This window comes from Schistosoma haematobium, chromosome 3, assembly GCF_000699445.3.
Source record: "Schistosoma haematobium chromosome 3, whole genome shotgun sequence".
Taxonomy (NCBI): domain Eukaryota; kingdom Metazoa; phylum Platyhelminthes; class Trematoda; order Strigeidida; family Schistosomatidae; genus Schistosoma; species Schistosoma haematobium.
The window spans coordinates 15,563,695-15,624,642 of record NC_067198.1 but is presented as its reverse complement, the minus strand read 5'-3'; the positions used below and the strand labels follow the sequence as shown (position 1 = coordinate 15,624,642).

Sequence of the window (60,948 nt, the reverse complement as noted above, 5' to 3'; positions counted from 1 at the left end):
TTAAATTTGTTATTGAATATTTACTTACTTCTTTCCGTTTTCTGCTTATTAATAATTGCTTGTTTTGATTTGTGTTATCGACAACTGAACTCAAAAATGGTAATTTAGATAAAACGAACTGCTATTATAAAATAGTGATGATTTAAAAATAGATAAAAAGGGAGAAAAAAACAAGATAAACTTGTGTTCTTTTAAAAAACAGCAAAATATAAATTCAGAGTATATAATAAGGTATAAATTTCATCACCAGCTGTCAGTTATATACAACATGGAACCTGGCATAATACATTAGAGGAGAACAATAAAATTCTGGAGACAAACCCAAAAGTTGTACTGTAGTAACCATGTCAGTAGTAATAGTAAAGAAAAGCTTAGACATAGAAAGAATAAAACGTATAAACAGACCTAAGGTAAGGAAAAGGGTGAATGAACCCACACTACTGTTAATGGTTTGTATGTGCCATCGAATTTTTCAATTAAATGATCAATATAGGTTTTCGTATTATAAATTCTATCCCAAACTTCAATATATTATGATAATCATTTTATTCTTTCAGTACGTACATACTTTCACAATATATCGGTAATCTCTACAAACTGTATAAACATTTCAGGACTTAATCTACAAAAAGATACGCTAGTGACTGAAGAGTCATCAATCTGAATGGTAATAATGGATACCTGCTAAACTTAAAAATTTGATAAAATAAACAATTTTGCGCCAAGTTTCTTTATTTAGAAACTCTTTTTGACTAAAGTGACGCCGATATCTTATAGGGGACTAGATTTTGCTGGTGAATTGGTAAGACGGTAAACCTGGAGTGTGCTAGCTTTAGTTCTGTTTTCGTTTATGCTTTCTTTCATCGAAAGTCGTCATTCTTCCACAAAATTATTTTCGTTATTTATTGATGACTCTTTTACACAATATTGTTTATTTGTATAATTCGAACTTACTATCTACAACTAGCAAGTAGTATGGAGAACTAATCCTATCATCAATTGTTTCAGTAACACCGATGTGGTTAAGAACAAACTTATTTTGATTTTAGAAAAATTGTCCACCTTGAATAATTGTCTAAATACATTTCATCTTAGTAATTTTTACAACCTTCGGAAAGTTTACACTTACCATAGTCCTTAGTATTAACTTAATTTCAGTGGAAAACGAAATTTAAGCAGTGATACAATACATGGAGATTTTAGTGTTATCTGAAATGAAAATCCAGTTCACAGCGTTATTTCTGTCCCCAATTTCATCAATTCAGAAGACATTTAATGCATATCTAACCCATAATATCAGTTGAAACATCCTCACTAGAAGAACAGAAGAACTAATTTTTACCTTTCATCTAGTTAATTGTTTTTCGTTATCACTGATCACTGAAAATTAGATTTATGATCCTATGATTCATTTTAGGACTTAATAAAGAACACACATCGATGAATTTCATTCGAGTTTTAGAGTTGGAATTCTATCTGTTTATAAAGTTTTCAGTTTTTACGGTGTATCATTCAATTACAATACATAACTCTAAGTGATACCAAACCACTCACGTCTCTATAAAAAAAATATGTTATTTGTATGAATTAGATTTACGGAATGAGTCAATACAAGCGTATATATATTAAGTCAAAAGTTTATATTAAAACTTCATGTTACAGGAGTTGGAATTGTTTTTTGTTATACTTAGAATCTCATGGTTCGATCCCTGACAAACAATCAGAATATTTTGGCGTTTCTCAATTCTACTTCGAATATTTAACCTTTTTTCTAGCTGTTATTTTTTCATGTTTATAGTATAAAACGCTTAACAGTATAATTAATTTTGTGTATCAGGATTATAGTCTTTATAAAATAAGGATTGATAATAAGCGCGCATTTGGCACATAGACATGCAGGAAAAAATGAATAGGATGCCAGCTCATCTATTTATTACATGAGATGGCTATCAGTAGCAGACTGAACCAGGCAGTTTAGTAACGTTGGATCAAGTGATGTAATGGTTTACTTGTTGTCAGATGTTTAATAATCGGGTAGATATCTGATAGTGCACCACTATGTTTCCAGATAATTTGCGAAATAGCACGATTGATATTCATTGGAAGTAATTAATGTTGAATATATAACACCACTACCAAAATTAAGTTGGAAATCTTGTCCAGTAACGGAATGATAACACAGTCATTAAATAACGTGAAACCTTTCAGTTGGATCTAGTATAGGATAATTGGTTTGCGCAACTAGGGACTCCTAAATTAAATTGCAATAGCTTCTAATTCCTTTAATTGATGTCAAACATTTTAAATTTGTTCAACCCCATATAAAGTCAATAACCAAAGAGCTAGGAGGTAGCATTCACCCATTTCAACTAACAATGATATCGACAGTGACAAAAACTACAACTTCGTTTTACTTTAAATTGAACAATACTAGTTTCGAAGTTTTGTTCCATACATACAAACTCATATCTTTTAGAATGTTAATATAATTAGAGAAATTCTTCAACACTCATTTTATTTTCAAGTGCTTGGTTGTCCTAATACTCAAAATAGCCTATAGATCATCAGCTTAGCTTTCTACCAACAGAGTTAAGAGATCAAATGATAATCCATATCTCAACTTCACTTGTTAAGTATTTCGGCTAAAAGATTACTCCCAGATTTTTCTAATTTCTCGAAGTTATGCAACAGGAATTAAATGCCTTTTATTTAGAAATCGTAGGATTTAATGTATGTCCACTTGTTCTAGTAATTCGTCAACAGTGATAGCAAATAAAATGGTATGGCGTCACTTTTACTGAATAACATCTTCAGGGGGCTATTAGTAGAAATAAATTATTTTTTATGTAAAGATTTCCGTAAGATGTTACAATTTCTTTGGATCCCTGCGTTGGTTCTCAATAGGATACATACATGGCATTTTTGATAAAATAAACAGTTATGTATGATTCTTACTTTCCATGATGGTTCGACTTCCAACAATAACAGACAAAATCCAAATTGTATTATTTTCACTTTTGTAGACTACCTTATTTCAGATTTATACCATATCATAACCCTGAGATCTAAATATATTCAAGTGCGATGACTGACACTAGTGCTCTCCTAGTCAATATAGGTTTGCTGAGGGGGAATGTGGTATTGCCAATCAACTACTCTATGATTCATTTCATTCGGACGTCAAAAAAAGATACCCACGGAAATGGTTGGCCATTATATCAGGCTCCGAATAATTGTACAATAATCTTTAGGTTAGTTTATTATGTGTCAATGCTACATAGTTGCCAAAGCTACTGTAGTTTATGTTGTGTTTTATTACAAGCAACACTTACAATTTCGCGCTATCTTGTTTTCAGTATTGTTGTATGTGTTCGAATCATTCACTGTCCGAGTATGTTAAAAACATTCATATGTTGATAGTCTAGTCGATTTTCCAGGAATAACGACATTCCAACTCACCCGTAAGCCGACTAAGATCCTAAAATACCATCACTTATCGGGTTTTTATTTAATCACGTGGTAATTAAACTCAAAGAGGGTTATGGTTACCGTGACTGCTATTTGCACTAACCATTTGGTTAGGAGGTAAATATTGATTAAGGCGTAAACATCAAACACACTTCAGGATGCATAAATCTACAAACTGATCCGACAAATAACTATGAAAACTAAATAAGTTCAAAGATTCATGGGTGGAAAACAGCCTGATACGCTAAAACATCAACACTAAATGTAAATGTAAAGAGTTTGTCGCAGTAATTTTCAGTACACTATTGTTGTCAAATATGCATTTATTGAAGATAATTCCCTCTAATTTATGAATATCATATTTTCCTGAGCATATTTTTTATTTACCGTTATTAGATACAAAATCACGCAAATTGGCGTGATGAAATTCCACTTTTCAAACTTGGATTTTTATAACCGTGATCAAACAAACAACTAAAAAAATTGAAAAACCCACTAAATCAGCAAAACAATTAGCTTCGCTTTCAAGATAATTAATACCCTAGTCAAAACTACAAGCATGTCACATCATGTTAAGACTAAGTACAGCCATTGGGTGAAGTACAATATTGTTCTGATTGCTTAAACCAAATCTGAAATACTTATTTTGGCCAATGGAATCTGTCTATTTAGTTATCGATCCGTCTAGGTATTCGGCCAATCGGAATTTTCTAGTTTGAAGGTCATGATTAGCGGTCATTCGACCGGTAGCTTGTAGTCATCATGGCAAGCTTGTTTAGGAAAGGAACAATTTCCAAGGTAACCTTAAACGTTTCGATTTTGGCATTTAATATTTTTGTTTTGATGGTCCTTATTCCTCATTCTACCTGTGTATGCTCAGTGAATCCTTCACTGTTTATCAATATCCTTGTCAACTTTTTTGACAAAATATTGTGAAAAATAGGGCTACCGTTAGTTTGGTGGCGAGACTAATCAAGTATATCAGGTCTCGAGTTCTAGCGCGAAACTCATCCATTTGGCTAAATAGACTTTCGGCATTATAGCTGATTTCAGTTCGTGATGAAAACAATAAATCAAATTCCTAACCGTCAACTGTAAATCATAATTCTAATTCCTCACACTGGTGTATAACCCTCATTTAGTCTTAGTTATTAAGTGGAGACTCAATGTCATTTTAGCGTCGCCCAAAGATTGTCCATAAACTAGTCTCACCAGTTCGGCTTCTTGTTTTAGTTATTCTATGCTGTTAGTTTAGCCATGCATTACCCCTCACATCATAGAAATCCGCCCGTGTCTTAGAAACCCGACTTTTAAATGGGCCTCGTACGATTCGTGCCTGCTCTTTGTTTACGATTTCGGATTCACAATATTTCTGCTGGCTTTGCATCCTCCCCGATAACCCTTCAAAATTCTCATCTAGTTACCATAACAGAAAATCTAGGAAATGATTCAATATTCCAGATTCAGATCAGATTTGTGTAGTAAGGACAGAAGGCCTACAACCTATGTTATTCCTTTTCTAGTATGCTTCTGTGAGTGTCCAGTCTTCCCTTGAAAGAGTCAATTGAAGGTGCGGACACCACTGCTTCAGGCAGCAGGTTCCAAATATTGATGACTCGGTGTGAAAGCCTGTATGCCACCGGCATTTTGTTTGTTCTTGGCTTTTCTACTCGCCTGCTATGTCCTCTGAGATGTCCCGATCTTGTGGGAAAAAAAGAGAGATTAAGGTCCAAAACCATTTCTCAGTATCCTGCAAATCAAAATTAGATCTCCCCTTAATCTGCGAGAGGACAGAGTAAAGAGGTCCAGCTTTTCAAGCCTCTCTTTGTATGGTAAATCCCCGAGTTCTGAAATTGCACGGGTAGCTACCCTCTGTACTTTTTTTTAGGATATCCGAGTCATCTTTTAAACAGGGGCTTGCAGCTTAAACGCACTTCTCAAGCTTAGTTCTCACTAAAGATGCGTATATTGTGGTGATCATGGTAGTATCTAACTTAGTGAATGTCCGTTTTAAATCCCAGAGGGTTCGAAACCTACTAGCTGCGACCTTTCGGCAGTGGGCCGTCGTCTTAAGATCATGACTCACTGTCACCCCTAGATCCTTATGAGACCGGACCACGGGTAATGGCACTTCCCCTATGTTGTACCTATAAACCATTGAATTCTCAAAGTGCATGTAGACACACTTTGCCGCCTTGATAGGCATCAGCCACTCTTTAGACCAGTTAATAATATTATTTAAGTCTGCCTGAAGAGCACATGCGTCTGTGTCTCCAGTTATTACTCGCCAGATCTTTACATCGTCAGTGTATAATAACATTGGAGATTGTACTATACTTGGAAGATCATTAACATACATTATAAAAAGTAAAGGATCTAGGACAGAACCTTGAGGTACCCCACTAAGTACTGGTCTCCAGATGGGGCACTTGGAATTGGTGGGAGAAAAGTCATTTGACCAACGTCATCACCGTGTGTGAAGACTAAATCTAAAAGAGAAGAGTTTCTTAAGTCACATCTTGTGGGGTTTCTAATGTGTTGGAATAAAGCTAATCAAATCGAGGCTTCTAACAGTTTGCAATCGAACGACGTTATCGATGACCCTACTTCTAAGTTAACCCAGTTTATATACGGTACATTAAAGTCGCCTACTACAAAGCTTTTACCCGTGTTACACCAGGACTTAAGTTTACTTAGGAGAAAATCATCTGCTACACATTCTGTACTGCGATATACTACAACTAATTCAATATCTTGCCGTCTACATTTCAGCTTACATCACACCAGTTCACATATCCCTGAAACATGTGCCACTGTCTCAGCTACTCCTATAGTTAGGGCACTTTTCGTGTACAGAATAACCCTGCCTCCCCTACGGTTTAATCTATCAGCCCTACTGGTTAAAAAACCAGTCAACTGAATTTTATTATCTAATACTCATTTTTCTCTATACTGAAGTCCATTTATCACCACTCAGGACAGCCACACCGGAACTATTTGGGACGGTGACCGTTTTATCCGGGTCTTCAATTTCCACAAGAGGTGTATGATTACCGATGTCAATATCAAGCGGCACTTCACTCGTTAATATTAACTGAGATTTCACTTTCCTGTCAATCACAGTCGGGTGTTTAGCGGGTCCGGTAGCAGCACGTACTACACTGACACATTCTTCACCATCAGTACTCGTGTTATCAGCGCAACCGCCATAGTTTTTCTTACAGGCCAAAGCCAATAGGCTCAAAGCCTCCTGAATTAGTAACTTCTTATTTGTAAAGCAAAACGTAAAAGCCAATGCGAGTTAGGCTTCGAGCATCTTTTGTATGCCGTAGGACTTAGACGTGTACACATCTTATGGTACCACTTTGTACATTAATCGTACTGCATTCCTTCCTCAACGGGGAACAAGCAGTTTGGTAGTCCATATTTATAAGTCTTACTAATCATTGCAATTTGATTAAAAAGGTTTAAAACACAATGTGAACACGACTGTCAGTCAATGAGTAAAAAAAGGTACCACAGGACAAAGTTTAACAAAAATTTCAAACCTTAACCAAAGTACTTTTAGTTAAAGTAGACCAAGAATGCTTTTTGGTGCAACAAGTACACAGAGCAAGGATAATCACGACAAGTGCAAAAATCACTGCCCTTTTTAAAACGAGCGCGGTATCCGCTGGGACTTCTTAGTATGTTATCTTGGAATGAAGTATATGGTGTGAATAAGTACGATAATCGGTCTACTAAGTACCAATAGTTCGATAATTCTGCTCAAGTCCAATGATACCATACATCATATTATGTAACCAGAGTGTTATCAGGACCGGAATAATATGCAAAATAAACTATTGATACAAGCAGTTACATTCCGTCGTACCAATGTACGTTATTGAGATGATTCTAAGGGACAGGAAACCTCGATTGTAGTTCACGGCACTATTTTTTGACGAGTGTTAATCCAATAATTCGTAGTTTATACTGTATAGGTTGTCTAGCGAAATTTTATTTGGATTGTCAATCAAAAGTCAGTAGACATATGTAGAATTGCTATTCCAATAGGTTTTCTTAAAAAAATTGTTTGGTAATGTTTCCAAATAATATGAGAATCTTTTTCATTTACTCTACGAAAAATACTGTACTCATAGTTTCACAAAATTTTCTAATCACGTGCTGATATAATTAAGTATTAAGCGGTATAAAGAATAATCATTTGGTATTATTCCATGTCACACTACATCAATTCGCAAAATCGATTGGTAGATTTCTCTAAAGCACAGATGAGCAGCCTATCACTACATATTAATTTAAAACTTAAATCAGAGAAAGCAAACTTCCATCTTCCATGTCCCATTTATCTTGGAATTTAAATCGAAAGTATTTCAAAGTCCCTAAACCCAAACTATCCGATCCAACCTTGCCACCGTTGCCACCGTCGAAAATCAAAAGTTCAGTAAGTCATTTTCGTAAAATTGTGGGAAACTGAAACGTAACATAAGACCCTGAAAATTTTTTATTACATGTATGGATATCTCAAGTCTAGTTATTCATTGCACGAACCACTTCGTTAATCCACATTCTGTTATTTGGTTGTTGAATGTGCATATAGTTAACAGCTTTCTCCTCTGTCAGCTCGTCTAATTTCGGCATCATGTATAGATGAACAAATTGTGACGTGAATTTTCAAATCGTTTTAATGACATCTCAAAGAGCTAAATTTTTAAACCATTCTAGCTTTCCACTGTCACTGGTAGACTCAGTTGACAAGTACATACCACATACCTTTTCAGATTATATGATTTCAAGCAGATGAATTACATCACCTGACAACATTAGTGATTTTGTCCCGACCGTTGCTGCTACCTTAAGGTAGTGATCGGGCTCGCTTACCGTGATGAACCTATCGGGCTACACTGGCTTGGACATTCGTTCCTCAAGGTCCTACCATGTCAGGTAGGTCGGTTGAAGAGTGGTAAGACTAAATGCAACAAACCCAAGGTCTGAGGGCGAAACCGTACTGTTAATTGTACAGAGGTGTGACGGCAGTAAGGTGTTTCCCTCAGACAACCAGCATGAAAGCGATGCTGCTTATCTAAAACAGAAGGGCAGAATTAGAAATGGTCAACCTTAACAATGCACACCTCGCCTTATCCGTTTCCGGTGGTAAGGTCTCGACCAATACGGGGCTAACACAAAAATTACCCACAAAAGGTCGTGTGAAACTGGCCTCAAGTCGTTGTCGCTTGGGCACTGCGGTTACACTGTCAGGTCAATAAGACGAGCTCTAATCCAATTTCCTATTCAGGTACCCCTAGAAGAGCCATTCCACAGTGTGAGCAACTGGGAAGTGATAACTGCCCTCATACCTCTAACAGCACTCAAGACTGCACTAGTGATTTCGTACTTGTTTGAGTACCATCCTCTTAAGTGATTTTTTGTGTGATACATCGTTAGTTTTTACGGAATTGTTTTAATCTTAAAACTGTATTGAGTACTTCAAGCTAATACATTCAGTCTTGCTAGAAAGCCCGGTACAAAAATTCACTAGGTTACCGAATCGGGTGATATTCACTCCATTTATTCCAAACAAACTGAAGCTGGTTGCAAAACTCAATATGCACTCTATTTTTGCTCAGTCTATAACATTCCAAAGGTGATATTCAGCAATTAAATTTAAGTAAAACTTATGCACCCACCAATGATAGCAACGACGACATTAAAGATCAATTCTACGAGCGGCTGCAGTCAATCATAGAGAAATGCTCAAGAAAGGACCTCACCATTCTGATGGGAGATCTAAATGCCAAGGTCGGAATAGACAACACTGGATATGAAGATATTATGGGACGACATGGACTGGGAGAGAGGAACGAAAATGGAGAAAGATTAGCAAATTTGTGTGCATTCAACAAGTTAGTCATAGGAGGCACAATATTTCCACACAAACGTATACACAAGGCTACATGGATCTCACCGGACCACACTACAGAGAACCAGATAGACCATATTTGCATCAAAAAAAAATTCCGAAGGACAATGGAAGATGTGAGAACCAGGAGAGGAGCTGACGTAGCTTCAGATCACCACCTAGTTGTAACCAATTTAAAACTGAAGCTAAAAAAGAACTGGACAAGTGGACAAACAGCAATACAAAGGTTCAATACAGCCTTCCTTCGAGATACTGACAAACTCAATGAATTCAAGATAGCTCTCAACAACAGATTCCAAGCCTTTCAAGATCTACTGAAGGAAGAAGAAACTACCATGGAGGACAACTGGAAAGGCATCAAAGAAACATTGACTTCAACGTGTCAAGAGGTTCTGGGCCTAAAGAAACACCATCATAAGGAATGGATCTCTATAGAAACACTGGACAAGATCAAAGAAAGGAAGAACAAGAAGACAGCAATTAACAACAGCCGAACACGAGCAGAGAAAGTCCAAGCACAAGCTGAATACATAGAAGCAAACAAACAAGTGAAGAAGAGCATTAGAGCCGACAGGAAGAAATACGTGGAAGAATTAGCAACGACGGCAGAAAAAGCTGCTAGAGAAGGAAATATGAAACAGCTCTACGATACAACGAAGAAACTATCAGGGAAATACAGTAAACCAGAGAGGCCGGTCAAAGACAAAGAAGGCAAGCCAATCACTGAAATTCAACAACAGCGAAACAGATGGGTAGAATACTTCGAGGAACTCCTGAATAGGCCGGCTCCAATGAATCCACCGAACATCGAAGCAGCACACACAGATCTTCCTATAGATGTCAACCCACCAACGACGGAAGAAATTAGAATGGCCGTCAGACAAATCAAGAACGGGAAAGCAGCAGGACCCGACAACATACCAGCTGAAGCACTGAAATCAGACGTCGAAGTAACCACAAGCATGCTTTACCCTCTATTCAAAAAGATTTGGGAGGAGGAACAAGTGCCAATGGACTGGAAAGAAGGACACCTCATCAAGATTCCAAAGAAAGGAGATCTGAGCAAATGTGAAAACTACAGAGGCATTACACTACTGTCAATACCAGGGAAAGTCTTCAACAGGGTGTTGCTGAACCGGATGAAGGATGCAGTAGATGCCCAACTTCGAGATCAACAAGCTGGATTCCGAAAGGATCGGTCGTGCACAGACCAAATTGCAACACTACGGATCATCGTCGAACAATCAGTTGAGTGGGACTCGTCACTATACATCAACTTCATTGATTATGAAAAGGCATTCGACAGTGTAGATAGGAGGACATTATGGAAACTTCTTCGACACTACGGAGTTCCTGAGAAGATTGTCAATATTATCCGGAACTCATACGACGGACTACAGTGCAAAGTAGTGCATGGAGGACAGCTGACAGATGCATTCCAAGTAAGGACCGGAGTCAGACAAGGCTGTCTACTCTCTCCCTTCCTCTTTCTTCTGGTGGTCGACTGGATTATGAAGACCTCGACATCTGAAGGAAAACACGGAATACAATGGACAGCTCAGAACCAATTAGACGATCTGGACTTCGCAGATGACCTAGCCCTCCTATCACGTACACGTGAACAGATTCAGATAAAGACAGCCAATGTAGCAGCAGTCTCTGCATCAGTAGGCCTCAGTATACACAAAGGGAAAACCAAGGTCCTCAAATTCAAAGCGGAGAACAGCAATCCAATCACCCTTGATGGCGAAACTCTGGAAGATGTAGAATCCTTCACATATCTGGGAAGCATCGTCGATAGACATGGAGGTTCAGATGCAGACGTAAAGGCGAGGATTGGCAAAGCAAGGGCCGCATTCCTACAATTGAAGAACATATGGAACTCAAAACAACTTTCAACCAATATCAAAGTGAGAATCTTCAATACGAACGTCAAGGCAATTCTACTGTATGGAGCTGAAACTTGGAGAACTACAACAACCACAATCAAGAAAGTACAAGTATTTATAAATAGCTGTCTACGCAAGATACTCAACATCCATTGGCCGGATACCATCAGCAATAGCCTTCTGTGGGAGAGAACAAACCAACTTCCAGCTGAAGAGGAAATTAGGAAAAGACGATGGAAATGGATAGGACATACATTACGCAAATCGTCAAACTGCATCACGAGGCAAGCTCTAACTTGGAATCCTGAAGGGAAGCGGAAAAGAGGAAGGCCAAAGAACACATTACGTCGGATAATAGAAGCAGATATGAAAAGGATGAATTACAACTGGAAGGAGCTGGAGAGGATTGCCCAGGACAGGGTTGGATGGAGAATGCTGGTGAGCGACCTATGCTCCTTCACGAGGAGTAACAGGTGTAAGTAAGTAAGTAAAACTTATGGATACATATACGTGTCCAAACATTCTGAACATTTTCTTGTTCACAACTGAATTTGTAAATAATTGAAGCTTACGTACAAGTCCAAAAAAGTATTTGAGTATTCATTTGTTCCTTCCTAAAGTGTACTTAGATACCTTTCGGACTTGTCATTATTTTTCTATTTTTAGATGAGATCACTCATTTCATAAATTGCATAGTCTATTAAACCTCGCTAGCGTTGTAATTTTTCTAAAAGTTTCAGTCGTTTACATTTCTGTCGCTCTATTTCACTGTCTTTATAATTGTTATATTCTTAAGGACCCTAAATTACAGCAGGATTTGGAACGTTATTATAAGATACGAGCTGCTGCCTGTCGAATTTTGTCGATCGCTCAGAATCCACTACAACGTCTTGATGCAGCTAAAACACTACTTGTCAGTCATGCACAGCTACTTAGTTGTATGCGATTAATCCAACGTGAAAAGGTTGAAGATGCCAAGCACGCGAACGGAACGCTTTCCGACACACGACTTAGAGAAGCTTCAATCCTTAATGGGACTGTTTTACGAAAATCGTGTTTCGCAAAGCCAGGCTACGCTCAATTGTGCTTATCAGGTATTCGTACCTAAGTTGATGCTTTCATTTTGTTTAAAGAAAAGTGACTAAAATCAACCTTGAGTTTAGCTTCTGTGTTTCATTCTGCGTCCATGAATATTCATTAATCTGGTATTATTTCATGGGATACTTACTATCTTCTCGGAACCTGCTTTAGATTAGACTCACTCTTCACAACATTTAAATATACGATATTACACTAATTATAGCCTACCTACTTAATACGGAAACGTTTTCGCTTCACTATTAAGACATAAACTATCCCCTCGTTATTACTGTTTACATGTCACAGCGATATATCCTAAACTACTGAGTGACAGTTTTGCTTTGTTTATGTATATTGAAGAATATCTTAGCGATGAGATCTAAAATGTTATTCTAAACGTTGCAGCGAATATGCACCTTTTGTCTTAATATTCTCAAATAATGAATAATATCGATATATATGTTTCAAGATATATGACTAACTTGTAATCCTCTTTCTCAAGTATCGTTGATTTGCATATTGACAGACATACTGAAAGCTAGAGTGTACTGGGTGATTGTGTGTAGTTTCTAATATCTTTCGTGTTCACGAGCTTTCCCTCAACAGTTGAACTGAATATTTTCACATCTTATTACTAGGGAGGACTTTGAGTCTTTTTAACTTCAGGCAACTAATAATATGTGACCCCCTGGCGACGTCACGCTCCGTAAATTGTCCTCCTGATTTATCTGGCCGCAGTTGAGATTCCCCTAATTATGCTCATTAAACTGTGACTCAGGTTCATATTTTAGGGTGTTTAATTGACTATTCGAATATGATTTAAATGAATGATGTCATGTAATAAAATTACTGTCTGAACTTCAATTTCTTTACTTTTTTAACTTTCAACATCTTTGTCTACATATTTGTTAGTGAATTAAGTTCGTTTTATTTAATTTCTCTATCTGTGGATTAATTTTCGAACTCAACTTACTTATACGTTACCAGCCGTGTTAATTTTGATGTTTTGTTCGCCCAAGATAGCAGTTTTTAAACTAGTAGGTAAGGTCTTTGTGATAAACTTAGGAAGTTTACTGCTGTGTAAGGACTGCAAATGAGTTTTAAATCAACATATGTCATTGTCAGATGCAAGCAGATCACCAAACCAGCAAATGACCTATCTGTTAACATTTCGGTTATTTAAATATGAGTCAGCCTGCAATGATCAACGTAGAGCCTGACATAAATGTCGGTTCAAACAGTTTATCATACCAAATCACCACAAGATGAAATTAGCAAAGTAGATTAGGATTAATACAGTATGACAATATTAGTGATAGTAAGAAGAGTTTAAAATTGAAAATATAGCTCTAGAAAAATTGATAAAAATGGTATTTATGTGGGTAAACTGAAGCTAATTTTTAACATAGATATTGGTACAAGGAGGCACCAAATACATATGCACCACATAAATCTCATTCGATATGTGTGAGGGCTGTGATACTGCCCGGGTGCCCAGACCGAAGCAGGTGGTTTTCTTGGAGGGTCACACCCGGAGCCTTCGACCTGAAGGTCTGATCCACAAGGCAGTGGAGCATCCTAAGGAGATGCAGTCCCATGGTAGCCGGTGACCAACGATCGGTTCATACGCCATTTGTTCCTTCAGGATACTGGAGCCCATGTGCACCATTGGTTTGGAATCCGGTTAAAGCGCCGGACATTGGCTTTTCGTCCTCTCAATTTCGTAAACAACACCCGCCACGAGAAGGCAATGAGTAGGACTTCCCTAGCAGAGGCTATATACGCGTGGCCATGTGAGAGCATTTCGAGAGGGAGAGCGGACTCTCCCCACTCTCGGCCGTACCAGGGCATTCGGGGGCAAACTGAAGCTAATGGTCTACTATGGATATGAGAGTGGATGAGTTTACTCCTCTATCACCGATTTCGACCCATAATACCCAAAGTCTTCATTCACTATTCGCCGTTACCACGCCGACAATATCCAGATAGTCTGCATCTATCGATATGGATAAGTCAAACATTCATTGATTTCACTAACCGATTCTACATCTTGATTTAGCCACCCCTAACTTTCTTACAACCTAATCAGTTAACGTCGCGCGACAGTAGTTGGAGATAAGTAATACATGTCCCATCTACTGCAGTCAATGGATATGCACAACCTTATCAATTGATTTACCATATATTCTTAGTATCCTGTCTCTGTTTCAGACAAAATGGTGATAATAATACAGTATTTCTAATAATTGCTTTATTTTCATAACAGTTTAGTCGTGGATGTTATTTTGAAATGGTACTTTTGTGTTCTATACACATATCTTTTTTACTTATTTGTTTATGTTACACTAATTGGTTGTGTCTTATTATTCAGAATTATTCTGTATGAACTTTGCGTTTATAGATATTCGTATACCATTGATCTGGCGTAATATAGCCCCAGGGACTAACATGCATTTGACTATGCAACAGTTATTTCCAACGTCTAGCATTGTTAGTGGTTTACTACCAGCTGTTGTTAATGCTTCTGGAGATAATGCGGACTATTCAGATAGTGGTGAACAATGTGATGGTTATAGTTTGTTTTGTACAATCCAAGTTGGTCATATAATTCGAGATACTCGGCTAATCTTCGATATCAAGCCTGGTACCGCAGATATTGAATTTAATGATAAATGGACGTTGTAAGTTACCTAAATAATTTGCTTATTGATTCGTTATTGTTATAGTTAGATTATTGACTTGATTGTTTATTTCATACTCAAGTTTTACTGCCTATGGAAATACGTGTCTCAAGTTTATTGATTAATATTCATATTCTCCCATCTGAATTTATTTCTGTAGCTTTCTAATAATTTAGAAAGAGCGACTCAGGTTCGTGAAGGATCACATTTGCTTCTGTAGTACATTTTCCGTGCATATTTACCCTGAATATACGTCGATGTGTGAGTTGGTGTTTACTTGAATTTGTACGAATCAGGGATTTTTGACTCATTACTTATATCCTTACCATGGATTGTTAGTGTTTTGTTTTCGTGTGATGATTTCCTCTAAAAATCTCGTATGAATGTGTATTATGTATATCCTGTCGCTTTAGTCTTATTCACAACTTACAATTAGAATATAAGTATGCAAAATCAGTTGTCAAACAATGAACACAAGATATGTACCCAATCAAGTTAGAAAACCCTGGTTCCCAACCAGTAATACGTATGAATTTCTACAGCGAAATCACGTTTAAGTCTGTATTGACAACCAGCTATCATGCGAAGCTAACACTTAAATCCGTTTAACTGTTTTGGAGATCCGACTTCTGATCCCAATGGCTATTTATTAGGATCATTTAATGTCGCACTTTATTACACCTTACCTATTATGACATGCTGACATCATAGTTTAGTGAACACCGGTGATAGTTTTGTACTCAAACTCACTGCTATTTTGATCGAATTACATTACTTCTTTTACTCTGTACCTTTAATCGTTTCACAACTCGTAAGTTACTGAATTCTTTGAAAGCTTAAAATAATTGTCTATTTACATTGTCATTGGTTAAAATTATCATTGTGTAAATAAATGACTTATTAGAATAAATACATAATTCTGTTTCATGGCATAAAACTGACTGATCGGTTTTTCCTTTTCGATTAATTCCTTAAGTGATGATGTGACATCGGAATTCGAATGTGTAATTGAAATCTATGCTTTTCCAAAGGGAGGTTCTAAAAGCAATTCTTTATTTTCTAAACGTCGAATTTTACCTATCTATGAGGGAGTAAGAAGATCATCAGACCAAGTGAGTTCATTTATGCTTATGTCTTTCTTCCAATTATTCCTTTTAAAAAAGCCTTTGTAATTTTATTACAGCTATTTGTTTGAACTCCACATTATCTTAAATTAGTGCTTTTACCTGATTAAAAATTCATCTTTCGAACTATTTGTTTACATGTCTTAACTTTTAATTGACACTAGATCGCATATATATTTTTCGGTACACTTAGTTTGTCCATAGTTTCTTTTTGTATTTTCATATTTCATCTTATTCTTCACTTCCGTCTTTTGGACTTTCTGTACCTGTCAAACACTCTGTAAAATATTTCCGTTAAATTATATATATTTTTGGATTACCATATGAAAATTTGAGTGCGAATTCACTTGATGGTTGCTGACTAATTTTACAATCTGTTATCGAATAAAAAAATATCATCGTTAAGGACAAACTTTCGCTTTGGGCCACTTCAATGTGTATCTATAAATTTACTTGCTCATGTGGGGCATGTTACATAGGCCGCACAAAGCGATCATTATCCAAACGCATCTCGGAACATTATCCGGCTTGGCTCTTGAAAGGGGAGCGAAAAACAATCACGAGTTCTATACAGGAGCACTTAATCAACTGTGGACATATCGCTCCAAAAGACTCTTCGTTTAAAATAGTTTACAGAGTCAAAGAAACTGGATCGAAGGGGGTTCGAATCAATATTTTATGCACCGCAGAGGCATTGGCAATCCACAAACTAAAGCCTGAACTTTGCGTGCAGAAACGATTTGTCCAACCTCTCATCCTACCCTGGCCCTAATTCCCTTAATGGGTATGTTTCTAGGTGGGTTTTTTTTAAATGCACTTTTATTATTACTATTTTGCACTTTAAACTCTAATCATTTATTATTATTATTACCTTTTACAAGTTTTCTTGATTATTATTCAGTCTATTATTATGACCTTTGTTGTTTTGTCGTTTTTCTTCATATCTGTCAATTGGACTATTATCTGACCCTTAAATTTTGTTCTTCCTTACCCCTTGATTAGTACGCTAACCTCATTTGTTATTTATTGTCGAATCCATTTTTGCGATACAATCCATTCTATCCTTCTATAGACATACATTTTCCATATAACTATATATACGAATGTACAGCTTAAGTAAATGATTTCGTCGAAAAGAAAATTTTCTTCGCTGAATTCTCTTTTTCTTATCATCGTTATGTTTAATTTGATCTAAAAACATTATATTACAGAAGTTTAGTAATTATGATTAAGGTTAACAAGTTAATATTTAGGAGATTAACTGAGGTACGTTTTATGTTATGTCATATTAATGAGATAGTTTCAGAATGGGTTTTGTGGAGAGTTTTTTTAGAAATTTCACAGGTTGAAATCATGAGTCGATTGAAACTAGACCACCACTGAAAACCTGGAAGCACTGGACGGCCGTTTCGTCCTAGTATGGGATTCTTCAGCAGTGCGCATCCACGATCCCGCACCACGCGGGGCTCGAACCCAGGACCTACTGGCTTCGCGCGCGAGCACTTAACCACTGGACCACTGAGCCGGCATCCAACGGTGTTAATGTCTAACTTCAACCAATCCACGAAGTTGCGCCACCGTACACCATTGTCTTCAGTGAGTTGTTATCTCACAACAGACCGGTTGAACTCCACTGGTAACGGCTTCTCACTAGAACTCCAGGAGTTTTTCCTGAAGTCAGTCACTAGTGAGCAGTTGATTATTATCAGAATGGGTTTCAACTTATTTTTATTCCGTTTACATTCTAATATTACTGGCATCAATCTTCCTAAATACACTATGTCCCTTTTTGTCTCATGTCTAATAGGTTGTTTTCATTGCACTGGTTATGTCATTGATCAAATATGATTTCATAAACAAAATTATAACTCAGAAATTTTAAATTATATATATCAGAAGCGGTTTGTGGAGATTTTTAAAAAATTTTCACAGATTGAAATCATGACTCCTCAGCAGTGCGCATCCAGGATCCTGCACCCCGCTGAGGACTCCCCATACTAGGACGAAACGGCCGTCCAGTGCTTCCAGGTTTTCCATGGTGGTCTAGCTTCAACTGACTTATATATATATATATATATATATATATATATATATATATATATATATATATATAATATTTTGTGATAACCATGTACTCATTTCCTTACCTAACAAATTATTTCGATCATCTGACCGTATATTCTATTTTAAGTAGTAAAATGATTATCTTTGATTTATTTTTCTCTAGCATGTGAATTCCGACTCATCCATCAATCAAAATTCGTGAGTTTCGTTTTGTTTAAACTATTTTAAGCAAGAATACAAAATAACTAATTAAATCTTATTAAGCGTTATAAGCATAATTATGCTAATATACATGATATCGTTTATGTAATTAAGTGAAATGATCGGTAGTTTATTTATCGTCAAACTGGATTGTTAGAAAGTTTTCGGGTCATGATTGGTAGGATTCGGTGGACATTAATATATAGATAGTATGACATTGGTTACTGTTCATTAATCGATTAGAATTTTGTTTGTGATCCAGTTAGTTTAACTTTCCTCTAATTCGTGGATAAAAGTAGCAAGGAAATTTTCTGTGAAATCTATTCAAATATTGTATGTTTTATCGATTTCTCGTACAGTAAGAAAGGTTTCATAAAGTAATTTGTATTTATATCATTTGAAAATACTTTGGCTTGATGATAAATAATTTTAACTGTTTGTGCAAAGATCGATTTAGGGATATTTGCATCCAAATGCTAAACTAATGTAGTGTCTTATTCGCAAAGCCCTTGAAATAAAATGGCTTTTGTGATAACTCCAACAGAATCATAGGAATGTTTGTTGTCTTATAAATGAAAATAATAAAGTTGAATAGGCTAGATTTTTTATTCTATTCTAAACGTGTTAATTTCTCATTCATATTGGTACATTTTAGATCTCAATATTTTGATTTAATTGGACGTTGTGTTGCCACTTTAAAAGATGTACAAAATAAAGTTTCTTCACATACACTAGAAATGGGTAATCAACTTGTTTATTCACGTGAATGTAAAAATTCATCATCACCTGTTTCTATTTCTACAACAATACATAGGAATTCTGTATTTACTGACCAATCGAATGAAACATCAGAAATATGTGATTTACCATTATTTGGTAATATTTGTTATCGACTTATTGCACAACCTCATTCAACTAAATTACCATTAAAGTCTGGATATCTGTGGATTCGTGTAAGTATCAATATTTGTACAGTTAAACCATTCAGTATTCAATGTATCTTTTTTTTTTCTCTCCTACTTTTACTGTATCAATAATAATTTACGCAATTATTTTAATTTGTTTAATTAAAATTAGATATTTCCATAAATGAAGAAATCAACTCAAGATTTTCTAATTATACTCTAGAATTGTCTGATATTCTCATGTGGCATTCTGTGATTTTAATTGGGAAACTGTTTCAAAAACCACGAAACCATTAAATAATTGTTTTTTTTTTTGGGAAACCACTCATCCGCCTATGAAATCGAAATCAGGTATCATGACCAACAAAATACCTTCAAAATCGTTTAGTTATGACATGTATGACTATTCATGTAACATTTTATTTACATAAGTACAAAATATTTTATTCTGACAAGATCTATTTAAACTGATATTAAACATGGTACATATTAGCTGATTTACTGTAATGATTAGTATATCGTTAAAGTATCTTCTCTGTCATTCTCAAGTTGGTTTGTGTCAATGTGTTTTATAAAAATGTCACAATGTTATGTTATGATAATGTGGCTCACTCTAGATAACAGGATTGTTTTCAAACGAATAGGTATTCAGTATATAACGAAGTGTCTCTACGTGATATTATATGCCACCGCGTTTCACATATTCTTGGTTACTAAGTGAGAATACACTGTTATTAACGAGTTTTGCATTAAAATTTGCTGGCTGTTATGTTTTCATTGTTACATTGTCGAAAACAGAAGAATGGAGGTGGTGAATCTTCATCGACTAAGATGGTTGGGCCACGTGTTACGTATGCCTGAGCACCGATTACCACGATGTGCATTGCTAATTGGTGTTGGGGATGGTTGGAAGAAAGTTAGGGGCGTCCAAACTAAAACGTGGCATCAGTGCTTGAAGACACTAACTTCTAGTCTGAGCCATGTCGGTGGATGCAAACTACTTGGTTGAGGTCCCCGTGATTTGCCCAGAATCGATCACAGTGGCGTCGGTGTATACAATCTCAGTCTTCCCTTAAACTAAGAGATGAAAATCACTTCATATCTTTCTTTCTACGACATAATTCTTTGTTCCTGTACTATATCCTTATATGCAATATTTCCTTTATATATTACCACCATTGACTTAACTACTCCTATGAATCCGGTGTTCATCTTGCTGTGCTAATACGGTATGGCAACTTGGACCGATGCATATATGTGCCCGGTTCTACGTTGTAGCTGACTGACTGGAGCCTAGTTAACTAAGAATGGAAATATTTCAGTATTGGATAATCATAATCTGTGTCTTACACGTATGCATAATTTATTTATTTATTTTAACACATGAATATTGGTACAAGGGGGCACCAAATATATATGCGCCACACAAAACAATGTGAATGTGAGGAGAAGAAAGAAGGTAAGGTGCGTATAAGGAAAAAAAGAAAAACAATGACGACCACAGGATAGTGCAAGGTAGTGTAGTAATAATAATAATATTAAAAGTACAACTAGAAAGAATTCTTTCACTTAAGCAAGATACAACCACTTTTTATGAAGAAAGTAGAAGGTTATATTAGGATCTCCACTGGCTTCTATTCTGAGCCATATCTGATAACGTCTCTAGCCACTGTGTTGTACCATCTCTGGGACCCCAACCAAAGAGTCGTGAAGGACCAACAGAAGACAGCCCTTTGTAGCTTTCTTTCATACCACGATACCATCTCATTCACTGACCACCTTTCCGCTTTTTCCAACCAGTCCCAGCGTCGGCAAATAATGCACGGCGTGGAATTCTGTGGGACAGCATTCGCAGAACATGTGCAAGCCACCGAAGTCGATGTTTCAAGATGGTGACACCAATCGAATTATCGTCTCTGCGCCCGAACACACGATGCTGAACCTCTGCATTACTAACATGGTGTTGCAAATGGATGTCAGCAATCCTTCGTAGACAACGATGATCAAACACAGAGAGTCGCCTAACATCCTCAACTCGGAGAGGCCAGGTTTCACAAGTGTAGAGCGAAACTGCTCTCACTGACGCGTTGTAGATCCGACCTTTTACAGCCAGACTGACATCACGAAGGCGCCAAAGGTGGCCCAGATTGGCATAAGCCTCTCTGGCTTTTTCACTATACGTGAATTGATCTCATCACTGACGCCACCACCAGCACTTATGCAGCTACCTGGATACACGAACTTCTCGACTACTTCTATCTGCTCACCATCCAGGGTGAGTACAGGATTAGAATCCTGCCAGTTTTGTAGAAGTAGTTTGCACTTCGAAGGTGCAAAGCACATACCATATCTACGGACACTGATTGCCAACTGATTAAGTGCGGATTGGATGACTTGGGTATTATCGCACAATAATAGAATATCATCCGCATACTCAAGGTCGAGAAGTCTTTCTCCAGGCAACGAATACACACCGCCATTACTTACATTCATCAGAGCTGTTTCCAGAATGTCATCGATGGCAAAGTCGAGGAGGAATAGTGAGATTGGGTAACCCTGTCTAACCCCACTGCTTGAATGGAACAATGGAGAGAGGTGGTTGTATGCCCTCACTCTACCCGAGGTGTTTGTATATAAGGCCTTTAAGATGTCAATAAACTTTTCAGGCACACCCTTCTTCAATAGACAGTCCCAGAGAACAGTTATGTCCAACGAATCGAAGGCGGCCCTAATATCAAGAAACACTACGATTGTTTGCCTTTGATAAGTACGATAGTGTTCTAACAATTGGCGGAGGGTGAAGATATGATCAATACATCCTCGACCGGAACGAAACCCAGCCTGCTCCTCGCGAGTCAACCTTTCTCGGGTTTTGAACAGCCTACGAAGTATGACGGAAGCCAATAGCTTGGACGCAATCGGAAGTAGACTTATCCCCCGGTGCATCATTTTCATGTAAATAACTTGTACAGTAACAGTCTAATAAATTAAATCAAACGTCAATACACAGATTATTGCTTTTCGGTTAACATTTTAAGATTTTACTGGAGATTTTCTCTACCATTCAAAATCCAATCCTTACAGTTTATGTTTCTGAATCGCGTTAGACCATTTAAATATACTAACCAGAAGACTTTAAATAATACATTATGCATATTGTTCAAATATAACTTACTCTTGTGGTTTAAATCATCCCCACTAGAAAATTACGCACTACAAAGAATATGCGTCCAGCTTTAAAAGCTGAACAGTCTGAAGCTCATCCCCGAAATGGATTAAGACTAATTATTGAAATATTGCATCCTATTGTAATAGATGACATGACTCTTCTATTCTAAATAAAAAGGTCATGTGTAAGTTATTCCATTATTCAATTATTTTTTGTAGGCAAACGTATTAGCCAAAATACTGTTGGTTTTTATTTCAATCGATAGTTTATCTTGTTTCCCTTTATCTCAATTTATGCGCCCATACCTATGTTGACTAGCCATTCAACTTCAGAATATTAATGATTCCCAGTTTAATTGTTTGGTTAGAATCGCCGAAGTAAATAATTTGATAGTTTACGTACATTTAAATTTCAACAGTATTTTAAACAGCGTATTATCAGCTCATTCACATGTATAAAAACAAAATGCATCTTAAGCTTTGTTTTGTATGAATTTTTTCTGCCCACAAGTACATTTACTGACATCATGTTGGTTTATTAAAATGACTCACTGAATAAGCCCATTTACCAATTGGTCATGAATTAGAACAAAAACTTTTAAAATAAAACGTTTAACGGTAATAGAAGAGTTCATGTAGTGAAATGCTTATCACACGAACAAATCTACCAGTCGATGTAGTCACTTGACTTATTAACGTTAATAAAAAACAATTATATTTACAGTATGAGTTAATTACTGATCTAATCATCAATACATTTTGTTCACTTTGTTAATTGCATGTGTGTTACTTTACTAATTAAATAAATTGGTTTCATACCTGATAAGTGTTTTGGAACTTATGTTTAACACTATATAACTTCAGGAGTGATTTACATTGAATTAGGATCTTTAAATACAATGCCAAAACTGTGAAAAGATCTTACAAATTATTCGGACAGATAAAGTTTGATTAACACTAAGAAGTTCATATATCATTTTAAAGTTACATGACATTACTAATAAGAAGACTGTTTTACTATGCGTTTCATTAATATAAACTAGGTTTCAAACATCTTAACAGGATACTTTATAATATTTATCTTGTTGATTTTGTTACTGAATACTTCACCTTTTTGCCATTGAAAGAATTTAAAATATCTATTCATTTGAGGCTCTCGTAATTGTTATAAACTTAGTAACTGTATTGTTCAGACAATTATCTCACTTTTCTCATCTTCGTTGTGATGCATTTTTACCCTCAACAAGTAATAACTATTAAAAAATTTTCTTTTACTAAATTCAATTATCAGAAATTAACTCCTTCGCCTATTCAGACGCCTATGATGCTTTATCGTTGTGAACTTCGAGATCGTTACCTTTGGGCCACGTTCATTAATACAAGTCATTATGAAGGTAGTTCACATGGATTTTCTTCATCCGATCGTGTAAGTTGTAACTTGTTAAAGTTTCTTGACAAGTAGCACCGTTCTCTTTTGAAAGTTTACTTAATTTATTATCTTTTCATCATTTCAAAATCGTTGGACTAATCCCGAATTTCAGTAAGTACTAGTTCCCTCTATAATGTATGTGTAAACATGCAAAAACGTGATAAAGTTTCGAAAAATATATCTCAAATCATGTTAACCTTGACAAATTTTATTAATAAATCATTAACGTACTTTCATCCATTAGTTTACGAGTTGATAACCTTCAATACCTACCATATGTTTAGGTAGCTGTTAAGTCACTTTGAATCTCTTTCTGTTAAATAAACCTTTACACTGTTATTTATTTACTTTAAAGTTTTCAAATTTCTTAATTCGGCTCTAAATCTCAAACAGGTTTCATTGTATCTACTTCACCTACTTTTCATTAGCTCTTAATATCTCACTGTATATGCCTCTCATCATATTTTTAACTTATCCTACATATAACAATATATTGTTAGGCATAAAGTATAAAGGTATGGATCTTACTGACAGGTGACAATTGATTGCTCTTACAAGTGGTTCCACAGCGTTCCATTATTATGTTGCAACATTCCATTTTTTTTTTCACAAGACTATTATTTATAGAAAGCGCAACGGCTTATTTTCCATAACACTACTTCATTCTATCTCTGAAGTGACGGATATGTTTATGTATTTTGTGGCTCTCAAAAATATAAATAAACAGCTACTGCGATCATGGCGTCTCTGTTTTCATCAAATTCGGTCCCATTTCGGCGAAAACCTTCAACACATTTTAGTACCGATTTTACTACGTATATCAGCCTTCCATTCGCTGTGTGGTCGCCTAAGTATAATTTTCTCAACAAACATAAACATATGTTCATTAATCGTGCTGTAACTTGTCATTGACCAGTATTGTGGTTTTTCTTTTGTCTGTTATGTACCTTAAAGGTGGTTGTTCTCCGTGACTTAACAAATAGGTTTTCAACCTTCAACAGTCATGTGTCAATCTTGATATCTTGGTCTGCTTTCCAGTGAACCTGAAGTTACCTAATTTAGTTTCATAAAGGGTTATTGATACGTTTCGCTTAAGAGTTTCAAAATAATGAAAGAGTGCTTCCAACAAGTTATATGCGATGGCTGTTCAACTACATTTAACGTGTGTCCCAAACTATCTTCCTGAAATCCTTTGATCAGAAGATACAGTGATCTCAATTAACTGAATAAATTTATTCTGTTTTTTACAAGAAGAAACACATTTTTACGAATGATTTAAGCTAATACCGTGAATTATTCGGACACTTTCGTTCAATCAGTATTACCGTTAAGGTTCGCCGTTAACTTCGAAAGCATAGTCGAAGTAATTATTACTTTCCTCTGTCTTACAACATATACTTAACGTCTAGTAATACAGTTTCCAACTAATATAGCTTTTAGAGTGTAGACGTCATTCGTGTATGATAAAATGTATCAACATTTTCGAATATTTTATCCACTATTCATAAATTATTTGTGAGCTGCTACAGTTTAGTTATCGGTTTAATCTTAACTAAAAGACGTTTAACCTATATTCAGATACTTATACTTTATTCGTCAGTATGCTTGTATTTTATTTAAACACAAACATCGTTATACGAAGGTATTAAATACATATGCGCCACACAAATCGTTCGATATGTATGAGGTCTGGAATACTTTCCGGGCGCCCAAACCGGAGCAGTTGGTGAGTAGGACTTCCATGGCAATGGCCGTATACTCGTGGTTATGTGAGAGCATTTTGAGAGGGAGGATGAACTCTCCCGACCCTCTGACGTACCAGGGCATTTGGGTGTTTGTCTATTCATTCTATATGTTTTTTTTATTAAGTTTTGTTACAAAGAACTTACCACTTTTTTTGGACAAGCAGAATAATCAAGTGTCAAAATGCGATAACCATGAAACTGGTTCTTGTTTTAATCCAACTGGTGCGAATTCTGAAGATTTTATCCAAAATCATAAAAGATTCATTGCTCCTAAAGAACATTCTCATGAAAATAATTTTTTGAAAAATCCAACAACTTTCTTTCGAACGATTGATTTATCAAGAAACAATTCGTCTGCACAAAATGAATTTGACCATACTTCAATTAATAGTTCATTGGGTTCTGGAATCAATCGTAATTTATTGTCATCATATAATTGTTATGCTGATCTAATTATACCTATTCATACAGTAAGTATCTCTTGTTGAAATAATAATCAAAGTGTCGAAAAATTAAAATTTTAATAATAAGTTATCTCTTGCATTCAATTTATATCAAGCTATTTGACTGGTGTGTATTTTAGAAAGTTGCATATTTCGATATAGAACTCGGTTTGATTTAAAGCATCCGGTGAGAGTAAATTTACACGTCATTACTGAATTCATATAATAAGGCAAATAATTCTTTATTTGTAAATACATTTACAATCTAGTCATCGCTTTTGAATTTGTGAATGCAAATCGTTGGATGTTAACACAGTATTCTGACGGTTGGAGCCTTGCTGCGTATACTTAAGGTTCCTTGTTTCAATCCTCGGTGAGGTCGTGAATATGGATAAGATTAAGCTGGTTCGTAATGTGACACTTAAAATTAAACAGTTTCCACAACACCGAAATATTTTAAATAAGAATATCTTATCACCGATCTCTATGTTTAATGTTAGGAAGAAGTTCTAGCAGGCCGTTTGTTCTGCTTTTATTTATATCAAAAGTGGCCTTTCAAAGTGGACCGGTGGGTTATTTTGCTTACCAGTTAAATTTGTTTATTGATCAGTTGTTTTTTATAGGCACTCTCCGACCACCAGGCTTCTCGGTCCTTACACAAGCTTTGCATAGTTTCATTACGTAACAGTTTTCGTTTGTTGTCAAACTCGCGGTCGCCCGGAGTAGATCAACGAGCTTCAATGGGTTGTAAAAAGCCTAAAGAAACCTAGTGCTAATAAGCGGGACGTGTCGCGAAGCCGCAAGCAACTTCACTCGCCATTTTCATGGCGTCATGCGATCGCAGCCGATTCTCATCTATACTTTTCGGTGGCATGGTAGCTCTCCTTGAACCTAGCTTGGTTTGATATTTAGTTGCAACAGAAGCTGCAACCAATTTGGTGACATCGATCCATTTAGAACGATGAATTTGTTGGCTACTGAAACGTAAGGTTAGGTTAGCGCAAACAAGGGCATGATCAGAGTCTAAGAGGAGCGGCAGTCTTGCACACAAACCACTCCAGTGATAGTTAATCGCAATGTGACCAGTCTGAGTCCAGGTTTGAGATGCAGAGCCACAGGATCCCCGGATAAACGCACGTGAAACAAGCTTTCCGAAGCGACAGATGGACAGCGAACTTGTGGTACTTCACTAGTCTTGAATACGGTTCTCTGATAGACAACAGACATCGATATTAAGACTTTCTGAAGATATAGCCAACCCTATCTGTTATCCGATCTGCATTAGTATGCTAACGTTTAAATGGTTTATGTGGTTTCAGAAAGACTGTTTCAGTATCCGTAAAAAAGGTTTTTCATATTTCGTTTGTTTGAATGATGTCCATGATACCAAATTATGTTTTTTTATTTTGTGATCAGGAAACGGACTTTCTTGATTCACAGCTCGTCCTAAGACAAACTGAGCTAAGTGTATCTCAAAGAACCAATGAATCGTCAAACATCTCTGGGAATGACTTCAATAAATCAAATGAATGTAGTATTCCTTCACCTAAGGATGATGGACCGAATTCCGATGTCAAGTGCCATCATCCAGATGTAAATGATGTCTCTTTAGATAAGAAACGAGCATTTTCAGCAATAGATGTATCATGTTTATCTAACAGCTCAAGTTCTAATGATCATTCGTACGCCACACAATCTTTCTTTTCTACAAATAAACCTGGATTATTGAATTGTCAGTCTGTTGATAACATTTTGGATCTTTCGAAAACTGAACATGTACATTTCCGTGACGAAACAAATATCCTAGAATCACAGTTAAACAACCTACGGAGTCAGTCAGAAGCAGCATCCATTACAAAGTCTGATGGTTTATCTCCAAATGTGGAAAAGTTTATGTCTGCTTCTAAAAGCTCATTGTCTCCAATAAGAAAAGATTTTAACAAACCCTTACCTAACCCCGTGGACTCTAGGAAGAGATATAATAGAGTTTCTCGTTCTGTAGAACCTGTGCACAGGATTTTTCCTAAAGTAACAACTGCTCACAAAATAGATACAAGCAGCTTATTTGATTTAACTAAATTTGGAGAACTGCAATATTTAACACCGCATTCGTCTAAAGTTTCTTCATTTATTTCAGTTAACGATTCTAACAAAGATAACAAAATTGAATGTCATCAACCATGTGTGTTTTCATCTCAGCTACTTACATTTCGTATTGCTACTTGTCATTTGGACAGAAATGTCTCCTCAACTAGACACCATTTATCAGAACTACGACAAAACGGTTCCTCTGTTGAAGTATTCGAATTCACAGCGACACAAATGATGGAGAATGATCTAGATCAGTTAAATGAATCAAGCACAATATTTAAAAGTGATGAAGAAGAAACCATTGCTTGGTTTTCCATTATGAAAAAGCATGTACAGGAACAAGGTATATTTGTTAAATAATATTCAAAAAGTTCAGTCAATGACTTGTGTTTTGAATACTAAAATGTGCTATTCTATTTTTATCCTCACTCTCTGTAACTATCTTCAAACAATAATTGCTTATTTTAAGGAAAAGATACTGGATATGATGTATGATGAAAATAGATAATCTCTGCGTTTCAGAACCTTATATTACAACCAACGAACACCGTGGTAGGGCTGTGAGTGATAAAGTTCTTTTTCCTTCTCGAAATGGTTTCCCTACAACCTCAGATTTATACCCTTTCAAGTAATTCCTTTTCACTACTTCCATTTGGCCGGGATACTTCATAATAGTGAAGGTGAACATCCGGTGCATAAATCGGTCTCATGGATGCGGAAAGTTTACCTGCAGAAATTGCGAAACCCTTATTCCAAACCAATGTTGTTAATTAGCCCACTTATTCAGAGGGAAGAAATGAAGTATAAATGAACGTTAATCACTAGCTAGCAAAGAGACTACATGTGGCCCCTATTGTTTTATGTAATAAACCTTTCGGTTTGTACATATGTAGTGATTAATTTGTATTTTTCCATTTCAAAATCTCCTTTGTGTTAATGTTTGAAATTTTCGGATCGTCAAAGCAGTTTTATCGGAGTTACACTAAGTTACAGTAGGATCATCACTAACTTCTATTCTGAACCATTTCCGATTACATTTGAAGCCAATGTGTTGCACTATCTCTAGGACCTCAACCAGGGATTCGTGAAGGTTCAACAGAAGCCAGTCTTATATAACATTCTTTCATACCACGACACCATGTCATACACTGACCAACTCTTCACTTTTCTCAACCGGTCCCAGCATCGACAAATAATGCACGACATGAAATTCGTAGTACATGTCTAAGCCACCAGTGTTTCGAGATGGTGACACCAATTAAAGTATCGTCACTGTGTCCGAACACACGTATATATATATATATATATGACCCTACAGTAAATTTCTTTCTTTTTCCTATTTCTCTTAAATATTATAGAACTTTGGGGCTCTGAAGCTTTCTCCGAGACTATTAATATCCCTAAAAGTAAATCAAATTCTATTCGAAATACAAGTGCCCGTCGATCAGTAGCAATTCCATCTGATATTTCTTTTCTAACATAACATACCATTACTTTTGTAATTAATTATTCTACTTTCATTTATATAATTGTGAGAAAACATAAATTTACAAGTTATCTTTTTGAAAAAAAAGAATTCATTGTTCAATGTTTTATAATGTTTCTTTTGTCTACTAGATTCTTTTATTCATCTGTTTATTTATTTGTTTTTAATGGTAAATAGTTATTTATTATAGTCCTTATGTTGTGTAAATAAGTAGAATCTATGATTTAGTAAACTATTTATTGTATTCTATGTTAATATTTTTGTTTTGTTATACCTTATACTCACAATTATCCATGTTTTCTATTTGTTTCCATTTTTTGTATACAAAGATCTGGTTTTAGACGTTTGATTGCTATTGCTTCGGCAAGTTTCAAAAGGTTTGAAGGTGATCAACAAACAATCAAATTCAAACCTTTTGAAATTCGCCGAAGCAATAGCAATCAAATGTTTCCATTTTGTTTTGTAAATTAACCTTTGGTTCTGCTTTCCTATTTTATTTTTTTAAAGAAAAAATACTAAGTAATTATAGATTAAAAACTAGCCAGATAATTGACTATTCCTAATTGTTTCGATTTCTATATCATTTAGTTGAAGTGTAATTTATGAATGGTTATGTATGTTCGTGATTATGAAATACATTAAAAGTGAAAGTAGCTACATTAATGTGATCTTTATTAAGTCATGCAGTTTCTAGTTTATGGTCATTTACTTCTCTTTTTACATAGAAGGTATATGCGACTAAAGAATAGTGATTACATGAGGTGGTGTTAAATTTATAATCTAACCCTTCTTAACCATATATATATATATATATATATATATATATATATATATATATATATATATATATATATATATATATATATATATATATATATATATATATATATATATCAATGCTAGGCAAAACTAACGTTTCAAGACTGATTTTCATCTGTTTTTTTCCTGAATTAATGTGAATTTATTATCAACAAAACTGTGCAACAGAAGCAGAACATCATTTCCATAGCATAAGGATTGAGTTTCTTTTCATAAAATATATTCATTTTTGTTATATAATAATACAATTTAAACAATGGCGTAGACGACTAACCATCTTACCTATGATGACCGAAAGTATCCAGTCAGCACCATGGGTTATCAATTCATGAAATTATATTTCTTTTGATAACTTTAATATTAAAAATCTAACCTTTCTCATAGTTATCTTAAAGCAAGTGATTGTGAATTTTACAATTAATGTATAAATGAAAAATAATTTAAACATATGTTTGCATATTTTGTTGTCCTATAATACCAATTGATTTGTGTTGCATTACATGTTTAGTGACACTGTTTATAACTATTGACAATGGTATATATTCAGCGTTATGTTAATTGATTGGGAATTTATGGTCATTAATTTTATGTTTACTAATAATACAATACCAAGTGAATTTAAACTTCATCCCATTTCACAAGCAGGTGGCTATCAGGACTCAGTAGCTAAGTGGAAGCGAACGGTACTGAGCTCGAGTCCCAGAGTGAATACCAACTCGGAGATGCAAGTATATCCGGCTAACGAGTCCCACATAGGACGAGACGCGCGTCCTGGATTCCACTGGTAGCCACTATTCATCTCAACATATAATATCATTTTTGTTTTTTGTCACAAACAACAATAGTAATACATACAAACATAAAGATATATAATGCAGCATTTAGAATTGATCTAGTTATTATTGATAGAATGATAGATAATAATCACATGATTCACAAGTCAGCAGTGAGCTTGGTAAAGGACAATATATGTCTCACAACATATGATTAATTTAGATGTATAACGTGAGCATTGTGAAATTATATTGTGTAGTGGTGTAATTTTCAAGTTTCAGTGTACACCCGTAATCTAAGCACACTTTGTATGCTTGAATTTGTTAGATTAATCGATTTTTTGAGAGAAAAACCTGCGTGAAAAGTGTCTTTAAATTTTTACTTTGTTACACTTGGTGTAAACAACAGTTTTTTTTAAAATATTACTTTAAACTTTGTAAAATAAAGTTAAGTAATTGCATTATTTTGGTTACCAAGCCACTCTTTGACCATAATAGAATGTTCTATTTTTTATAGAAAGACAACTGTCGACTGTGTTTTTGTAAAGACAAAATTATGGAAATTTATTCCATATGGCTAACAAACTATTAGCCTTACATCTACATCAAACAATTTCCTAGTACACTGTAAATATTACTTTCTGGGTTCAAAGATGGTTTTCACTATGCTCGAGTTATGTGGATGAAAAATTACGTTTTCAACAAATTTCCACAAACACACCTTCCTTTCTGCTATTGGCTTAAAAGCTATTATTATTGTTAGCTCAGTCTAACTTCAAAAATGTACTTGTTTGAAATGTCTTCCTAATGCTTAATCGCCCTTACACTGGTGATCCAGTGTTCGTTAAACAGTGTTAAATACGAGAAGTTATATCTGACGATGAAAGTAATCTATTAAGCATACAAATACTCGGCATAATCAAATTAACAATCTCCTTTAAAACAGGCTGATACAGTAGCGTGGTAAAGAATAAACAAACCAGTAATAGAAGTGATGTTTGACACAATCAAAAATTAAAGGTTATTTCATCGTAACATTTGGTGAGGAAAAACTAGTTTAAAATTAGAGAAAGACAAAGTACGAGTTGTCTGGGAGAGTTGACTATCCCTATAATAAATGGTAAACAGAATACGCTTAGCAGTCGTAATCACAAGTTTTTGCTATGTGATATTTAAGTAAACTACGAAATAAGATACGTATAGACGTTTGCTGTGTAATTATTAGTTTTGTGTCAACATAGGCTATGTTATTTAGCCGGATGGATGAATGAATTTCGCGCCAAAATCCAAGACCTGTTTGCTTATATCTGATTATATCGTCCATAAATTATAGTCTCGCCTACATACAGTTATTTAGAAAAACAATTAAAATTCTTATATATTTGTTTATTTCATAAAGACAATAGATAAAATACAAACTGATGATTAGTACAGCTTATGATCAGTTTATCATCAATGAAATTGAGTAGGTATAAAACTTGTATAATAGTTATTTACTACAGATTGTTGTTCACTGTTCGTAGTGGATTTATTAGATATTGACCATGAACTATTTTCGTGTTTAACAGAATTTACTGATAATCGGCTTGCAGAATTCAACCAGTATAATTTCTTTTTCCATTTAGTTCTGATAAATTAATAAAAAAGAAATAGATACGAAATATAAGTGTTTTAATCGTTCATTTCTAACAAATATGTACGTTTTAATAGTTGAATTCATGAGTCGATTTAAGCTAGAGTATCATTGAAAACCTAGGAGCATTAAACGGTCATTTAGTCATAGTATGGGACTCCTCAGCAGTGTGTATCCACGATCCCACATGAGGGACCCGAACTCAGAAATTTCAGTCAAACTACAATTAATAACATAGATGTATAAACGAAAATCTGTTTGCACTGTTTATTCAGTTGGTAATAGCTAAGATTACATCACCTAGTTCTCAATACTGATCAGATTCTATCAATCAAATTACAATACGGTTACAGCTAACTTTGTTTGATGCTAATAGGGTTGTAGGGAATCTGTGGGAAATTTTAGATTTGGAAATTTATGTTAGTTATCATTCGTCACCACTCAATGTCTGTAATCTCAAGGGTGCTGATATTTCATGTAGGATTTTAACCATTGTCATTATATGTCATGGTAAGAAGAAACACCTCTGATCACTCAGTGAAAATATCTCAGTTCTAAGTAAACCACGGTTTAGCTAGCTTATTGGTAACGTATCTAGCACCCATTTTATCCAATACATAAACTTTCGATAATTTTACTTACTTTCCAGTAAAACCTTTCTGTTTATGAACTATTATATTCACTACTTAAATTCTTTTAATAATCTTTGATTACTTCATTAAAAGTTGAAACTACACATTCAACAAGAATAAAGTCGACCACCTTTGATGATTTTGTAACTCTCTTCTATTTTACTATAGACTAATATATGTATAAATAATTACCCATTAATATGATTGTATAGCTTAAGAAAATTCTATCATCAAAAACAAAGTCTTTATCACTAAAACATCTTCATACTTTTTAGTGAATAGATAGGTTTCTTTCGTTGTTTAAATAATAACAGGCTTATTTACCAAAGAAACGAAAGAATGTGACATACAGTGGAAGAAATAGAAGACGAAAGGGTCATATAGTTAATTAATAAATGATCGAGAATCATATTTCGTAAAAGATACAGTTTAATTAAAGAAATACTCAATGAAGATAGATCTTCTTTGTCTAAGATAATTCATGTTACTTATATGAGGAATGTAAGGGAAGTCTAATATAGGATTATTGTTACTTTGGTTCTAAGACATTTCTCATGATATCTCAAGTCAATGAATTGTAGGATTTGTAGGAGACTAATAAGATGGTTTGATTAAAATACCAAAATGTTACCTTTTGACAGCTATATGTAATGCCACCGTGCTATACCACTACTTGCTTACTTACGCCTGTTACCCCCAATGGAACATAGGCCGCCAACCATCATTTTCCAACCCACTCTATCCTCGGTCTTCATTTCCAGTTCTATCCAGTTTTTATCCGTTCTCATGTCTACCTCCATTTCTCGGCGTAATGTGTACTTTGGTCTTCCTCTTCCCCTTCGGCCTTGAGGATTCCATGTGAGGGCTTGTCTGGTGATGCAGCTGGGTGCTTTCCTCAATGTGTGTCCTATCCACTTCCAGCGTTTCTTCCTGATTTCTTCCTCCGCTGGGATCTGAATTGTTCTTTCCCACAGTTGGTTGTTGCTAATAGTGTCCGGTCAACGGATCCGAAGTATTTTGCGTAGACAACTGTTAATAAAAACCTGTATTTTCTGGATGATGGCTTTCGTAGTTCTCCAGGTTTCTGCCCCATACAGTAGAACCGTCTTGAACTTTTGTATTGAAAATCCTGACCTTGGTGTTTGTTGACAGTTGTTTTGAGTTCCAGATGTACTTCAGTTGTAAATATACTGCTCTTGCTTTACCGATCCGCGCTTTCACATCTGCATCAGACCCACCATGTTCATCAATCATGCTGCCCAAATATGTAAAGGTTTTTACATCTTCCAAATCTTCTCCGTCAATTGTGATTGGATTGGTGCATGCTGTGTTGTATCGGAGAATCTTGCTGCTGCAACACTGATCGTCTTCTCCTGCATTTGTTGTTGAGTTTGCGATAGGAGGTCCAGATCATCTGTGAAGTCTAGATCGTCCATCTGCATCCTAGATGTCCACTGTATCCCATGTTTCCCCTCAGATGTTGACATCTTCATGATCCAATCGATCACCAGGAGAAAGAGGGAGGGTGAGAGTAAGCAACCTTACCTGACACCGGTCTTTACTTCGAACGAATCTGTGACCTGTCCTCCATTCATGATTTTGCAGTTTAATCCATCATAGGCATTCCGTATGATATTGACTATCTTCTGAGGCACGCCGTAGTGTGGAAGAAGCTTCCATTGTGTTGTCCTGTCCACGCTATCAAATGCTTTCACGTAATCAATGAAGTTAGTGTAGAGTGGTGAACTCCATTCATACACAAAATTTAATTTATCTTAACTATAATCCAAGTGACATTAAAATGATGATGAAGAAGTATTTCAAAAGAAATAAACTGAATTATAATGGCTCTGCTTCCTAAATGTTTAACTATTAATTATCATAGCTTTTATCATGATATACAGTAAATGATGTGTATAAAATTTATACTAGAAATTTGTTACTAAACTGTTACTAAGAATTTACTGAATTCTTTTTTCTTTTCAATTAATAATAAACTATACTTTGCTTGACACTTACCTACGATTTTGAAACCATGTTTTAATTTGTGTCTCAGTTAGATTTAATTCATTTGATAATTCTATCCGTCTGTTTAGTTTTAAATATTTATCTTTCTAAAATTTAATTCAAAAATAGGCAAATAGTTTCATTAAATAAGAATCTTTTACCAATTAATTTATATCAGAAGGGGTTTTGTGGATATTATAGTAATTTTAATAGTTGAGATCATGAGTCAATTAAAGCTAGACCACCATGGAAAACATGGAAGCACTGGACCGTCTCGCGCGCAAACGCTTAACCTCTAGGCCCTGAGTTCGAACCACGCGAGGTGTAATCTTGGATGCGCACTGTTGAAGAGTCTCACAATAGGACGAAACGGCTATCCACTGCCTTCAGATTTTTCATGGTGGTCTAACTTCAATTGACTCATGATCTCAACTATTAGAATTACAATCCAAATATGTTTAGATGACTAATGTCAATTAATAGATAATTCCCATTTAAATATTAAAAACACGAAGTTCAGTGAAGGGATCCCTTTTCAACAAATTTATTATCAAGTTGTACAATAAAATGAATGAGTGTGTAAATTGAACTCATCCTGTAAAAATCTTTTTGTTAATTATTAACAAATGAAACTAAACTGAGAATAAATGATCGATCAGTTATTATTTTTTCAACTACGCTTTTATAAGTTGAAGTTTAAAATTTATTTATTTAAACACATAAACATGAGTACAAGGAGACACCAAATATAAATGCACCACATAAATCATTCGATTTTTGTGTGGGCTCGGATACTGTTCGGCTGCCCAGACCGAAGCAGATGGTTTTTTAGGGGACCACACCCGGAGCCTTCGACCTAAAGGTATGATCCACAAGGTAGTGGAACAACGTCAGGAGATTCAGTCCCATGGTAGCCGATGACCAACAATTGGTTCATACATCATTCGTCCTATCAAAATCCTAGAGCTAATGTACATCATTGGTTTGGAATCAGTGTTTTCCGACTCCCCTAGGTTGACCCTTCGTGTCCACCAACCCGGTTAAAGTTACGTCCTCTTAATTTCGTAAACAACACCTCAACCGTGAGAAGGCGGTGAGTAGGACTTTCCTAGCAATGATTGTATGGACGTGGCCATGTGAGAGCATTTCGAAAGAGAGAGCTGACTCTCGCCAATCTCGACCAGGGCATTTAGGGGCGAAGTAACCTGAGTGAAAATATTAATGCCAAAAAAAGGAGCTAAGAAGATTTTAGACCTTTAAAATGAGATCACACTATTGCTATTTCATAGACTATTATTTCAGTGGCATGTACACCATTTGGAATATTTTTTGTAAAACTACAATGAATGTTTATAAAAGTAGCTAAACAATGATTTCTCTATGCTCAATAAGTATTAGCCAGTTCGACTTACATAATACGGATTCAAAACCATTGGTATTTTTATCAGCTAATGCGATCAAATATCAACAAGACAAACTGATTCACGTCATCATTTCCAAATAAACTGATTAATATTCCATATGGTAATCAAAAGACTGATGATCTATATTCTATCTTATCTACTGTTCTCATAAATTATTTGAAAAACCTAATATCTTATTGAAATTTTCATGATTACTATATAACTTCAAAAGAACATGAATCCAAATTTTCTTTCACTGACCTCATCATAATTATAAACTTACAACTACAATTAGAAAATTCGAATATATTCCGTTTGCTTTGTAAAATAATACACATTTCAGTTGTATTTCATAAAAATTACATTTGAAGTTGATATTTAATATATATTCACTTGGTGTTGTTTTACTTGTATCTTCTCATTGTTATTCGGGACTGCAATTGATCAGTCTCTTGTTGGTATATGTGCATCCTGTGTGAATTGCCTCGATATAACCTTAAGTCACAAGCTTATTAAATACAGATGGATAGTGGTTAGTAGTGGAATCAAGGATGCGCGTTTCATCCCATTTGGGACTCCTCAACTGGGTGTATTTGCATCCCGGAGTTGACGTTCACTCCGTGACTCGAACCCAGTAACGTTCGCTTCAAATGCCATCGTTTTATTCACTTACCTACTGAGCCCTGATAGCCACGTACTTGTGCAATGGGGTGAAGTTTAAATTCACTTGGTGTTGTTTTACTTATATATTCCCATTGTTATTTAGGACTCCAATTGATATATATATAAGAATGATAATAATATTCAGTAATATCGTATTAGTGAAGTTTTAAGTCATGAATTACATTTATGTTCATTGTTGTTTGTTTGTTTTAATGTTTATTTCAATTTTTATGTAATTTCAATGAGAATTATTTAGTCTATTGCAAATAAATTTACATTTTCGTGCATAGTTTAAAATGAAAATTTTATTTAGAATTTATGTTTTTTAAATATTAAAATTATTGATTTAATATACAACACAGAATATGAATTACATGATGAAAAATTGGACAAAGACTACGGATGAGATACAGTTTTGTATTCAATTTTAGAGATCACATTGATTGATTATTGACTAGTAACCAATATGATTTTTATGAAATGATCACTTTATAACTTGATCGATCAAATTTGGTTAACACTTAATGACTAGACAAACATAATCGGGGTTAATGCTTATTAACCAGTCAGTGTTAATATATCATTCCTATATAAGGTTGTAGTGAATGAAAATGTGGTGAAGATAACCAATTTATTGTTTAATGCAAAATCAGAGTGCCTTGGTAGAATATAAAAACCATAAATTGAATATATCATCGCACACCTTCCATCAGTTGCCCTCTACACACTTATTCCGATTTCCCTCTGTTTCCCTTCCCGTTATCTTCAGTTCGATCTTGTCAGTCAAGCATTCGACTTCTGATTAGTGTTACATAACACATATGTGTCAACATAAGTAGCATGCACCACAAGGTGAGCTGTGACCCAGATAACTTGGTAGTGACTTCTCTGACTGAGAAACTGGATTAAGCAAGCCTGAAAGCTACGTAAAGTACTAATTACTTCGAAATTTCAAGCATACGTCAGTGACAAATGTTTACTCGTTCAAAGCTTCAATTTAACGGTTCCTGTGATTGCCTTTAGCTACCGAACACCATCGAGCATCATCATCCATAAGTTTTAGTAATATATGGATTCAACTAGGTCAGAGAATGATAGTTGTGTTATGTTGAGGATTGGCGAAGGTTATGGGTATAGATTACTGGATTTTGACCCAGTTATCTACATATAATGACTTCATTACAAGAAACAAAGGTATATTGCATGATATTATGTTGATCTGAGGGTTGATAGAGCTAAAAAGATCTAAATTAAAAATAAAACAGTTATCCAATATTTTCTGTTTTTTTATTCTTTATTGATATCCCTTCGTAACAAAACTTACTACTACTTTTTATAGTTACTGATAAAATATAATATTTTAGTCGTACGAAAATAATAATGTCAATGTAACTCAATAAAAGCAGTGGATAACCGTCTGTGCTATCTTCAAAGCCGACACAATTAATCTCCACTGGTTACGGCTTCTTATAAGGACTCTGGAAACCACCCACTGAAGCTGGTCATTAGTGAGCCCGTAATCATTTGCAGAACGAGGGGTTGTGGAAATTGTTGAACCGTATCGAAATTACCAACCTGTCTAAGCTGAACAACCCTTGAAAATATGGAAGCAATGGATGCTCAATTCGTCCCAGTTCGGGACTACTCAGCAGTGGTTGTCCACAACTTCGTTACCAGAGCTCGAACTCAGAAATATAAGTTCTTCATGAGAACACCTAACCTCTAGACCAAAGAATCTGGATGCAATGATGTACAAATGTAATTTCAATCAGTCCATCTCCCATTACTTTCGGTGGACAGCTACTTCTTCCCCCAAAACTGAAATTTCCGGGTTCAATCCACCGCAACTAGTTTCTGGATGAGCTATAAACTAAAACAAAACAGACGTCTTTTGCTTCCTGGTCTTTTATTTATAAAATTTAGCATAAATGTTAATAAAATAATACTTTTGATAATAATTTGCTAGCTAACAGATAAGTAATTTTCAAGGGAAATGAAATATTTTAATTTTAGTGAGTTTTTATTCAGAGTGAAATTTGAGTAGAAAATTCTTACTCTCATCAGGAAGCTACATTCATGATCACTTAAGACTGCTAAATGGTTACTTAGAGAAGTGAATTTGTACAACTTAGTACTACAATTGTGGTGTGTGTTGTCACTAAGTTACTTCAACTAGATAGTAAGGATGCTCCACGTTGTTTACTTTGGAGCCTAATAGAAATGAATTCAAGTTGACCAGTCTAAATCATTTTGTAAACTTTGAATAGAAAATAACCATAGACAGGTTCTTTGGTTAATCTAATTGAAATAATTTTGCATGTTGTTTGAAATTTTAGGTTAAATAAAATATTGAAATTTGTGAAGCCGTTTGTAAATGAAATTATGACTTATTTACTTCAAAGAATAAAGTTACAACATACTTCAAATTCTGTTTCTAAACGTTCAAGTTGATCTGTTGTATAAGCTTGTCTATGTTTACGTTCGAATTCAAATGTTTGATTAGTTTTAGGTAGAAAGCTTTTACGAAATTTTCTTTTTATCAACCGTTTTTCATTGTAAATATTTGCTTTTGTATTTGCATCAGATTTCAAACACCATTTTTGTGATAGATCATCATCCGATTTAACCATATCAACCATACTTGTATAACTGTCAGAAGATTCACAACCGAATAGATAATTTGGTTTGGAAAATTGATTACTACTATTACCACTACTGCTACGTTGATGATAATCCTCAGTTGCAATAATTGGCTTACAACTGAATTCCAATTCTTTGAATATTATAGGCCATAAGTTACGCTGGTGTTTGGATCGATTAGTTTGGTTAATTTTCGAAGATGATAGATCTAGAACTTCTAAAATTAAGTTAGTAACCAGTAGAGCTTGATTTTCTGTTATAAAAATATATATTTATGTGATGTAGTTTGTTACATTTATTATTATTATAATGAAAACGTTAATCATATTTAATAAAATAAAAATAATATTCTTAACATTCATTTGGTGTTGTTTTACATGTATATTCCCATTGTTATTCAGGACTGCAATTGATCAGTCTCTTGTTGGTATATGTGCATCCTGTGTGGATTGCCTCGATATAGCCTTAAGACACAAGTTTTTCAAGCCAAGATGGATAGTGGTTAGTAGTGGAATCTAGGATGTGCGTTTCGTCCTATTTGGGACTCGTGAGCTGGATGTACCTGCATCCAGAGTTGACGTTCACTCCGTGACTCGAACCCAGTAACATTCGCTTCAAACGCCACCGCGTTATCCACATAGCTGCTCGGATACTATTCATCGATCTGACGAGTCCCAACTAGGACGAAACACGCGTCCTGAATTCCACTGCTAGCCACTATCCATCTTAAAATATTCCTAATATTTCACTAAATAAACGTAACTGTACACTTGCCATTATCGAGTGTTAATCTTCTTCAGTTTTCCAATCAACTATTTTATTTCCAGAACATCTCTTCGACAATAAAAAGTTGATGGTTTGTGTGACGTAACCTATTCAAATAAATTATTCATGTCTACACATCTTTACTGCTATTGCTTCTGTTTGACAGCATTTTTTCTTTAGTTAATAATTGAGTTACATAAGCGTTTTTGTTATATATTTTAACTAGTACTTTCATTAAGATAACCTTCTGTAACAAGCTGTCTTATCCGTAAAAGTTGCCCATGAAATTTACAAGAGAACTTTATTCCACGTAAAAGCATCCGGCCTTATGATGCATATACTGTTTTTGTAAGAAGAGATAATAACTGAAGATTTGTATTACAGCTGGTATAACTTTAGATTGTTAACGAAGAAGGCTTCGGTTTCTTTCCACGACCAAGCCTCTTTTTTAACTTCAGTAACTAATCAGTATTCCTCATATTTTAAACCAGTCTTTACACGAACATTTTTCATCCTCAATCTCGTATAAAAATCCTCACTATGAATTCAGACCATGAAATAAGCTCTAAAATACTATTCGGTGTTTATCAATGAACCAGGTAACTTAGTTTATTATTTGAACAACATACTAAACTTCAGTCATTGTCAGAAGAATTAATACAGTTGGCAAAATCTAATGTAAATAGGTTTAAGATTTATCTGCCGCCATCAGCAACATTAACAACGTTGAGACCCACCATATCTCATACCTGAATATCATCCCATCAGTTAATAATAGATGACCGCTTAAAACTCGCTTAACACAGAAACTAAGTCACTGAACAAGTAACTTAGTGGCAGCACTTTGTATTCATGTTATGAGTTCTATAAAACGTAACAGCTGATTGTAGAGTTTCAGTACTGATAGGCTGTGATAATCTATACACATAGGGCGCTCTTAAATTCTTGTGTTTTTGTATTTGTCTGCTTGTAAACTTTTATGTGGTTTATAAACTATGTTGTACTTTGTACTACCAATAAGTTACTGTTAATTTAATACGAGCCTGCTAATCAGTTCCTCCACACTTACGGCTTGGTATGCTCATATTGTAACTTTTTAACTATGTTGATGTGTTGTCATGGTTTTACTCAATATTATTATATGACGATTCATAAGTTTAATTTGTCTAAATAAAGGTTTTAACGCATTGTGCTGTGTTTTATTCAGTTTACTAGTCGAACGAGAGTTGGAGAACTATGTTCTGAACCAATAGTCGTTAATTATTGATTACTGCTATTTTCTCATTACTTTCGTGCTATCATTGGTTAGCAAAAGGACCTTGGTACTAGACAGGCAGTTTTAGTGAATTAATCAGTGCTCAGACCAGATTAATACAACTATTCTTCTATATTACTATATGATCACATGAATGACAAAACAACTCAAAAAAATCTTTTTCCGTCTCATCAGGTTCATAGAGACGAATGTATATGTATCTGCGACCTGTTTGTATTATGCTTCGGTTTTGTAGTTAAAACCTGATAGTCATTCTTCACTCTTCCCCTTCACTTCGTCGGTTGGGAAACGTATAAACCTAATCGAATGTCTTAATAACGATAGTAAAATGTGTGAAACTTGGGACCATCAACTTATAACAATAGTCTGTCAGCTCCAATCTGTTATTGCTACTAGAATTCTTTTAAAAGAAACTGAATATTCTTTGTCCAACTTACTTGAAGATTTTTTTTCTTTAAACTACAACTAAAAAAGAACCTTATAAACTCCATTCTGATTCTCATGACTTGAATGGATGAATTCTCAATTAAGTAATAGTATATAAAGTACTTTGAAATTGTAGATAACTGAGTTCAATTTCGAACATCATAGTTATTTGAATACTCTAATCGTTTTTTTCTAAAATGATTTTTCAGCCAAAAACAGTGCATTATATGGAAGATGACAGATTTAGCTGATACCAATATTTAGGCAAGCATAAATCCAGATAATTATACAACCAGTATAGGGTTGTGAAGATTACTAAGTTATTGATTGAGATCTTAAACTGATTGATGTTAGACCACCATTGAAAACCTCGAAGCACTGAATGGTCGTTTCGTCCTATTGTGGGAGTTCTCAGAAGCGCACATCTACGATCCCGTTCTCGAGATTTGAACCCAGGGCCTTCAGTCTCGCGCGGCTCATTGGTCAAGTAGGTTAAGCGTTTACGTGTGACACTGAAGGCCCTGTGTTCGAATCCCGCGAGCAGGATCGTAGATGTGCGCTTCTGAGAAGTCCCACAATAGGACTAAACGGCCGTCCAGTCCTTCCAGGTTTTCAATGGTGTTCTAACATCAATCTGTTCAAGATCTCAATCAATTATACAACCTCCAGCTTAATATTTCCAACTTCGCCTATTATTACTTTCCTTTCAAATTTTCTGACTTAGATGATATAATAAATTGCAAACATATTCACATTAAATGATGGATTCAATTTGAAGAATTCTTCAATTCAATATTTATTAATTTACTTACTTGGACAATTGTGTGAAGAATTTTTCTCAGTATCATTTACTAATAACAAACTGTTATCATTATCATCTTTACATTCAACATCTTCAGATAGTTTAGGTTGTGAAAAATTATCTTCGTTAGTCTGTTTGGAAATCATTAGGTTGAAAAGTTTTAAAAATTCTTCTTTTAATTGTTTATCATTAATAGAATGATGATGAGGATAATAATAATAATCTGCTAAACAGTTATTATTGCTACTTAATCTAACTTGATTTTCAGTCTCATTTTGTGTTGGTTGACTGAGTGATTGATTATTCAATTCTAACTTAAATAAATTTGATAGATACTTTGTGTAAACCTTTGGATTCAATAAGTTTAATGAGTTGGAACACAATCCTATTTGTATTTCATAGTTTTTATGCTTAACAGCATGATCATGATCTATGAATGAAATAGTATGTTGAATACTGTTGGATAAATCCAAGTTATTTGATGTGAAATTATTTATTGTAGAAACTGTACATTGTGGATTTTGACTTAATACAGAACTGATGAAATATGTAACTAAAGGAGTAGACTAGAAATAATGATTAATTTTTATAAATATAGAATAAGCATAACTTACATCAATTGAAGAGCTATTTAGTGTAATTGATGATTTTTCGATAGGATCTTGAAGAATTTCAGTAATCATAAATTTATTAGACATCTGTAAAAGAAAATAATTAGCTCTACATTATAAACTGTATGACATAATCATGTTTGTATGTTGGCAATGAACGCCTATATTTAATTATTGTAAATGATATATATATATATATATATATATATATTCACGGTTGATTGATCACCGGGTAGTGATCAATGTCATGTAGTTAAGTTAAACCCTGTAGAAATTGTGTATAAATCCATTCATTCATAAGTAAGTAATCAATAATTTTAGTTTTAGCTATTCAATTTCACTTTGATGGGATATCTTCTAGTTGTAATCCTGTACCGGAAAACTTTATATGATGATTTCCCAGAGTAAATCATAGATTGTATGAATAACTACTCGAATATAGACGTTAGTTGATTTTTGAGTACTAGTTGAAATATACTAATAAGATAAATTGTAGAAAAGTGTAGTGAATTAAACCTAGTTAAAAATGCACACTATTGAATGCCACCTTAGTGGTCTAGAGTTAAAGCCCTCACCACGAAACCTGAAAGTTTTGAGTTCGATCCCCAGCGGTGGTGTTAGTGGTACGTACGGCTTAAGATCAGCTATCCAGTACATCTTAGTTTTTCAATGATTATTTAAATAAGAAAAATACATGGTTTGACCTATGGAAATTGTCAAACGTATTTTTAGGAAAACTGGAAGTATCTCAGTAATTGTTATTTTCATATTGACCCTCTCTAACAGTGGACACTCGTTTACTCGAATTGACAGTGTTTAAAACTGGGATCAAAGATATTATCGTTACTACCGGCGAACAAGTAGTCATAGTTTTCTGTCTTAGATTCAATAACATGTAACACATTCTGGTATATGTAAGCAAGTTCACGAGAGTGTTGTCATCTTTTAAATCATACCTCCATTCACCCAAATTAACTTGAAGACCTTCTAGGGTTACAGCCAGTCCCAAACGTATATATCAAAGAAGGGTTGGGCGTGGGGTTAGCAACCGCATCCCATAGAAAAGAAACTTCCCAAAAGACTCTAACCATAAAAATTATTTAGTCATTTAAATTCTGCTTTGGGAGTTGAAAGGTCTTTATTTAGAAAAGTTATGACTCCTATTAGTGAAAGCTGAGACTTTTACGACAGTCGCAAGTTTGATGCTCCTTCTGACAGCTATTGCAATATAGGTACATGGAATACAAATAACATATGCGGAAAAAATGAAGATGAAGACAGATAGTGTAGCAGTGGATTCCACAGAGAAAAGTATCAACATTCACAAGGATAAGATCAAGATCCTGAGGCATAACGAAGCGAGAGTCAACCAAATCACACTTGATAGCGGAGATCAACAATAATTGGAAGCATTCACAAAAGTCGACGCTACCACTGGTAAACAAGAAGGACCTCATGTTAGTGTCAAGAGACGAATCAACAAAACGCTGCCAACATTCCTACAATCGAAGAAAAAACAACTATCAACCAACTCTAAAGTCATAAATTTTGACACAACCATTAAAACAATTCTACTGCATACAACTGAACCTGAGATAACTCCCAGTACCAACACCTAAAATCCACATGTATTTATAAACAGCTGTCCATTTAATATACTCCATATCCATTCTCGAGAGACGATAGTTATTTATTCAGATGAATGAACTTTAAATTCCTTTAAATAGATTTACTAAATTTCATGGGTACTCAATGGTGGTTTCAAATCATCAGACCATTTTACAAACAATTATTCATATATTTAATCATTACTTGGTGATAAAACTAATCAACTAGGGTAAATAAATACAGTATTCATGAGCTGAGAGTTGATATAGTAATCTGATTTTGGTTGAATTTATTCCTTCTAAAGTAATTTGATAGGTTAACAGATAACTATATCATCATGTGTAAGAATGAGCGGCAGTCATTTGACTTATACAATTACAGAAACTTCCTCTCAATTTCAAACAGTCGCCATTAAGTAAACACGCATCATGTTGGGCGATTTCACTCAGTTGTTTTATTAAGCAGTTCTACTTGGAGTTTTATAACCTATAAATTATTTGGAATGACCAATTTTGTTGAACAGATCGGTTTCTCATAGCAAGTTTATTATTTAACTACTTGTATAATTATAATAAGTAGTTAAAATTCACAAGTAAAAATGTGATACAAATCTAAAGAGAAGTTTGTTAACATAATCTAGTGTTGTCTGTATTTCAGTAGATATAATCCACTCTATTAGTTATAAAATTTAAAGATTTAAGATAATGAACTTTTGATACTTTATCACCTAATAAATCATTTTTCTGTACTTATTTAGAGTCATCTTGGTCATAGCTGATGCAAGAAAGTTTAAGCAATCTCCTATGAGGATCAATATTCACGAAGTGTTTTACTACATAGCTAAAATGGGATCTGCTTTCTTACTTTACTAATGTGAATCGTTTTGTAAAGTATTTCGATCATTTTTTTAGAAATACACAGTAATAAATTCAGGCTCATTGTTAAATTCTTTTCAAATTGAAATACAGTTAGAGAACAGGATAAGATTTTTCAACTTAGCAATGTAAAAAGCGATTCTCTGTATTCTAGTAGGGCCTTTTCCAGATTATATTTACTGCAGAATCACTCAAAATTAGTTGACAGAATATATTTTTTCTTGAATGAGGTGTCTATTATAACGACAAAACAACCGCCTAATAAAATACTTCTATGAATCCATTATAAATGACTTAAGTTGATTAAATAGATATTTTGTTTTAAATTTCAACTGAACGAATAATAAAAGTTAAATTAACTATAGAAGAAAAAAACCAAGAATATTTATAATAGAATATAATTGTCATTTATATCGAAGTAGCCAGCCAATTTATTATAATGAATTATTTATCGGATAAGAACTTTCAAGGGTGTAACTCTACATTTTATGTTATTTTATTAAAGTAAGCTATTATATTTGAAAGGAAAGTGGAAACGAACATTGAATGGTTTGATCATATTTGTCTTAGATCAAATAAAGGTTAATTATATATATATATCAGTAAAATTCCTTGAAAGCTGAAGATCGTAACTTTGCCAGGTTTCTGATAAACTAAATTCCATTAAAAAGAAATTTATTTGAAGCTTAGTTCATTCATTTCCTTTTAACTATATAATTAAAATGACTGAATCAAAGCTGTGATTGCCTTCAATATACCATGTATGTTGAAAATAATAAGTCACAGTAATTCACTAGAACAAATTCGATTTACTTGCCTTGATGATTTTAGTAAGAAATGGTACTGTTAATATTAAAGGTTAATAAATAAAAAGAAATTATTCACAATTAATGTTGAATTTTCCCAAAGTAAATTTGACATACCTCAAAAAACCATTATTGTCTTGACAACAAAATCCAGTTGTAAATACTTAATGAGAATTAACGTAACATAAGGTTTATTTTAAGTTGTGTTTTTTTTTCATTATTGTAACTTCCTATTCACACTTACTTGCTTCTTCATTCCATGTGTTCCATGATTTACCGATCTTTTCAGCTAACCTAAACACCCACCTCCTTGCTCCTATAAAATGTTAATCAAGCTAAGATTTGTGTCAATAGGGTAAAAGAAGAATTTTCATATTTTTGTCTTTCGTATATTAAAGGAAATACAAATACAAATATCATTGGATAGAGGAATTTATTATCTTCTCTCTCTCTCCGTTTCGTGAATTCTGCTTAGTATTAGCCAATAAGCAATGCTAAATTAATTTACCTGTAATAAGATAGGAAACGAAGAATAACTTTTGATTTTGAGACAGCTCTCGCCGCTGATTTCATCACTGAAAATCCCGGAGTACTGAACGACTGTTTCACCTTAGTCTGAGACCCCTCAGTAATAGACACCTGTTTTAGTGAAGTCATTCTGCAACGAAACGTTTATATTAAAGCCCAAACTTTTATTATGGCCTATACTTGTTAACAGAAAACTGAATAAAGTTATTTGTGATCACGGAAAATGAAAGCTAATTTGTTGACGAAAGTTTAGAAATATCAAAACTGATCACTTCAAATGGGATACGATGTATTTTGCTTTATACAGAGTTTATAGGTTGATTCATTCTATTTTATCCAAATACCTTTTTGAAATGTTTGACTTTGATGTGAATGTTTAATTTTAAGGTTACCTTAAAATATTAAAACGAACTCTTTTGTTTAATAACATACAGGAAAATGTATACATCTCATAAGTTAATTTAAACTAAAACTAAACTATTGTTCAACGATCTATAGATTCTTCCCAATGATTTAAGGTTGTATTTCTTTTTTCTTGTTACAAAATAAACTAAAATCGAAAATATATTAGATGGCTGAAGAAAGCCGATAGTTACGATCGTATCTAGGTTTTACATTAAAGTATGGTTTACAGTTTAATTATCGATTTAGTCCTCATGTAAATTGAAAATTCATTATGTGATCGTACGTGTTCTATTAAAATTGTTGGTATTTCTGATTACTGAATTTAGGATTTTGCATTACTTAAAACTGTATTTGTAATTAAAGTGAACCATATGTAGACAATTCAAAAAGCTTCACAATACTTATGGATCTACAAGTACAATGATCTTTCGCTTCACAATTAGGAAGGCTTTATTGTTAAAGAAGATAAATAGTCACAACGAATACATAACCTCACAGAGAAAATAAAAACAGAAGACACAAATTATTAGTCATGGAAAGCAACTGTTTGCGTCAATGATAATTAAATGTGAGTATAGGGGTTTGCGGAAATTACTCACTATTATTGAGATCACGAACCGACTTAACGTAGATAACTATTGAAGACCAGGAATCCCTGGACACTTTTTTCGCCCTAGTATGGGACTTTCAACAGTGCATATCAGCAACCCCGGCGAGGATCGAACTCAGGATCATCATGTCTCGTGGCGAGAGTTCAACCTTTAGATCAATCAATTCGAGACATTGTAAAACCATCTTCAATTGTCTTTGATGGATAAATGACCGGTTATATATTATCAGAAACTGTTTTTTCCGGCTGGTGAGTAGAAAGATAATTAAAGCAAATGTCTAGCTTGATAAAACTCCGACCATGACACACTTAAACAGGGTTTGGGATGAGTTGCTAACATATATCTTTTAGAAAAACATTGATCATTAGTGACTTTTCCTACGGTTCTTAATAGTAATCCTTGATATCACCTTAGGTTCTTTTGAAATACATCTTTGTCATTGCTACCCATTCAGTTTGAGAAAATTATAATGCATGTCTAAAAGTAGTGGTTAGTCTTTCAGAACCATGTAATAAGCTTCATTATAAGGATTATCATAGAAATACTACCGACTACTGACAAATGCCCTGGTACGGCAGAGAGTGGGGAGAGTCCGCTCTCCCTCTCGAAATGCTCTCACATGGCCACGCGTATATAGCCTCTGCTAGGGAAGTCCTACTCATTGCCTTCTCGTGGCGGGGGTGTTATTTACGAAAATGAGAGGACGAAAAGCCAATGTCCGGCGCTTTAACCGGATTCCAAACCAATGGTGCACATGGGCTCCAGTATCCTGCGGGAACAAATGGCGTATGAACCAATTGTTAGTCACCGGCTTCCACGGGACTGCACCTCCTTACGATGCTCCACTGCCTTGTGGATCAGACCTTCAGGTCGAAGGCTCGGGGAGTGGCCCCCTAAGAAAACCACCTACTTCGGTTTGGGCACCCGGGCAGTATCACAGCTCTCACACATATCGAATGAGATTTGTGTGGCACATATGTATTTGGTGCCTCCTTGTACCAATATCTATGTGTTGAAATAAATAAATAAAAACTACTGACTAATGATTGATCTCATTGCTAGCTTCTAAAAATTCCCCCGTTCAACTGTCCTTGTTGTTCCCATTTGGTTTCATACTACCAATCGTTCATACTCATTACTAAAAGCGAAAATATGTTGTGGTCCTTAACAACTGACTAACATTCATGTAATCAAAAAAATAAATCAAAATAGACGCAATCTATCAGATAATTCAAAAATGATAAGCAACTACAAGATCATAGATCAGGTTATAGGAGAAGACGATTAAAATAAGTATGTTAAGAGTAACAGCAAAACTATGGACAATAACTAACCAGTCCCCCTGGTAACAAAAAAATGCTAATCACTTGGTTAGAAATTCGAATAGATCAATTAACCTTGAAGTGTGTGTTGATAATTCTGTCTAAAAAGACAATAAATACTTGTTGAATAATGCATCAAATTTAGAGAATACAACTACAAATTTCTCCTCCTCATTTTCAGATATTCTTTGTCATCTCAAAAATGTGAAAGCCAGTTGTTGTCTAGTGCATTTCACCTAAAATCTGTGTGATTGATTAGTTGTGAAATTTTTGTAATTATCGATGAAAAAAATGACAGTTAGTTACAATAAACAAATTTAATTTGAATATCTGATGCTTCTTATTTCCCTTAATTCTAACAAGTTTTGGTTTTGTAAGGGATACTTTATAAATTTTGAAAAACAAACTTTTATCAATTTGATCATCCCTATGAATTGGTATGCATGTTCTCCGAACTTTTACATGATATATTGTTACATAACTAACGTGGTGCGTGCTAATTATATTGATATAAGTAGTACAGTATGCGAGTCAGGAATGTAATGTCCGGCAGCAGAAGATGAGGAAAGATCAATAAAGCAAGAGCGGGAATAGAATGCAATTTGTATGAAAAGGCAAGGGCAATGAAGTCTGAGGCATTTTAGAACAATTGGTGGACATTTTGCAAATTAACGATTTGATATATAGTTCTCAGATTTTATTGAGATGCTCTGTAATTTTGTGTCAAATACATTCGGTTGTCCCCACCCGTGTTCTTGATCACGACACTAACACATATATCGATTAAACCCACCAGTGATTTTGAGTTATTAAAGAAGTTGATGAAATCAATTATGTAATGCATGTAAAATATACTTAAATAACATTTGTATTTGTCTATAAATTACTCGAAAGTTTCAATTTAAAAAAAAAACTTAACAAACACTGATCAAATGAAATAAATAAAATCGATTATCTACTTTGTTGAACATTTCATCTAGTTGAACTTACATATCAGATTCCTCAGTGATAATCGTTCATGTTTAACTCCATAGAGTTATTCAGATTGACTTTTAAAAATCTTTACTAATTAAAACTATTTTTAGAGATCTAATTGCCTAGTTATTTAAATAACCAGTTCAAACTATTCATCTGAAAGAAAGCAACACTGAGAAACTAATCCAATTAAGTTGAAAAGTTCTCCCTATCAACATTTTATTCATACAGTGTTTATTACATACACTTCGCGTACCCTACCATATATCAAAGCTCCAAGAAAAACTTATGTCCGTTAAAATGAATAGATTTTCGCATATTACAAATAATTATTGAAAGAAGTTTATATATATATATATATATATCTTTTTCATTTACATGGTTGGTATTCCGATCATAGATGTAGAATATCTTGTAACCACTATTTATTATTGTTATTTAAATAATCGTGGTCCTGTAACAAATTCAAGTTAATAAATCTGCTTGAGACAAACTAAAAATGTTCGCTCATCATAATCTGCCATTACTATCATTATTAACAGAATTATTAGTTTTTAGATTATTGCTATTACTGTTGTAATTAATACTAATAGTAATGATAGTAGTACTAATAGCATGATATGATGGAATAAACAAATTGGCAAACTATGTTTCAGTTTTAATTCCATGGGAAATTTTTCAACATACTTCCAGATGAATAAAATTATTTATTCTTCTCATATATATATATATATATATATATATATATATATATATATATATATATATAACAAACTGTTTTTAGTAAGCCATGAGAGAAGAAGCTCAACAACAAAACTAAAATGAAATTAAAACTCCGTATAAGACAGAAGATGAGTTTAATTGCCTCATTATAATGAAATGGAAAAAAGCAGACATTTTCCCACTGAATAATGATCAGATTTTGTTCAATCTTATTCAAGATGATAGTGATAGCGATGACAACGACAACAACAGTAAGAACGATAATCGTGATAATGTTTTTAAGAGTAAAAACATAACGAAAAAAACACAAACATCATAAAAACAGAAACAATTTACCTGGATGATTTATTATTATTGTTAGTTGTTTGTTGCATATTTGATGGATAAATGTAATAATATTTAGTTTTGTGGTCTATTACTGTCTTGTGTCTCTTTAACATGCAAGCATTTTAAGAAGGGATGAAATGAAAGTCTTTATATATACATATATATATATGGAGAGAGAGAGACTATGATGTTACAGTTCGCTTATTAACGCTTGTTAAAATAATTCATTCATAGCCATCTGTTCTTGTGAGAACCAAGGAATATGTTTAGATTTCTTTTTTTAGTCTGTGGGTTGAAAAAACAAGACGGAGGAAAACGATTTAAATAGAAAGGGAAAACTAAGACGCTATTAGTAGTATATAATTACAACATAATAGTTTTACGACTTTGTATGACTAATAAATTGATACACATAAAGTTATTACTTCTCCCCAAAATACATCAGTCTATATCTAGCTTTTATAAAAAAAGTTTTGTTTTTTTCCACATAACAGTCAAATATTTTAAAAATGAACATGTTTCAATAACTTCAAGACTGTAAACATGGCGTGAATAGCCTTGATGCGGAAGTGTACTTTTCATATTTTTCCGAAGCTTATATCACAAACCGAGAGTGAGGCTTAAGTGAAATGCAAAATGACAAGATAATCATCACACACTGATTCTTTGTATATGCTAATCACAGTCAAAGTTTGATGCTGTTCACATTCAAACATTGGGAGATAAATCAAATAAAAAAAAGTTATGATTACAAAAAGACTTCTCAAGAAAATGTATTCTAGTAGACAATGAGAGTATAGCATACAGTACAAGTTTAAATTCATTTTAAATCACAACTAGATTTGGGTCAAAAATGTCAGATGATGGAATATGTTACGACTGTGATTGTTATAGAAACTGTGGATTAAGTACAACAAAAAGGACATAATCACTCTGCTGTCAATATTCAGTATTTTCAATCACACCAGTACCATTATTCCCACTTATTAGTAGCGAGATATAGTAAAAATGAGTTGTCTCAATGATCATCGTGCTCAAATAGACTTCAGAAAGGTGTACTACTACAGAAGACCATTGTCGGTACTTTTATTATGCTAAAATGACACGTTTCATAAATAGGACCTTTTACTTAAGTGATCTGAAGTAGTGGAATTCATCTCTCAATCTCTTATTATGGAATAATGTAAGCAAAATTTTGTGGACATATTCATCCGCAACGATGGTGTTATAAATATATTTTTGGCTTGTGGTGATCGGAATATTAATACAAAGCCACTTATTGATGGCAACCGGGAGAATGTATACCTTATAATTGTATTCGCTAACAGGGATTGAAAGCAGAAGAGACCTGAGTTAAAAAGTTTTTAAAGAGGGGATACTACTTACACAAGATAGGACTGAAGTCCCTATTGAGTGTAACACTAACAAAATTTTCCTTGTGGTTCGAAAATTTCAGGGAAAAAGCTATGAGCAGATACTTAACACGATTTGTCTAGTAATTCCCAGATTTTCAGGTAATTGTCAACTCTATTCCCGAATATTATTACAACACCGATAGGATAGGTGGGCAGAAGAAAATCAGAGGTTGATATCTCTCCTGATTGACTAAGACTTCTAGTTGGTTAAATCAAGGCATAAAAACAGAAAGAATGATCAGAGAGGGGAACGATTCCAAATTCCAGTTGACATTTTGCTACCGAGTAATGATTGACAAGCTGTTCGAGTCGCAACTGATCAGTTGACATTGTCCGTAAATATGGGACGTGTTCTGTGTCATTACGATTGGAAGTACCTTCACAAGGCTAGTGAGAATCAATGCTAGTACTCACTCATGATGAATCGTCAGAAAGTCGAGACGTTCACTTATCTGAATCCTTGATTGTGGTGTGACAAATGAGATCAATTTGTGTTTTTAGAAAACCTAGGAGCCTTATGCCAATTTGAGCCGTTTTTGACGCCGTCGTGGTGTTGGTTCAGCTGCAAACGTTCGAGCTCACAGCACATAAGTGAAAGCAGTTCAGTTTAATGTCTGCACTAAGGATGTGTGGAGACTTTCAGTCTTCGGACATGGTTATTTCTGCAGAAATGCTGGCATACGTTGGCGATGCTACATCAATAATCCCGAGTTTCGTCAATTTTTCTACGAGAGTGATGATAATTCAAACGATATAATCACCTGGAAACGTCGACTTTGGTGGTTTGGTTACGTTCCATCAGTGGCTTTCATAAAGGGCATTGTTTACCAAAGATAGAATTGGGTACAAGAAGATAAGAAAAACAGGTTCATGGCATAGAGTCATGGTATGAAAGATAACTGTATACGACTTGTATCTGCCAGCCCACTGTGACTTTATTTAAGGTTCTAACAGCCATGTAACTCAGTGACTTGAGACGTTATCAGGTATGGCATAGGACAGAAGTTATCGGTGATTCTGCAGCAGTTTCTGTTACAATTCATGGAATCGAGATGAGTATCATAAACTGAAAGAAATCTTTTTCAGCTACATTTCTATCAAATATTATTTCCGTTCACTTGTTTATTGATTGCACTATCATACTCTCCTACTTCCTCACATTTGCAATACCAGCGTATATTTCCCAACTCACAAGATTAATATTTCGCAGTTTTTAATTTTTTTGATTTTTATGTAATCGGCTGCGTGTCATGATAAAATACATAAATTACCATCTTCTTGACCAGGAACAACTGAGATTTTACATACCGGAATTTAGTGAGAAATGTAAAAACGTTACCTAAGGGCTTGAAGATAATTTAGTTATTCTCATCTGTCAGCAAACATAATTACTTTTAACCTATCGCAAAGCAAATTTCGTTGCATTTCAAATGGTTCAAATGAACCATTTCAGTATGCATGTGAAGAATCAATCCTTACCAAGTAAGACACTTGGCCATTTCACTAACTTATCAGCAATCAAAAATTAAGCATCACGGATAAAAGAGACTAAGTGGTATCAACAAAATTTATTTATGTATCTCCAGGACACAACTGCTTAAGGAGTAGCTTAATGCGGTGTTTCATGACAGGCTGTCCTTTTCTTGTCAACTTCTGCATTGAGATGTTACGTTCTTTACGTTTGTGAAGACGCTCTTCTCGTTTTTTCTCTATCGCCTTTTTCTTTTCAATTTTTATCTATTAATTAAAAAACCTAAAAAAAATAGAACGAACGTCTTTTATTTGCTTTTGCCGAGCTATAAGCTCATGAAACTTGGCTTTTTTAGTATTTTGTCCCTTTCCTTTTTTACTATTATGCTGTGAACTGGAAAAAAAATACTTAAGGAAGATGTAATTACCTTTTATGAATAGTACCCCGCTTCTCTTTGGTCTGACCTTGTTTCATTGTTCGCGGATATGCAATATCCAATTGATTTCTTTGCGCTCGCTTCTTTTTATTTCGATACAATTTCAGATATTCAGTTATGTCCAACTGGTAGTAGTCTAGCCACTCGACTACACATATACTAGTCAGTTTTTTAGTGATTTGCCGGTTTGTATATTTTGCAGCGTTTGTCTCAAGTCAATAGGGGTTAAATGGTAATTACCATATTTCGCTCTAGATAGTTAGGTTATTGAGGTAACTTAAATCTGGGACACGCTTTCACTTGAAGCTTCAGGCTTAAAGCTCTGTGCTATTTAAAGATCATCGGCATCTAGGTATGATCTCCCAAATTTTGTGGTGTTGCATATGTCGTTTCTATACATAAGAAACAAGAGTGAACCCAATACACTCCACTGGATGACTCAACTAGTTATTGGTCTAGGTGTTGAGAGAGATTCTTTGTACTTTACTATTAGCTTACGTTCTGTTAAAAATGAAGAAAACCATGAATATAGTGGGCTGTTGATTCCGAAGGACTTTGATTTGACGAGAATCCTTTTGTGTGGGACCTTATCAAAAGCTTTCTTAAAGTCTAAGAATAGAACTAATACAAGGAGTCCGTTGTTTCGTTCTAGGGTCATATCAATCAGGTAGTCTACTGGGCATGTATCGCATGATCTAGACCTAAGAACCCCAAGCCGGGAGGTCGAAATGAGATTATTAGTAAGTAGATGTTGAAATACTGCCTCCTTAACTAATTTTTCCATCACTCTAGATACCAATGAAATTATGTTTATGGACCGGTAATTCTCAACATTTACTTCAGGTCCTGTCTCGAGTTCGGGAATGATATGTGTAGTTTTCCAGGTCGTGAGGTAACACGTTGTATAACACACAGATCATCACCTCCACTTTTTAGCATGCTAGCCGGAATACCATCTGGTTCATCCGTGCAGGAATGTATTATTGTGCTGATTACCTTAGAAATATTCTGTCCATTGAAGTTAACATTATTAATTTCACAGGAAAGTACTGAGGAGCAAAGGTGTTCACTAAATAATTCCGTAACAAGTTTAGGACTTTCATACACTTGTATGTTTTCACAAGTGCGTTTACCCCGTTTGATTTAGTGCACGCAAGTTTGCTTTAAAAGAGCTTGATAAGTGCAGGGGAGTCATTATTAATTTCGATAGCATGTTTTCCCTGAGCGATTGCTTATGTGTTCGTATTGTTTCTGTCCAAACTATTGTTTCTGTTATCGTAACTAAGGAGGAAAGGTCATTAAGGTTAAGGAATCGAGTACAATGTCTTTGAAGATGTCTTCGCGTATAGACCTGTGTATACAGATCTTCAGAAAACTTAGGTTTCCAGTAATCCAAAGGTGAGATTTTGTTGAAGATATTTCTGGTGTTGTGATAGAATATGTTAGTCAGTATGTCGGTATTTTAAAGGAGGTTCCTCAATCAGTGCTTATTAGGTAATTCTGGAAGTTTTATCCGGTAGACCTTGGCTAGTTCCTACGAAGAGCTGCAGTTTTACGTCTACTTCTTGTGGTTTCTATATAAAGCTACACATGACAGTGTCGTGGTAGCTACCTGGAAATCTTTTACCAATATACGCAATATTGGGGTTTGGCCTTCGGTAAAGACCAAGTCTAGGATATTTTGATTTCTTGTAGGGCTACTGACAAAATGGCTCTACTCTTCAAGCTCTAGACATTCAAAAAATGATCCATAACTTTCCGATGTTTTAACTGTAGACCACGAAATTCCAGGCATATTGAAAACACCACTTGTCTGCGAATGGAAGGGATGACTCTAGTGTGGATACCTCTGATAATACCGCTATTTCACCCATTGATGCGTTAGGTTAACAGTAGATACAGCCGAACAGTAAGGAAATGTAATTCGAAAGCTTCAAAACATTCCACACAGAATTCTGCAGTTTGTTTAGTTCAGGCATATCACGTAATACTGAGTTTAAGCTAAAGTAAGCGTGAATAAGACATCCTCTTCTTCGTCATTTCAACCTATCACTTCGATATAAGAAGTATGTATCAAGAGATATACTTAAGTTGGAATATTATGGTCAGTCCATAACCCCTAGGGGTGTAATATGTGTTTAAAATGAGAACTTGGTTGCTCTTCAGTAGCTCGTTATTATACAAAGGAGCTATTTGTGTGTGGTGGGTTGGTGCCGAAAGATGTAGAGGGTTTTCTTTTTGAGTGTAATTACAATTGGAATCCTGGGGAAAGGAGATAGTGTGTGGGGTGAGAAACCTATTATCGACGTACTTATTAACGGTTCCAGGCTTCAGGGGTTGAGCGAAGTGATCGGTACTCTGATAGATTTTGATAGTCTGCATGTGAAAAGGTCTGTTACACTCAAGCCTACCAATAGTCATCTTGTAAAGCACCTTTAGAAGGACTAACTTTCAAGTGAATAGGTTTATCTGGATGTTTGTCTTCATATGGCTCACATTTAATTACTTTACTGCGCGAACAGAAGGGTTAGAAAATGTCGTTGTGATTTTTGTGAGAGTTGGAATCTGTATCTTATTCAAAGGTTTATGATCTGCAGACCCATCTAGATCTACAGAGTGATCTGACGTTTATGGAATGACATCATAATAATTGTTCATGCGCTTTAAACTAATTACTTACCTACTTACGCCTGTTACTCCTAATGGAGCATAGACCGCCGACCGGCATTCTCCAACCCACTCTGTCCTAAACCTTCTTTTCTAGTTCCATCCAATTCTCGTTCACTTTTCTCATGTCTATTTCCATTTCTCGGCGTAATGTGTACTTTAGTCCTCCTCTTCCCCTTTGACCTTGAAGATTCCATGTGAGGGCTTGCCTTGAGACACAGATGGGTGCATTCCTCAGTGTGGATCCCATCCACTTCCAGCACTTCTTCCTGATTTCTTCCTCCGCTGGGATCTGGTTTGTTCTTTCCCACATTTGGTTGTTGCTAATAGTGTCCGGCCAACGGATCCGAAGTATTTTGCGTAGACAACTGTTAATAAAAACCTGTATTTTCTGGATGACGGCTTTCGTAGTTCTCCAGGTTTCTGCCCCATACAGTATAACTGTCTTGACATTTGTATTGAAAACCCTGACCTTGGTGTTTGTTGACAGTTGTTTTGAGTTCCAGATGTTCTTTAGTTGTAAATATGCAGCTCTTGCCTTGCCGATCCGCGCCTTCACATCTGTATCAGATTCACAGTGTTCATCAATGATGCTGCCCAAATATGTAAAGGTTTTTACATCTTTCAAATCTTCTCCGTCAGATGTGACTGGATTGGTGCATGCTGTGTTGTATCGGAGAATCTTGCTTTTTCCTTTGTGTATATTGAGACCTATTGCTGCTGAGGCTGCTGTTGCAAACTGTCTCTAGCTGGTTTTTTGTTGTAACACTATCATGCAATTCTATTACTTAACGTCTTCCTACACAACGTTGACTGGGCGTTAGGTCTGGAGTGACTTTAATGCTCTTGTGTGAAACTAATGAGCTAATATTTTTGTTCGAAACAATAAATTGTTTAGCATCGTTATAACAGCTAAACTTAAAGAAGAAAGGGCAAGTTGATTTATCCGACCTTTCTCTCAAGCGGATGACCTGACAGCTGACGTTCAACATTCCACATGTTTTAAGGCACGCATCCCTCAACTTATTTGAGTATGTGTAGTCATGGAGATTGTATGCAACTGTACCATGGGACGACACTCTTTTCGTCACTTCTTCCACCAGAAACTCGGAATTACACTCAGCCTTAGTGAGTTGTTCATGATTTTCATTCGGTATAAGGTCCCTTTATATAAATGAGGGGTGCCATTGATTAAGTCCACTGTTAATTTCGGCAAAAGAGTTCTGTGATTGACGGATATCAGTACTATATTGATTAGTAATTTCGTACATGTGTGACAAAGTATTAGACTGTTTGGTTTTTGAAATTTCGGTTTTAAGCCTTAGCAAAACTTACTGCTGACAGACTGTGTCGACTTTCGATGCATGTAGGCATTGTGTCTTTAGTGTTAACCAGTCTTCCCGTTGGCATACTGAATGAAAATATAGAAGTGTTGTCACATGGAGAACCAGGCAGTGATAGTAATATTTGTGGATATGACGCACAGGGTTCAGAAGATGAGGGCTTGAGATCATCATGTACTGAATAACGGACATAGGTGTTACAGATTTTTACCTTTTATTGGCATAGGAATTGGTGAGATTTCTCTCTTATTGAAGCTACTGACCATAGTTTGAAGCTGGGTGAGTAGAGAGCTCGTTTAACACAATAGAATATCCGAGTACATTGTTATTCATAAGCAGTAACCGGGCTAATACTAGGATCAAGAACCAAGGGTATATAATGTATTTCAGATGTAGGGTGTTCAGCTATATCGTAAGAAAGTAAAGATCAGCTGAATATTTATATTTCAATTAGAATATTCAGAAGATAAAAACGCGTCAATGTCAACCGCTGGAGGCTTGTGTAAGATACCTAGGAAATGGAGTCCGCGATAGGTATGTATTAACTGGTGATTTTCCTGGGGTAAAATGTACCCAGTACAACACAGCCCATAAAAGAACAAGTCGAAAAACTTCTAAACCACGTTAGAAAGTGTTATTAATTTCAAATTAGATACTGAACTTTCAGTAGCTCTCGTAAGTCGCCCATGAAACCACATTCAGAAAGGGTTGTATCCTGTTTGTTGAGATTAACGTATGGAGCGCCGACGTCTCCAGCTAGTATTATTACAAGCTCACTTATTCATGTGTGATGTTTGGAGATGACCATGTTTCGGCGAAGACTAAGATCTGAAGGTCTAACTGAAAGCACATATTTCTGATTCCAACTGGTTTACTCCATAGTCCTCTTAGGTTGCTATAGAGGCGCTGGAGGATTTGTCCTGTTGCATGGTGCTGCTCTACTGCAGCATGTCATCTGATCTTTAGGTAGATTACTGTTTTAGGTGTGCCGGCCAGTTCCATAAGAATTACCGCCGTAGGTTTTGGCCTGTATAGCGTGTTCCATTTCCGAGTCCGCGTTATCTATTTTCTGAACAGTGGGTTGTTGACCACTACCATCTAACTTTATTGGGATTTTCTACTGTTACCTGACTGATTTAGATCGACTTTCACAACATCTGATGTGGCTGAAGACGTCAATGTCAGGCCTGAAGGATCTCATTTAAGCCCTCGCGTTTCTGTAATTCACAGCCGTCCTCTCTTGACTAACTTGCTTATTGTGAGAGAGGATTGGACAGCAGCCCTAGATA

At 34.8% G+C, this 60,948-nt stretch overlaps 2 protein-coding genes across 3 annotated transcripts; one reads left to right on the top strand and one right to left on the bottom strand.

Annotated features, from left to right (window-relative positions):
* Positions 1 to 4,209: 4,209 nt before the first annotated feature.
* RTKN2 (rhotekin) lies at positions 4,210 to 30,482 on the top strand. The gene is made up of 10 exons (XM_051213115.1): positions 4,210 to 4,266; positions 12,077 to 12,374; positions 14,762 to 15,041; positions 16,018 to 16,153; positions 18,393 to 18,427; positions 19,086 to 19,383; positions 23,795 to 23,929; positions 25,842 to 26,147; positions 27,537 to 28,554; positions 29,570 to 30,482. Exons 1-10 carry the CDS (start codon positions 4,231 to 4,233, stop codon positions 29,692 to 29,694), a joined length of 2,667 nt encoding a protein of 888 aa, XP_051069059.1. The 5' UTR covers positions 4,210 to 4,230; the 3' UTR covers positions 29,695 to 30,482.
* Positions 30,483 to 30,584: 102 nt separating this feature from the next.
* On the bottom strand, positions 30,585 to 55,863 carry CEH19 (Homeobox protein ceh-19). 2 transcript variants are annotated; one of them, XM_051213113.1, is made up of 7 exons: positions 55,641 to 55,863; positions 55,082 to 55,606; positions 52,337 to 55,034; positions 44,151 to 44,234; positions 40,048 to 40,484; positions 35,574 to 35,668; positions 30,585 to 32,916 (listed from the first exon to the last, which is right to left on the bottom strand). In XM_051213113.1, exons 5-7 carry the CDS (start codon positions 40,264 to 40,266, stop codon positions 32,742 to 32,744), a joined length of 489 nt encoding a protein of 162 aa, XP_051069057.1. In that variant the 5' UTR covers positions 40,267 to 40,484; positions 44,151 to 44,234; positions 52,337 to 55,034; positions 55,082 to 55,606; positions 55,641 to 55,863; the 3' UTR covers positions 30,585 to 32,741. The 2 variants fall into 2 exon arrangements, with proteins under 2 accessions (XP_051069057.1, XP_051069058.1); XM_051213114.1 differs by lacking the exon at positions 55,082 to 55,606 and adding an exon at positions 43,547 to 44,102 and having other exon boundaries at positions 52,337 to 52,612.
* Positions 55,864 to 60,948: the final 5,085 nt, after the last annotated feature.

Excerpts from the sequence above, each read along its gene's own strand:
- RTKN2 (XM_051213115.1), top strand. The coding sequence starts at position 4,231 with ATGGCAAGCTTGTTTAGGAAAGGAACAATTTCCAAG. Across the intron at positions 4,267-12,076 it reads GGAAAGGAACAATTTCCAAG|GACCCTAAATTACAGCAGGA; the intron begins GTAACCTTAAAC and ends TATATTCTTAAG. Across the intron at positions 26,148-27,536 it reads TAATTATACCTATTCATACA|GAAACGGACTTTCTTGATTC; the intron begins GTAAGTATCTCT and ends TTTTGTGATCAG.
- CEH19 (XM_051213114.1), bottom strand. The coding sequence starts at position 44,234 with ATGTCTAATAAATTTATGATTACTGAAATTCTTCAAGATCCTATCGAA. Across the intron at positions 35,669-40,047 it reads GTTTAGAAACAGAATTTGAA|AAAGATAAATATTTAAAACT; the intron begins GTATGTTGTAAC and ends ATTAAATTTTAG. Across the intron at positions 32,917-35,573 it reads ACATGGTTTCAAAATCGTAG|AACTAAATGGAAAAAGAAAT; the intron begins GTAAGTGTCAAG and ends TTAATTTATCAG.